This window comes from Talpa europaea (assembly GCF_964194135.1).
Source record: "Talpa europaea genome assembly, chromosome: X".
NCBI lineage: Eukaryota > Metazoa > Chordata > Mammalia > Eulipotyphla > Talpidae > Talpa > Talpa europaea.
Window position 1 is genome coordinate 39,181,756 of NC_140081.1, and position 61,813 is coordinate 39,243,568.

Genomic DNA, 61,813 nt, shown 5'->3' on the forward strand with positions numbered 1-61,813 from the left:
TGGGTGCATTTTTGACTCAAATATGGCCTCAACCATGAGCCTATACAGTTTCATCCCTAGCCTGAGTTTTTTCAGTTTCCTTCTGGCCTTAAATTTAAGTAGCCTTCTTCCATTAAATATCACCACCAGTTTCATTAATGTAAATAATTTGATGAAGCCTGGTGTATGGCACGTGATTTTACTATTGTATATATACATGGGTGGTTTACAAGACATCCCTTTACAGTCTGTGCTTCTGGGTGTTTTTTTGGTAATATGTGTAAGCGCGATTTGCTACATTCTTTTTTCTGTGAGAGGTAGATGTTCTACTTTACATACTGAGAATGTGCAACAACACATTCAGGCTCTTAACTTAGCCATGCAACAACAAATTCAGGCTTTTAACGTGACCATACAACAACAAAATCAGGCCTTTGATTTAACTATTAAGTGCATGAGGGATGAGAACCATAACATCTTTGAGTCAGTTTATAAAAGCATACAAGATCAAGCCTTTAAAAGTATGCAGGACAGGATAGAGGCCGCCCTCCATAAATTGGATATGGCGGAGGCTCGGCTGATGACACAGAGAAAGGATAAACCTTCCCCTTTCCATGAGGACTGCCAGCGGGCAGAGTTAGAAGAGGAGGAGCATCATATTTTAAATACTTTAAATACATCAGGACAAAATCCTCTTCCATGTGACAAGGCCCCTCCTGTGCAGATTCCTGAGGCTTCACAGCCTCCACTGCCCTCTGGGGAGGACACTAAAATGGCGTCTCCTCCCCACACTAGACTCAGCACCCATTTTGGCAGGAAGGATTACCCTGAGGCAGGGCAGTTTCCCCTTTGCCAGATGCCAATGGGTGGCTTAAATGAACATGGGAGATCTGCTGGGTACTTTTGGTCGCACCATCCTTTCAATACTGCGGACCTCCTAAATTGGAGGAGCTCTGTTCCCTTGTACCGGCAGGCTCCTAAGAGGATGGCAAACTTGTTTGCCTCTATCTTCGTCTCCCACTGCCCTAACTGGGCAGATATACAGTCCATGCTGCATACTTTATTAACTCTGGATGAGCAGAGAATGGTATTCAGGAAAGCCAGGGAGGAGGCTGACCGTCTCCACCAACAGGATAGGCAGTCCCCAGAGCCAGAGGTTGTTGTCCCAGAGAAAGATCGTGGATGGGACCCTAATAATGGAGGAACGGCAATGTTGGAGCTGTATAAAAAATGTTTATTGGTAGGACTGCAGCAGGGGATCCCCAAACAAGAGAACTTTTACAAAATATTGCAACTCGAGCAAGGAGCTAATGAGGATCCGTCAGAGTTCCTTGAGAGGATTATTCAAACTTACACTAACCACACAGATATAAACCCAGATGCCCCAGAAAATGCTCGTCTGATCACTATGGCTTTCATTACCCATAGTGCCCCAGACATAAAGAAAAAGTTAGCTAAGGTGGATGGCGTCACAGAGATGAGTCCGTCCCAGGTAGTGGACTTGGCATTTGGGGTTTATAATAATAGAGAGGACAGGAGACCGAAACCTGCGACTGTTTTCTTACAAAGAGAACAAAGAACAGGGTTTCAGGGAAACAATAATGGACAGAGACGTGAACCCCCAGGAAGAAATCAGTGTGCTTTCTGTAGGGAAGAGGGACATTGGAAGTACAATTGTCCCAGATTACAGGGAAGCGGCAGATGCAATAATTATAGAAGGCAGGATAGAAGACAGAGAACCCCACAATATGATGATTCACGTAGGGGTTACAGGAGCGAATATAGGAGTACACAAAACCAGGAACCAAGGAGAGAGGAAAGAAGACAAATGTTAGCACAGAGTAGAGGCTCAGATGATGATAGGGAATACAGACAGAGAAGGAATCAAGAGCCCAGTACAGAGGGAAGGAGACAAATGACAGCACAGGGTAGAGCCTCAGGTGAAGATAAGAGGGAATATAGACAGAGTAGAAGGAATCTAGAGCCCAGTGCAGAGGAGAGGAGACAAATGATAGTTCAGGGAGAAGGTTCAGATGCAGAATAGGGATGCCCAAAGGCTCCACTAGATCTAAAGAAAGCCCCAGGAGGAACTGACCTAGAGACGATGTCCCATTGATCTTGTGAACCCATTGAGGTCTTGAGATATTTGTTTAAAAAACAGACTAAAACTTGAATATTACTGACTTCTTTTCCAGTTATTGTTGCAGGATACCCATGGACTCACTTTTTCTGAAGAAACCCTGAGAAAACTAACATGCTCTAACCAATCTTCTTCCTTTCAAAGTTTAGGAGACGCGAAATAACATCTAGGATCATGCATATGCTGCTAGTATTTTTTTTACACAGAAAGGCATTCAATCTTGATTTTGGTATTTCCTTTTAACTTTTGTTTTTAACTTTGAGATTTTTTTCTTTTCTCTGCTTGTTTTTGTTACTTTGGCCTATGAGTGAAACTGCAGTTGTATGAGATATCCCACGCGTGATAAATGGTAACTAAAGAGCTCTTTGTGTCTATATGTTGTATGTCTGTATGTCCTTTCCTTGTGTCCTTGTCTTGACCTGCAGTGGTTGAAAAATTGTTACACATGGTGCCCATAGACGTTGGGAAAAAAAACAGTCTCCAGTTATGAGAAAAACTAAAGGTTATGGTTTGATTGTCAACATTGTGCTACTGAACTAAGCCGGTGCCTTCATAGAGATTGAATATTGTTTCTATTATTTTTCTGATACTTATGGCAAAGCTTCCCAGAAATCTAAATTCAAGTACAAATTTGGTAGCCTGTCATTTGGCTGATGCAAGGAAATTTTGTGGAACCTCAGTAGAGCTCCTGAGACACTCCACAAAGTTTCTCCCTTTCCTCCTGGGAAAGGCATTGGATGAATTTGTTCTATTTGGCTAACCTAGTGGAATAAAACTAGAAGGGAAGCATTGTCATTTGGGAAAAAGGGTAACACCATGACCTGATATGGATGTAAATTGTCAATGATGATTGTCACCTTGTAATATTGTATACTTGAATTGTTTAATATCTACAGAAATTGTTTCTGGAAATATAGGGAGAAAAGGTCTCAACAGATTCCTATTGATGGAACTGTTGACAGTAAAACTTTCCTACTAAGGACTGAATAGACTTGGAAATACACCTGATATTTACTAAGTTTTCTTTGACATAATACTGATGTTTTTTTTTTTGCATTTTGTTCTAAATCCACAAAGTTTTCTTGTTTTTGGTGACCAGGATCTGCAGCAAGGTTGCAATTTTTTTTCCAACAAAGCTAACTTGTGTTTGCATTTTCTCTCCCCTAGATACCAACACAGCATAAAAATAGTGGTAGTAATCTTTTACTACTTATCTCAGAGTCTGTTTTTGCATAACTTCCATAGGGATTTTGTTTGCTTAAACTGAAAAAAATGGACATAAGTTTCATTGTGTGGCTTTGTGTGGAGTTCTTCCAGAAAGTTGAAACAGAGTTGAACCAAGAAGAGGAGAACCTGTTTGCTTTGTTCGTAGGGTTCCAGAGACCTCCAAAGAAGTTGAGGAAGCTTGCCTCCATTGGCAGGACTGGACAGCCCAGCCAACGAAAAGTCCCTGGTACCCTCAAGAAGAGGAAAGCCCAGGTGGAATCTGATGAGACCAACTTGTTCCAGAAGCCTACATGGAGCGGATGACAACAGTTCGCTCTGAATCCTATATGGAGTATCCCAACGAAGCCAGCCAAAAATGCTGCTTAGCTATTCTGCCCTGTGATTTTATGCAAAAATAGGCAAAATGGTTTAAAAGTAGATTTAGTTTGCAAACTTTTGCTATGCTGTTCAAAAAAAATTTGGGATCAAGGTTGAGAGAATTTGTTTTTACAAAGTTGAACCATTTTAAGATTTTTTTTTCCTCTGATTTTGATATATTTGCTGTCTTGTTCTGGCTAATGCCTCCAGATGTTTTCTTTCGGCTTGGACTGATGAACTGTTTTTCCAGGACTGGAGGACATTTGCTTTCCACAATGGACAATAACTGGAGGGACTGGTTTTCTTTCACACTGGAACCCTGGAAAATATTCATCTGAGACTATATCCCAGCATCCATATGTTTGATCTTCATCACCATGGAAATGGTGGCAAAAAGTGAAAGGGGAGAATTGTTAGGGGGAAAGGATGTCCTGAGCTAATCCTATACAGGCTTTGTGGACTCTACTCCCACTCCAGACTAAAGCCATCAGGACATTGAGAAAGACAAATCCCATCACCACCAAAGGGAGAGTGGCTGGGACCTGAGGGTGGAGTTGGGCAGCCAGGTTGGATATAAAAACCAAACACGCGGGCCTTGGGATGGCTCACTTTTGCTTGCCTCCTGGCTACACAGCTCCTGGCTCACGGCCAGCTCTCAGAGCGCCATTTTGGGATTCCTGATTGGCGGATTGGGTAGGACTCATTTAAAACTTTGTCTCCCACTTTTCTCCCTGAACTGTACATTTCCTCATTTCCCCTTCCCTTGTAAATAAACCTTTTATTAACCTTTAGCATGCGCCTGCAGTAGAACATTGATAAGTCCTTTAAAGCGCATGGGTGAGGACCCACAGTCAGGCACCCCGTTTTGTATCGGGGTTGCTCTACAACAAGATGAGCTTGAGGAAAGGGAAGACCCTAAGACAATATAAATAAATAAATGGTCCTAAAGGCGGGTCTCACCTGAACAATGCTGCAGGCACTGCCGAGGCATCCTCTCCTCACCAATTATTCTAGATCTCCAGGAATTTTCTCTGGTAAGTGCAGCAATTAAGCCTGCTGCCTAGGAATCATTAGAAAAAGGCTAATTTTAAAAAAATTTATTTATTTATACAAGAACCAGGGTGCAGGCCAGATGTGCCTCCCCGAGCCCAAGCGCCTTCCCTCCCTGGGCCTCACCTGTCTGCATCCCGCCGCAGGCTCCCCAGGTCAAGGGGCAGAGGCGCCCCTACGGGGTTCCTGAGGGACGAGGCTCACCCCAGCCGAACCTCACCCGGAGGCAGGGGCCAGAAGGGCCTGAAAGAGCGTGCACATGCAGTAGCGCACAGGTGCAGCCAGGTGTGCTGTGTGGGGCTGGGCGCGCAGGGGGTCCCAGAGGCAATGGCCCCCCAGACGCAGGCACTGGCGGGATGGCTCCCAAATAAACACAGATGCAGACAAATGCCTCCTCCTCACCCAAAATACTGTGACCCTACATTATCCGCTAGTCATTAAAAGGCCAAACAAAGTGGCTTAAATTTCTGGGAAAGATTATTTTTTAAACCATTCTTAAAAATCCCCTTACCTGAAGCTGATATAAAAGCATTACTAGGGGCCATCCTGGTGGGGAAGGGGTTAAGCACCACACTGTGAAGCCATCTGCAGCCTCTGGAGCCCCAGTTCCATCCCCAGCCAGGAAGGTGACCCACGGGGAGCCACAGACCTCTCCTGTCTCCCCACTGCTCCCCTCAGCAGTGGATTTCAGTCAGTCCACCTGTTCTGTTCCCCGCACTGTCTCTTGTGAATTCCCTTACCCCAACCCCGTATCTCTGCCCTGCGCCTGAGCTCTTGTATTCATAAGTAAATAAATGTGCAAAAAATAAAATAAAATAAAGCATAACACGTCTCCTGACTTACATATCACGAGATATGGCCAGGAATGCCATGGCCGAGGACAGATGTATTGACAAGGGACCCCAGAAGCTGATCAGTGGAATGCCTTGTCTATAAGATTAGAACAATTGCTGGGGATTAGGGTGTGTCACGGTAGCTAAAAAGTGCCTGGAGGGCAGACTCACAATCTCTAATCTTCTACACCCTTCCCCTTTCTATCATCTCCATGCCCTTAATCTCCTTTTGCTCTTCCCCCTTACAACCAATACCGTGGGTCAATAAAAGGGCCAGGATCTTGCTCTTCAGCAATATCCTGCATTATGTAGCCTGTTCCATGACTCCCATTTCTTTATCAGTGTGATGTTGCCTAATGCAACAAATGGCTCCCAAACAGGGACCCCACACCCTGCTTCTCAAGCCTGGAGACGGGAATTGGACATCCTCTCTACCCTGGCCAAAAGGCTTCACAGACCCAGAGTCTGCAACAAAGCGGTGAGAAGGTGTTTTCAGTTGTGTCTTTCCTATCTTTTTCTTCCAAATCAGCCTGGTAAAAGGCCCACAGAGCCAGACTCTGTGATGATAATCAGCCTGGTGAAAGGCCCACAGACACTGAGTCTGTGATGTTAACTTTCTTCAGTGAGTTTTTCAGTTAAATCTTTACTCTCTCTTTTAGAAACATGAGTGATAATCTCACACCCCTTCAGATCAAAGATCTTAACCTCTCTTCTCCTGTTTTCCCCATGCATGGTCCACAAAAATTGTTCCATTATCTTAAAAATGTTTGGTCTCAATAAAATAAAGCAAGAACAATATAAAGCCAAAGGATTATTTCTTAAAAATACAAACTCTAAAATATTTTAGCATCTCAAACTTAGTAACAACTGCCTGTCTTTAAAATTTTGGTGACCTTGGGCCCTTAGTCTTAAGTAATGGTTAAAAATAAACACTTTATCTATATAAGGATTTTAACTTCTATCTCATTAAAAAATCTTGATATATGGGGCCTCCCTGGTAATACAGGGGTTGAGCTATCTCAGGCCAGTACAGCAAGGGTACTGTTGAGCTATCTCAGGCCAGTACAGCAAGGGTTAGATCCTGGCTGGGGAGTTGGCCCACATTACACAGCCAGCCTCTCCTGTCTCAGCCGGCTTCTCCCCTCAACAGCATGTTTCGGTAGATCGTCTGTTCTCACCACTCTCAGGTTGGTCTTTTCACCCCCACACATCTGGCTTACACCCTAGTTCTTAGGTATATAAATAGATAAAAAACCTTTAAAAATAAATAATTTGACTTCTTAAAATTAACACATGGCCAAAATTTTATTTATATATATATATTTTTTATTTTTAAAGATTTATTTATTTATACAATCACTGGGTACTCAGAAGTGCAGGAGGGTGAGAGAATTCACCAGAGCCAGAGCGGGGAGCAGAGCAGGCAGAAGGACCGAAGTACACTGCTGAGGGGAGCAGCGGGTGGCAGGAGAGGTCTGCGCGCCATGTGGGACCCTCCTCTGGTGGCTGGGGAGCAGCCGGGGATCCAACCTGCGCCACAGAGGTTGCGGGCAGCTTTGCAACCCAGCACTCAACCGCTGCGCCACCGGGGAGGCCCTGGCCAAAATTTTATATAAAAATCAAGAGATCTATGTTTGTCCTTGTCTTCTACCTCCGGGGGATTAACTATAAATGGCAGCTATACAAAACCCCCAATTTTGATCATTGTCTAAATTAGGTAAACTAGTGTAAATTCAATGGTTTAATTTAAAAGATACAAGTCTTTAGGTTTTAAGATTGGGTGTTAATATTTAATGTTTTAATATGTTTTCTTAAAAGGTAAAAATTGTGTTGTTCAACAAACACTGGTAATTAACTAAATTTCCTTTGCAGAAAGACGAACCCACTCTTAAAAATCTTTGTTAGTATAAATAAGTAAGTATGTTATAAAGGTCTGTAAGTTTGTTAATCCTGTAAAAAGCTTTTTCTAAAACAATAAGCTCTTCATCCTGTGGGTAATAATCCTACCCCCCTCAAAACAGTTATAAAGAACAACTTAGTGCTCCCTTTACATGAGGGTGTTAAAAAACATTTACTGGACACTTCTGAGTCTGACCCTGATCACAAGGCCTCTTCAGAGGCTAGTGGTGGTAATTTTTTAATCAAGTAGAGAATGCTACAGCACCCTCCACCAGAACTCTCTAATAAGCTTCAAGAAATTCTTAGAGCATTTCAGTCTCTTGCCATCATTCTAATCTGCCAATGTCTCAAGATTCATGTCAGCAAAACTTAGTTTAAAAAATGCTTAAAGAAGGGCCTCCCTGGTGGTGCAGGGGGTTGAGTGCCGCAATGTGAGTCTGTCCAAAGACTCTGTATCCTTGGTTTGATCCTGACCGGCGGGTGAGGATATACACTGCTGCTCCCCTCAGCAGTGTATATTGTCAATATGCCTGTTCTGTTCCCCACTCTGTCTCTGGAGAATCCTCACACCATCCTGCACATCTGGCATATACCCCAGTTCTTCCATAAATAAATAAATATTTAAAAAATGCTTAAAGAATGTCGTAAACGAGAGGGAACTTTTGCATTTCCTGTTAGTACAAAAAGGAGTTGTGTAACCCATGATAATATCCCCCTTCCTATTTTTTAATTTAAATTTTATTTTTATATTCCCCATACAATTACAACCCCCTTATTTTGACCCCAAGACCTCCTTTCCCCACCCCACCCCCCATAGAGTCTCTGGTTCATAGTTGTTTGCTGATTTTATTATTTTCTTTCTTATAGTTATTCTTTTTTCGTGGTCCGTTATTTAAGTTTTCTAGATTCCTGCTATGAGTGAGACCATCTGGTATTTTTCTTTTTCTTTCTGGCTTATTTCGCTGAGCATGATCCCTTCCAGCTCCATCCATGTTGCTGCAAATTTCATGTGTTTATCTTTTTTGAATGCTGAGTAATATTCCATGGTGTATATGTACCACAGTTTCTTGATCCAGTCATCTATTTTTGGGCATTTGGGTTGTTTCCAAGCTTAGCTATTGTAAATAGTGCTGCTATAAACATAGGGGTGCAGGTGCTCTTTGTAATTGATGTTTCTGTGTCCTTTGGATAAATACCTAGGAGTGAAATTGCTGGATCATATGGATGCTCTATGTTTAGTAGGTCAAGAAATCTCCACACAGCTCTCCATAGTGATTGGACCAGTTTGCACTCCCACTAGCAGTGCAGGAGAGTTCCTTTTTCTCCACAACCTCGCCAACATTTGTTGTTGCTAGTTTTCTTAATATGTGCCATTCTCACTGGTGTAAGATGGTATCTCATTGCAGTTTTGATTTGCATTTCCCTGATTACAAGTGATGTTGAACATTTTTTCATATGCCTGTTGGCCATTTGCATTTCCTCTTCAGAGAAGTTTCTTTTTAGCTCTTCTGCCCATTTTTTGACTGGATTATTTCCTTTGTTTTTGTTGAGTCTCATCAGCTCTTTGTAGATCTTTGTGATCAGTCCTGTATCATTAGCGTTGGGTGCAAAAATGTTCTCCCAGTCCATGGGGTTTCTCTTTGTTTTTCTAATTGTCTCCTTTGCTATGCAGAAGCTCTTTAATTTGATGTAGTCCCAGCTGTTTATCTTTGCCTTCACTATCACTGCTTTGGGTGATGTGTCTGTAAAGATGTCTTTGATGTGCATATCATGGAGTGTTTAGCCTATATTTCCTTCTATGTATTCTATGGTTTCAGGTCTTATGTCTAGTTCTTTAATCCATTTTGAGTTGGATTTTGTGCATGGTGTTAGGTAGTAGTCAAGCTTCATTCTTTTGCATGTAGTGACCCAGATTTCCCAGCACCATTTATTGAACAAACTTTCTTTGCTCCAATGCATATTCTTTGCTCCTTTGTCAAAGATTAGTTAACCATAAATCTGTGGGTTTATTTCTGGATTTTCTATTTGATTCCATTTGTCTGTGTGTCTGTTCTTGTTCCAATACCATGCAGTTTTGATGATTATGACTTTGTAGTATAGTTTGAAGTCTGGGAGTGTGATGCCTCCATTCCTTTCTTTATTTTTCAGGAGAGCTTTGGCTATTCGGGGTTTTTGGTGATTCCATAGGAAATTCATCAATAATTGTTCTATTTCTTTGAAGAATGACATTGCAATTTTTATTGGAATAGCATTGAATCTGTATATTGCTTCTGGTAGAATGGCCATTTTAATAATGTTTATTTTTCCAATCCATGAGCAGGGGATGTCTTTCCATTTCTTTGTGTCTTCTTCTATTTCTTTTAACAGTGTTTTATAGTTTTCTTTGTATATGTCCTTCACCTCTTTTGTTAAATTTATTCCCAAGTATTTGATTTTTTTTGTTTCGATAATAAAAGGGATTTTTTTTATTTCTTCTTCAGATTAATTGTTTGTGTATAGGAAAGCTGCTGACTTTTGCGTGTTGATTTTGTATCCTGCCACTTTACTGAACTGATTGATGAGTTGAATTAGTTTTTCTGTGGAGTTTTTGTGGTTCCCTATGTATATTATCATATCATCTGCAATTAGTGATAGTTTGACTTCTTCTTTTCCTATTTGGATTCCTTGTATGTCTTTCTCTTGTTTTATTGCTCTGGCTAGGACTTCCAGTATTATATTTAAAAGCAGTGGTGAGAGTGGACATGCTTGTCTTGTTCCAGATCTTAATGGGAATGCTTTCAGCTTTTCACCATTGAGAATGATACTGGCTGTTGGCTTGTCATATATGGGCGTTATGATGTGGAGGTATGTTCCTTGTATCCCAAGAATTTCAAGGGCTTTTATCATGAATAGGTGTTGTGCTTTGTCAAAAGATTTCTCGGCATCTATTGATATTATCATATGGTTTTTATATTTCTTTTTGTTGATCTGTTGGATAACGTTGATTGATTTTTGGATGTTGAACCATCCTTGTGTCCCTGGAATGAATCCTACTTGGTCATGGTGAATTACTTATGGATACATTGTTGGATTCTGATAGCGAAAATTTTATTGAGGAATATTGCATCAGTTTTCATTAGGGAGATTGGTCTGTAGTTTTCTTTTTTTCTGTTGTCCTTGTTTGGTTTTGGTATTAGTGTAATGTAGGCGTCATAGAATGTGTTTGGTATTATCCCTTCCTTCTCAATATTTTGGAAGAGTGTGTGAATGTTAGGCAATAATTCGTTTCTGAACGTTTGGTAGAATTCATTTGTAAATCCATCAGGTACTGGGCTTTTGTTTTTGGGAAGGTATTTGATTACCATTTCAATTTTGCTGCTTGTAATTGGTTAGTTTAGGTATTCAATTTCTTCTTTATCTAGCTTTGGGTGACTGTAGAGTTGTAGGAATTTGTCCATCTCCTCTAGATTGTTGAACTTGTTTCCATATAACTGTTCATAGTAGTTTCTGATTATTCTTTTGATTCCTGCTGTGTCCGTTATGATTTCTCCTTTTTCATTTGTCATCCTGTTTATTTGTGCTTTCTCCCTTTTTTCCTTTGTGAGCCTGGCTAGGGGTTTGTCTATTTTATTTATTTTTTTGAAGAACCAGCTCTTGGTTTCATTGATCTTTTGGATTGATTTTTTTTTCAGCTTCGATTTCATTTGGTTTTTATTATTTCTTTTCTTTTACCAGTTTTGGGTTTTTTTTTTGTTCTTTTTCTAGTTCTGTGAGCTTTGAGATTAGGTTGTTTCTTTGAGTTCTTTCTTGTTTCTTGATGTGAGCCTCTATTGCTATATATTTTCCTTTTATTACTGCTTTTGCTGCATCCCATACATTTAGCTAATTGGTGTCCTCCTTGTCATTCAATTCAAAGAATTTTTTAATTTCTTCTTTGATCTCCTCATTAGTCCAGTGGTCTTCTAGTAGTGTGGGTTTCAATATCCATGAGGTAGGAGAGTTCCTTGCCTTCTTTTTATGGTTTATTTCTAGTTTGATGCCTTCATGGTCAGAAAAGATGCTTGGTATGATTTCAATCTTGGTGTATCTGTTGATGTTTGTCTTCGGTCCCAGTATGTGATCGATCCTGGACAATGATCCATGTGCGCTTGAGAAAAATGTCTACTCAGATTTTTTTGGGGGTTAGTTTTCTATAGATGTCTGTTAAGCCCAAGCGCTCTAGATCCTTATTTAGAGCTTTAGTGTCTTTACTTATTTTTTGTCTCATTGATCTAACCATTGTTGATAGTGGTATGTTGAAGTCTCCCACTACGTATGTGTTTTCTCTGATGTCTGTTTTCAAAGATGACAATAGTTGTCTGATATATTTTGGTGCTCCTTCGTTTGGTGAATATATGTTAATGAGTGTTATTTCTTCTTGAAGTATTTTCCTCTTGATCATAATGTAGTGACCGTTGGGGTCTCTTTTTACCTTTTTGAGTTTGAAATGTTTTACCTGATATAAGTATAGCTATTTCTGCTTTCTTTGTTGGTCCATTTGCTTGTAGGATTGTTTTCCATCCTTTAACGTTGAGGTTATTTTTATCTTTTGTAGCTAAATGTGTTTCCTGGAGATAGCAAAAGGTTGGGTTTTATTTCTTAATCCAGCCTGCAACTCTGTGTCTTTTTATTGAAGATTTTATTCCATTTACATTTAGAGTTAATATTGATATGTTAGCATCTGTATTTGCCATTGTGTTTGTCTTTCCTTTGATTTTATTTATTTATTCTTTTAATAACTTTTTTTTGGCCTTCTTTCATTGTTATTCGTCCCTCTGAGGTTCTGGCTTTAGGACTCCTTGTAGTATTTTTTGGAGTGGGGGTTTAGTAGTAATGAAATTCCAGAGTTTCTGTTTGTCCGGGATGGTCTTTATTCTTTCTTTAGAGAGGAAGGAGAGTTTTGCGGGATAGAGTATTCTTGGTTGGCATCTGTTTTCTTGGAGTCTGTTGACTATGTCCCTCCACTCTCTCCTTGCCCGTAGCGTTTCTTCGGATTAGTCTGATGTCAGTCTGATTGGTTTTCCTTTGAATGTTATCTGTTTCTTCCCTCTTGTCAGCTTCATTATTTTTCCTTGTCTTGGATTCTTGGGATCTTTACTATTATGTGTCTTGCTGTATTTTTTCTTTTGTCATGGAAGTTTGGTGTTCTTCTTGCTTCTTGTATATCAATTTTCAGCTCCTTCTTCATGTATGGGAAGTTCTTTTTAAGTATACCCTTGAATATTTTCTCTGTTCCTACATCTCACTCCTCTCCTTCTGGTATTCCTATAACTCTTATGTTTCCTTTCCGCATGGAGTCAGATAGTTCCCGAAGTCTTTCTTCGGTATTTGTCCTTCGTACTTCTCTTTCCTTTTCTGTTTTGGTTTTTTTTTTTTTAATTTCTGTGTCTTCAAGAGTAGTTATTTGTTCTTTCATTTCATCGATTCTGCTTTCGTTGCTTTTCCCAGAGTTCTTCAGCGCCTCCATTAATTCTTTGATCTCCTGCATTTCTTTTACTTCCCTCTTTAGGGACTTAATTCCTTTTTTTTTTTAAAGAGCATGTATTTCTTTTATTTGTTTGTTTGTTTGTTTGTTTATTTGTACATGTGCTGGGTACAGCCAGAAGCACAGAAGGGTGAGAGAATACACCAGAGCCAGAGCGGGGAGCAGAGCAGGCAGAAGGACCAAAGTACACTGCTCATGGAAGCAGTGTTTGGCAATAGAGCCTGTTCACCATGTGGGACCCTCCTTCTGTGGCCGGGGAGAAGCCGGGGATCAAACCAGCGCTGCAGAGGCTGCGGGCAGCTTCGCAACCCAGCGCTCAACTGCTGCGCCACCAGGGAGGCCCTCAAATTCATTCCTCTGAGTATTGTTTTCCTTAATTACTTCCATCAGTTTTTTCACCACGGCAGTTTTAAGTTCTATTTCTGGAAGGCTCAGAAGTTCTTCCAGTTCACCATAGTTGCAATCTGGTGGGTGTTTTTTGGTTTTTCTTTTTTTGTGCTGTGTCTTTTTTCTGAGGTGATGTTATTTTGCTTGTAGTTTTTCTTTTCCCTGCTGCCTGTCTTCTAATTTGCCTTATGCATTGGCACACTGTGCTGCTGGTTCTAGCTGGCATCTTTTTGGTGTGTTCTTTTGGGAGTTTCAGAAACTGGCAATCCAAACGAGTCAAAAACTGTTATGCCAGAAGTATAGTGAGGCAGTGGTACTTTTGAGTATGTTAATGATCACTGTCACAGAATCTCTCCTCCTTCTGTGTTTAGTTACAAAGGTGCGTCTTGAAGTCTCACAGACTTCCCTGGAGGTGGGGCACCTGGATTGCACTCTGAGTTCCAAATCTTTGGATCCTCCTCTGGGTGCCGACTTCCTGCCAGGTGGGACCATGCTTGTGGGGGCCTTCAGCTCACCTCTGACTGCACAGGGAACCTTCTTCCTCTGGCTCCACGGGGAGCTTTCTGAAAGATTCAAGCAGTCTTTATTGAAGAAAGGTCCCTGTTCTAAAATGGCGCTTTGGAGACAGGCACACTCTTCTGCATGCCCAGTCTGCCCTGGTTGTGGGTTTCTGCTCCCCCTCTGGGTTTGGACTGCTGATATGAAGGGGCCTGGCGTGGGCAAACTTCCCAGCTCATCTCTGGCTCCTCTGGGAGCCTTTTGCTGGTTTCAAGCAGTCTTCACTGAAGAAAGGTCCCTATTCTAAAATGGCGATTCAGATACAGGCACACTCTTCCATGCGCCTGGTCTGCCCCAGCCCTGGGTGCCTGCTCCCCCTCTGGGTTCAAACTGCTGGCCAGAAGGGGCCTGCCCTGGGTGAACTTCCAAGCTCACCTCTGACTCCTCTGGGAGCCTTCTGCTGACCTCAAGCAGTCTTTACCAAAGAAAAGTCCCTATTCTAAAATGGCGACTCAGAGACAGACGCACTCTCCCACGCACCGGGTTGGCCCCGGACATGGGTGCCCGCTCCTTCCCTGGGCTCGGACTGCTGGCCAGAACGGGCCTGGCCTGGGCGAACTTACCAGCTCACCTCTGGATCCTCTGGGAGCCTTCTGCCAGTTTCAAGCAGTCTTTACTGAAGAAAGGTCCATATTCTAAAATGGCGATTCGCATACAGGCACACTCTTCCACGTGCCCCGTCTTTCCTGGCCCTGGGTGCCCACTCCCCTTCTGGGGTTGGACTGCTGGCCAGAAGGGGCCTGGCCTGGGTGAACTTCCCAGGTCACCTCTGGCTCCTTTGGGAGCCTTCTGCCAGTTTCAAGAAGTCTTTATTGAAGTAAGGTCCTTATTCTAAAATGGCAATTCAGAGATAGGCATACTCTTCAGCGTGCCCGGTCTGCCCCGGCCATGGGTGCCCGCTCCCACTCTGGGCTCAGATTGCTGGTCATAAGGGGCCTGGCTTGGGCGAAATTCCCAGCTCACCTCTGACTCCTCTGGGAGCCTTCTGTCCCTTTCAAGTAGTCTTTACTGAAGAAAGGTCCCTATTCTATGGGATGTTGGTGATTTTTTTTCTGGTCGCTAGGTGGCACCAGAGATCTCTCCTAGTGTCCTTGGGGAGCTTTTTTTTTTCACTCTGTGGGACAGAGGAACAGAGTGGGAGTGGTGGGGAAAGCCTCAATGGCTTTGGGGTGCTGTGTCTGCCTTGTGCCCCACCGTTGTGGGGATCCAATGCCCCAAATTTTGTGCCCTGGGTCTCAGGTCCAAAGCCCTCAGGTCCAGGATGCAGGCTGTAGCCCAGGTCAGTGTCCACAGAAATGGCGCCATTTGTACCCCGCTCCCTTGACGGGCGCCTGGTTTCTGATTATTCAGTGAGGGACGTTCACCTTAGAGAGGGCCCCCGTGCATCTCCGTGCAAGCCTAGGTCACAGGCATGGGGACCTGGGCAGCCCAGATCCACGTATCCTTTTCAAGGGCACCTCTTTTCCAAACAAGCTTACCGGCTGGCCTGGGGCTGTTTGTAGGTCTCCGGGAGTCTTTGTTTTTCTCTGTTGGCGCCTAGAGCCATTTGCTTACCTCCATGGTGAATCCTGCAGGGTTATCCACAGCTCCAGTTCACGGGGTGTGGTGACTGAAATAGTTCCTTTCCACTCAAAGTCCCTCTTGATGCATAGTTTGTTCTTCTTAGTTGTTTTAGTCTTTTTCTTTTTATTCTCATTTCTGTTGATCGGAGAGTGCTGTCTTTGTGGGTAAGGGAGGGTAGCAGGGTTCTGAGCTTTCCACCCTTCTAGTTCTCTTTTATGGTAACTTTCCTCTTTGGGTAGTTGGCTGGAGTCGCCCGTTTATCTTCTGTTTCCCAGTTCTTACTGGGACCTGCCGCTTTTCCTCCCTATTAACTTTTTTTTAATGGGAGATCTTACTTGCAGTGTTTTCTCGTGGCCATGTTGATCCGCATCTCTGAAGAACAGGATTTAAGCCTCTTCCCTACTTATTTTAATATTTAATTTTTTATTTATACAAGTACTGGGTACAGTCAGCAGTGCGGAAGGGTGAGACAAGTCACAAGAGCCAGAGGAGGGAGCAGTACAGGCAGACTGACAAAAATACTGCTGAGGTGAATAGCGGGCAGAGCAGGAGAACTCTGCCCAACATATGGGATCCACACTGGTGCCGGGGATCTAAATGGTGCTGCAGAGACTCCGGGAAGCTTCAAGCCCAGCACTCAACTGCACCGCCACCAGGAAGGCCAACCCCTTATATATTTTTAAGGAATTAAGGTCTAGCATCTGTGGTTGGGGGGCCAGGGGCCATCTGCACCCATGGGGGTATGGGGCCCTAAGCCCTCTAGGGGGTACAGGGACTTCTAATCCATTGGGAGAAAGGGGCCATCCTCCCCCTGGCGGACACCTGCACCCTGCTGTAACACTCACATCCCCAGGGGCAGGGCGTGAACCAAACACCCACACGTAGGGGCGGGGTCACTGTCATGGAGGGCACCCCCTGTAAGCCACAGAAAAGCAGCGACCGCGGCCTCTAACAAAACTGCACGCAAACAGGCAGGCGCGGAAAGCCCCAGGCAACCCAAGACCACTCAAACGGGAAGAGTCCTCACCTGACACAGCAACGCTGATGAGCCCCAGGTTCCACCCACAGCCAGAGCCTAACCACGCACACCGGACAATGACTGCACAAAGGTGCACTACCAAGGCCGCCACTAGGGGGGGATGGTGAGGGGGTTTTGGGACCCTAACTCCCACGGGGTTAGGGGCACATCTACCCTCATAGGGAAACAGGACCGGGGACCTCTACCCCCTTGGGGGAACTGTAAATATTCCCCCCGGGTCACAGCTGCACCCTCCTCTCGAACTGACTCCCCCAGAGGCAGACCGTGCACACAAAGACACCCTAGACGGAGGGGCGGGGTCACTGTCAGGGAGGGCACCCCTTGTAAGCCACAGACAAGAGGCGAAAGACCTCTTCCAAAACCGCAGGCAGGCAGGCCGGCATGGAATGCCCTGGGCAACCCAGCATCACTCAAAGGGGAAGAGTCCTCAACTAGTCAAGCAGCGCTGATGAGCGCCAGGCTCAAACCCCAGCCAGAGCCTGAACCCGCACACCGGAGTCGGCCTGCACTTCTCGGGGTGCACTTCTTGGGTGTGCTGGTGAGGGGATTCGGGGACCCTCAACCCCATGGGGTTAGGGGCACCTCTACCAGACAGGGAAAAAGGGACCCTCTTCCCTCATGGGGGCACGGGACCTCTACCACCTTGGGGGAAAGGTAAATTGTCCCCCAGGGGCACACCTACACCGTCCACTCGCACTGAAACACCCAGCGGCAAGCCATGTGCACGAAGAAGCCCTAGACAGCGGGGCAGGGTCCCTGTCAGGGAGGGCACCACCAGTAAACCAAAGACAAGAGGCGACCGCGGCCTCCTCCAAAAACGCAGACAGGCCAGCGAAAAGCCCTGGGCAACCGAGCACCACTCAAAGGGGAAGAGTCCTCACAGGCCCAGCAGCACTGACGAGCCTCAGGCTCTGCCCATGTTTGGAGTCTGACCCCTCCCACCAGACTTTGCCTGCGCAAAGGTGCACTTCCCACGGCCGCCACTAGGGGGCGCTGGTGAGGGGGTTCGGGGACCCTCAGCCCCCACGGGAGTAGGGTTACCTCTACCCAATGGGAAAATAGGACCCTCCTCCCTCTTGGGGGAACGGGTACATCTACCCCCTTGGGGGAACGGTAAATCGTCCCCCCGGGGAACACCTTACCCTCCTTTCACACTGACTCCCCCAGCGGCAGTCAGTGCGCCCGAAGAATCCCTGGAAGGATGCGCGGGGTCAATGTGAGGGAGGGCACCCCTGTAAGCCTCAGAGAAGCGGCAGACGCGGCCTCATCCTAAACTGAAGGCAGGCAGGCCGGCGCGGAAAGCCCGGGACCTCCCAGAACCACTCAGAGGGGAAGAGTCCTCACCTGGCCCAGCAGCGCTGATGAGCCACAGGCTCCGCCCCCGGCCGGAGAATGACCCCGCACACCGGAGTCTGCATTCACCAAGGAGCACTTCTCAGGGTCGCCGCTAGGGGGCGCTGGGGAGGGGGTTCGGGGACGCTCACCCCCCGAGTGAAGGGGGACCTCTGCAGATATGGGGGTCTGGGGCCCTAAGCCCCCTACATGGGCAAGGGACCTCAAGCCAGTTTTGGAAACGAGGCCGCCTTCCCCCTTGGGACACCTGCACCCTCTTCTCACACTCAAACCTCCAGCGGCAGATCTTGTTCCCGAAGACACCCTTAGAGGAGGGGCGGGGCCACCGTCAGCGAGGGCACCCCCTCTAAGCCACAGACAAGCGGCCACCACGGCCTTTTACAAGACCGCAGGCAGACGGGCCGGCTTGGAAAGCCCCAGGCAACCCAGCACCACTCAAAGGGGAAGAGTCCTCACCTGGCCCAGCAGCACTGACTAGTCTCAGGCTCTGCCCCTGTCCTGAGTCTGACCCCTCCCACCGGACTATGCCTGGGCAAAGGTGCACTTCCCATGGCCGCCGCTAGGGGGCGCTGGTGAGGAGGTTCGGGGACCCTCAGCCCCCACGGGGTTAGGGTGACCTCTACCCAATGGGAAAACAGGACCCTCTTCCCTCGTGGGGGAACGGGGCCCTCTACCCCCTTGGGGGAACGGTAAATCGTCCCCCCGGGAAACACCTGCACCCTCCTCTCGCACTGAATCCCCCAGCGGCAAGCCGTGCGCCCGAAGAAGCCCTGGAAGGACGCGCGGGCACAATGTGAGGGAGGGCACCCCCTGCAAGCTTCAGACAAGCGGCGGCCGCGGCCTCTTCCTAAACTGCAGGCAGGCAGGCCTTCGCGGAAAGCCCGGGGCCTCCCAAAACCACTCAGAGGGGAAGAGTCCTCAGCTGGCCCAGCAGCGCTGATGAGCCCCAGGCTCCGACCCCGTCCGGAGGCTGACACCGCCCACCGGAGTCTGCATTCAGCAAGGAGCACTTCTCATGGCCGCCGCTAGGGAGCGCTGTGGAGGGGGTTCGGGGACCCGCACCCCCCGGGGAAAGGAGGACCTCTGCAGATATGGGGGTCTGGGGCCCTAAGCCCCCTACATGGGCAAGGGACCTCAAGCCAGTTTTGGAAACGAGGCCCACTTCCCCCTTGGGACACCTGCAACCTCTTCTCGCACTCAAACATCCAGCGGCAGGTCTTGTTCCCGAAGACACCCTTAGAGGAGGGGCGGGGCCACCGTCAGCAAGGGCACCCCATCTAAGCCACAGACAAGCGACCGCCCCAGCCTCTTACAAGAACACAGGCAGACGGGCCACATGGAAAGCCCCGGGCAACCCAGCCACACTCAAAGGGGAAGAGTCCTCACATGGCCCAGCAGCGCTGACGAGCCTCAGGCTCTGCCCCTGTCCTGAGTCTGACCCCTCCCACCGGACTTTGCCTGGGCAGAGGTGCACTTCCCACGGCCGCCGCTAGGGGGCGCTGGTGAGGGGGTTCGGGGACCCTCTGCCCCCACGGGCTTCGGGTGACCTCTACCCCATGGGAAAACAGGACCCTCTTCCCTCGTGGGGGAACGGGGCCCTCTACCCCCTTGGGTGAACGGTAAATCGTCCCCCTGGGGAACACCTGCACCCCCCACTAGCACTGACTCTCCCAGTGGCAGGCCGTGCGCCCGAGGAAGACCTGGAAGGAGGCGCAGGGTCATTGTGAGGGAGGGCACCCCCTGTAAGCTTCAGACAAGCGGCGGTCGAGGCCTCTTCATAAACTGCAGGCAGGGAGGCCGACGCGGAAAGCCCAGGGCCTCCCAGCACCACTCAGAGGGGAAGAGTCCTCACCTGGCCCAGCAGTGCTGATGAGCCCCAGGCTCCGCCCGTATTCATAGTCTGACCCCTCCCAAAGGACATTGCCTGCCCAAAGGTGCACTTCACACGGCCGCCGCTAGGGGGCGCTGGTGAGGGTGTTCGGGGACCCTTAGACCCTACGGTGGTAAAGTGACCTCTACACATGGGAAAACAGGACCCTCTTCCCCCGTGGGAGAAAGGGGACCTCTACCCCCTTGGGGGAACGGTAAATCATCCCCCCGGGGAACACCTGCACCCCGCTCTCGCAATGACTCCACCTGCGGCAGGCCGTGTGCCCGAAGAAGCCCTGTAAGGAAGCGCGGGGTCAATGTCAGGGAGGTCACCGCCGAAAGTTTCAGACAAGCGGCGACTGTGCCCTCTTCCTAAAATGCAGGCAGGCAGGCATGCGCGGAAAGCCCGAGGCCTCCCAGCACCACTCAGAGGGGAGGAGTCCTCACCTGGCCTGCAGCGTTTATGACCCCAGGCTCCGCCCCCGTCCGGAGACTGACCCCGCCTACCGGAGTCTGCTTCACCAAGGAGTACTTCTCAGGGCCGCCACTAGGGGGCGCTGGGGAGGTGGTTCGTTGTCACTCACCCCCCAGGGGAATGGGGACCACTGCAGACATGGGGGTCCGGAGCCCTAGGCCCCCTACATGGTCGGGGACCTCAAGCCCGTTTTGGAAACGGGGCCCACTTCCAAATTGGGACACCTGCACCCTCCTCTCGCACACAAAACTCCACGTCATGTCTTATTCCCGAAGACACCCTTAGACGGAGGGGCGGGGTTACCGTCAGCGAGGGCACCCCTAAAAGCCACAGACAAGAGTCCGCCGCGGCCTCTTTCAAGACCGCTGGCAGATGGGCCGGCATTGAAAGCCCCGGGCAACCCAGCAACACTCAAAGGGGAAGAGTCCTCACCTGACCCAGCAGCGCTGACGAGCCTCAGTCTAAGCCCCTGTTCTGAGTCTGACCCATCCCACCGGACTTTGCCTGCACAAAGGTGCACTTCCACGGCCGCCGCTAGGGCCTTGGTGAGGGGTTTCCGGGACCCTCAGCCCCTCGGGGTTAGGGCGACCTCTACCCAAGGGGAAATCAGGACCCTCTTCCCTCGTGGGGGAACGGGGACCTCTACTCCCTTGGGGGAACAGTAAATCGTCCCCCCAGGGAACACCTGCACACTCTTCTCGCACTCACTCCACCAGCGGCAGGCCGTGTGCCCAAAGAAGCCCTGGAAGTAGGCGCGGGGTCAATGTGAGGGAGGGCACCCCCTGAAAGCTTCAGACAAGCGGCGACCGCGGCCTCTTCCTAAACTGCAGGCAGGCAGGCCGGCACGGAAAGACCGGGGCCTCCCAGCACCACTAAGAGGGGAAGAGTCCTCACCTGGCCAGCAGCGCTGATGAGCCCCAGGCTCCCCCCCCAGGCGCAGACTGACCCCGCCCACCGGAGTCTACATTCACCAAGTAGCACTTCTCAGGGCCGCCACTAGGGGGTGCTGGGGAGGGGTTATCGGGGTCCCTCACCACCCCGGGGAAGGGGGACCTCTGCAGATATCGGGGTCGGGGCCCAAGGCCCTCTACATAGTCAAGGTACCTCAAGCCCGTTTAGGAAACGGGGCCCTCTTCCCCCTTGGGACACCTGCACCCTCCTATCGCAGTGACTCTCACAGCGGCAGGCCGTGCGCCCGAAGAAGCCCTGGAAGGAGGCGGGGGTCAATGTGAGGGAGAGCCCCCACTGTGAGCATTAGACATGCGGCGGCCGCGGCCTCTTCCTAAACTGCAGGCAGGCAGGCAGGCGCGGAAAGACCGGGGCCCCCCAGCACCACACAGAGGGAAAGAGTTCTCACCTGGCCAGCAACGCTGATATACCCCAGGCTCCGCCCCCGTCCGGAGACTGACCCCGCCCACCGGAGTCTGCATTTCTCATGCCGCCGCTTGGGGGCGCTGGGGAGGGGTTTTCGGTGACCCTCACACCCCGGGGGAAGGGGGACCTCTGCAGACATGGGGGTGCGGGGCCCTAGGCACCCTACATGGTCAAGGGACCTCAAGCGGTTTTGGAAACGGGGCCCTCTTCTCCATTAGGACACCTGCACCCTCCTCTCGCACTCAAACCTCCAGCGGCAGGTCTTATTCCTGAAGACACCCTTAGACGGAGGAGCGGGGTCACCGTCAGCTTGGGCAAACCCTCTAAGTCACAGACAAGCGGCCGCCGCGGCCTCTTACAAGACCTCAGGCAGACGGGCCGGCATGGAAAGTCCCGGCAACCCAGCACCACTCAAAAGGGAAGAGTCCTCACCTGGCACAGCAGCGCTGACGAGCGTGGCTCCGCCCCTGTTCGGAGTCTGACCCCTCCCACCTGACTTGTCCTGCCCAAAGGAGCACTTCCCACGCGCGCCGCCAGGGGGCGCTGGTGAGGGGTTTCGGGGACCCTCAGCCCCTACGGGGGTAGGGTGACTCTACCCAATGGGAAAACGGGACCCTCTTCCCTGGTGGGGGAACGGGGACATCTACCCCCTTGGGGGAACGGTAAATCGTCCCCCCGGGAACACCAGCACGCTCCTCTCACACTGACTACACCAGCGGCAGGCCGTGCGCCCGAAGAAGCCCTGGAAGGATGCGCAGGGTCAAAGTGAGGGTGGGCACACCCTGTAAGCTTCAGACAAGCGGCGGCTGCGGCGTCTTCCTAAACTGCAGGCAGGCAGGCCGGCACAGAAAGACCGGGGCCTCCCAGCACCACATAGAGGGGAAGTGTACTCACCTGGCCAGCAGCTCTGTGAGCCCCAGGCTCCGCCCCCGGCTGGAGACTGACCCCGCCCAACGGAGTATGCATTCACCAAGGAGCACTATTCAGGGCCGCCGCTAGGGGGTGCTGTGGAGGTGGTTCGGGGACCCTCACCGGCCGGGGGAAGGGGGACCTCTGCAGACATGGGGGTCCAGGGCCCTAGGCCCCCTACATGGTCAAGTGACCTCAAGTGGTTTTGGAAACTGGGCCCTCTTCCCCATTAGGACACCTGCACCATCCTCTCGCACTCAAACATCCAGCGGCAGGTCTTGTTCCCGTAGACACCCTTAGAGGGAGTGGCGGGGTCAACGTCAGCAAGGACACCCCCTCTAAGCCACAGACAAGCGGCCGCCATGGCCACTTACAAGACTGCAGGCAGTTGGGCCGGCAAGGAAATCCCCGGGCAACCCAGCACCACTCAAAGGGGAAGAGACCTCACCTGGTACAGCAGCGCTGACGAGCGTCAGGCTCCGCCCCTGTTTGGAGTCTGAACCCTCCCACCGCACTTTGCCTTCCAAAAGGTGCACTTCCCATGGCTGCCGCGAGGGGGCGATGGTGAGGGGGTTAGGGTGACCTCTTCCCAATGGGAAAACAGGACACTCTTCCCCGTGGGTGAACGGAGACCTCTACCCCCTCTGGGGAACGGGAAATCGTCCCCTGGGGAACACCTGCACCCTCCTCTCGCACTGACTCCCCCAGCGGCAGGCCGTGTGCCCAAGGAAGCCCTGGAAGGAGGCGCAGGGTCAATATCAGGGAGGGTACCCCCTGTAAGCCTCAGTCAAGCGGCGGCCGAGGCCTCTCCCTAAACTGCTGGCAGGGAGGCCGGCGCAGAAAGCCCGCGGCCTCCCAGCACCACTCAGAGGGGAAGAGTCCTCACCTGGCCCAGCAGTGCTGATGAGCCCCAGGCTCCGCCCCCGGCCGGAGACTGACCCCGCCCACCGGAGTCTGAATTCACCAAGGAGCACTTCTCAGGGCTGCCGCTAGGGGGCGCTGGGGAAGGTGTTCGTGGACCCTCACCCCCCGGGGGAAGGGGGACCTCTGCAGCCATTGGGGTCCTGGGCCCTAGGCCCCCTAAATGGTCAAGGGACCTCAAGCCCATTTTGGAAACGGGGCCCTCTTCCCCCTTGGGACACCTTACCCTCCTCTCGCACTCAAACCTCCAGCGGCAGGTCTTGTTCCCGAAGACACCCTTAGACGGAGGGGCGGGGTCATCGTCAGTGAGGGCACCCCCTCTAAGCCACAGAAAAGCGGCCGCCGCGGCCTCTTACAAGACCGCAGGCAGACCGGCTGGCATGGTATGCCCCGGGCAACCCAGCACCACTCAAAGGGGAAGAGTCCTCACCTGGCCCAGCAGCGCTGATGAGCCTCAGGCTCCGCCCCTGTTCGGAGTCTGACCCCTCCCACCGGACTTTGCCTGCGCAAAGTTGCACTTCCCTCGGCCGCTGCTATGTTTTCTGTTAGGGTTAGGGTTAGTGTTAGGGGTACATTTATATTGAGGTTTAGGGTTAGTTTTAGTTTAGGATTTGGGTATGGGTTAGCGTTATATTTAGGGTTAGGATTTGGGTTAGCGTTATTGTAAGGGTTAGAGTTAGTGTTAGTGTTAGGTTTTGTGTTAGGTTTAGGGTTAGGGTTAGGATTAGGTTTAGGGATAGGTTTTGGGTATGGGTTAGGGTTAGGTTTTGGGTTAAGGTTAGGGTTAGGGTTACATTTAGCTTTAGGTTTAGAGTTAGGTTTTGGGTTAGGATTTGGTTTAGGGTTAGGGTTCGGGTAAGGGTTAGGATTTGGTTAGGGTTGGGGTTAGTTTTATGGTTAGGATTCGGATTTGGGTTAGTGTTAAAGTTAGGATTAGGTTTAGAGTTAGGGTTAGGGTTAGGTTTAGGTTTAGGATTTGGGTATGGGTTAGGGTTAGTGTTAAGGTTATGATTAGGATTAGGGTTAGGATTTGGGTTAGGGTTAGGGTTAGGTTTAGGGTTAGGATATAGGTTAGGGTTAGCGTTAGGGTTAGGGTTAGGATTTTGTTTAGGGTTAGGTTTAGGGTTAGTGTTAGGTTTAGGGTTAAGTTTATGATTAGGGTTAGGGTTAGTGCTAGGGTTAAGGTTAGGGTTAGGTTTAGAGTTAGGGTTAGTGTAAGGTTTTGGGTTAAGTTTAGGGTTAGGGGTAGGATTTGGTTTAGGTTTAGGGTTAGGGTTAGGTTTTGAGTGAGTGTTAGGGTTAGGGTTCGGTTTAACGTTAGGGTTAGCATTAGGTTTAGGGTTCGGGTTAGGATTTGGATTAGGTTTAGGGTTAGGGTTAGGTTTAGGTTTAGGATTTGGGTTACAATAGGGTAAGGGTTAGAGTTAGTGTTAGGTTTTGGGTTAAGTTTAGGGTTAGGGGTAGGATTTGGGTTAGGGTTAGGGTTAGGGTTAGAGTTAGGGTTAGGGTTAGGTTTTGAGTGAGTGTTAGGGTTAGGGTTCTGTTTAATGTTAGGGTTAGCGTTAGGTTTAGGGTTCAGGTTCGGGTTAGGATTTGGATTAGGGTTAGGGTTAGGGTTAGGTTTAGGTTTAGGATTTGGGTTACAATAGGGTAAGGGTTAGAGTTCGTGCTAGTGTTAGGTTTTGGGTTAGGGTTATGGTTACGGTTAGGTTTAGCATCACCGTTAGATTTAGGGTTAAGATTTGGGTACGGGTTAGGGTTTGGGTGAATATTTGGGTTAGGGTTAGGGTTAGGATTATGGTTTGGATAAGGGTTAGGGTTATGGTTAGGATTTGGGTATGCGTTAGAGTTCGATTTAGGGTTAGGATTTGGGTTAGGGTTACGGTGCGGGTTAGGGTTAGGATTTGGGTTAGTGTTGAGATTAGGTTTAGGTTTAAGGTTAGGTTAATGTAAGGGTTAGAGTTAGTGTTAGTGTTAGGTTTTGGGTTAGGGTTAGGGTTAGCGTTAGGTTTAGATTTAGGGTTAGGGTTAGGGTAAGGGTTAGGATTTGGGTATGGGTTAGGGTTTGGGTTAAGGTTAGGGTTAGGGTTAGGTTGAGGATATGGGTTAGGGTTAGGGTTAGGGTTAGGGTTACATTTAGCTTTAGGTTTAGAGTTAGGTTTAGGGTTAGGATTTGGGTTAGGGTTAGGGTTCGGGTAAGGGTTAGGATTTGGGTTAGGGTTTGGTTTAGGTTTATGGTTAGGATTCGGATTTGTGTTAGTGTTAAATTTAGGGTTATGTTTAGAGTTTGGGTTAGGGTAGGGTGAGGTTTAAGTTTAGGATTTGGGTATGGGTTAGGGTTAGTGTTAAGGTTATGATTAGGATGAAGGTTAGGATTTGGGTTAGGGTTAGGTTTAGGGTTAGGATGTAGTTTAGGGTTAGCGGTAGGGTTAGGGTTAGGATTTTGGTTAGGGTTAGGTTTGGGGTTAGGGTTAGGTTTAGGGTTAAGTTTATGATTCGGGTTAGGGTTAGTGCTAGGGTTAAGGTTAGGTTTAGAGTTAGGGTTAGTGTTAGGTTTTGGGTTAAGTTTAGGGTTAGGGGTAGGATTTGGGTTAGGGTTAGGGTTAGAGTTAGGGTTAGGGTTAGGTTTTGAGTGAGTGTTAGGGTTAGGGTTCGGTTTAACGTTAGGGTTAGCATTAGGTTTAGGTTTCGGGTTCGGGTTAGGGTTTGGATTAGGGTTAGGGTTAGGGTTAAGGTTAGGTTTAGGATTTGGGTTACGATAGGATAAGGGTTAGAGATAGTGTTAGTGTTAGGTTTTGGGTTAGGGTTATGGTTACGGTTAGGTTTAGCATCACCGTTAAGATTAGGGTTAAGATTTGGTTACTGGTTAGGGTTAGGGTGAGGATTTGGGTTATGGTTAGGGTTAGGGTTAGCGTTTGGATAAGGTTTAGGGTCAGGGTTAGGATTTGGGTATGCATTAGAATTCGGTTTAGGGTTAGGATTTGGGTTAGGGTTACGGTTCGGGTTAGGGTTAGGATTTGGGTTAGTGTTGAGATTAGGTTTAGGTTTAAGGTTAGGTTAAGGTAAGGGTTAGAGTTAGTGTTAGTGTTAGGTTTTGGGTTAGGTGTAGGGTTAGCGTTAGGTTTAGATTTTGGGTTAGGGTTAGGGTAAGAGTTAGGATTTGGGTATGGGTTAGGGTTTGGGTTAAGGTTAGGGTTACGGTTAGGTTGAGGTTATGGGTTAGGGTTAGGGTTAGGGTTAGGGTTACATTTAGCTTTAGGTTTAGAGTTAGGTTTAGGGTTAGGATTTGGGTTAGGGTTAGGGTTCGGGTAAGGGTTAGGATTTGGGTTAGGGTTGGGGTTAGGTTTATGGTTAGGATTCGGATTTGGGTTAGTGTTAAAGTTAGGGTTAGGTTAGGTTTAGGATTTGGGTATGGGTTAGGGTTAGAGTTAAGGTTATGATTAGGATTAGGTTTAGGATTTGGGTTAGGGTTAGGGTTAGGGTTAGGTTTAGGTTTAGGATTTTGGTTAGGGTTAGGGTCAGGTTTAGGGTTAAGGTTATGATTCGGGTTAGGGTTAGTGCTAGGGTTAGGGTTAGGTTTAGAGTTAGGGTTAGTGTTAGCTTTTGGGTTAAGTTTAGGGTTTGGGATAGGATTTGGGTTAGGGTTCGGGTTAGGGTTGGAGTTAGGGTTAGGGTTAGATTTTGAGTGAGTGTTAGGGTTAGGGTTTGGTTTAACGTTAGGGTTAGCGTTAGGTTTAGGGTTCGGGTTTGGGATAGGATTTGGATTAGGTTTAGGGTTAGGGTTAGGTTTAGGTTTAGGATTTGGGTTACGATAGGGTAAGGGTTAGAGTTAGTGTTAATGTTAGGTTTTGGGTTAGGGTTATGGTTAGGGTTAGGTTTAGCGTCACTGTTAGGATTGGGGTTAGGTTTTGGGTATGGCTTAGGGTGAGAATTTGTGTTAGGGTTAGGGTTAGGGTTTGGATAAGAGTTGGGGTAGGGTTAGGGTTAGGATTTGGGTATGCATTAGAGTTCAGTTTAGGGTTAGGAGTTGTGTTAGGTTTACGGTTCGGATTAGAGTTAGGATTTGGGTTAGTGTTGAGATTAGGTTTAGGTTTAAGGTTAGGATTTGTTTTCGAGTTAAGGTAAGGGTTAGAGTTAGTGTTAGTGTTAGGTTTTGGGTTAGGGTTAGGGTTAGCGTTAGGTTTAGTTTTAGGGTTAGGTTTAGGGTAAGGGTTAGGATTTGGGTATGGGTTAAGGTTAGGGTTTGGGTTAGGGTTGAGTTTAGGATTTGGGTAGGGTTAGGGTTAGTTTTAGGGTTAGGATAAGGGTTAGGTTTAGGGTTAGGTTTAGTGTTAGGGTTCGGGTTAGGATTTGGGTTAGGGTTAGGGTAAGGGTTAGGGTTAGGATTTGTTTTAAGTTTAGGTTTAAGGTTAGATTTAGGGGTAGTGTCAGGTTTTGGGTTAGGGTTAGGGTTAGGCTTAGTGTTAGGGTTACGATTTGGGTTAGGGTTAGGGTTAGAGTTAGGATTAATGTTAGGTTTTGGGTTAGTGTTAGGGTTAGGGTTACATTTAGCTTTAGGTTTAGGGTTAGGGTTAGGGATAGAATTTGGGTATGGTTTAGAGTTAGATTTATGGTTAAGGTTAGCGTTCGGTGTAGGGTGAGGATTTGGGTTAGGTTTAGGGTTAGGATTTGGTTTAGGGTTAGGGTAAGGGTTAGAGTTAGTGTTAGGTTTTGGGTTAGGTTTAGATTTAGGCTTAGGATTTGGGTATGGTTTAAGGGAAGGGTTAGGATTTGGGTTAAGTTTAGGATTAGGTTAAGGGTTAGGATATGGGTTAGGGTTAGGGCTAGTGTTAGGGTTAGGATTTGGGTTAGGGTTAGGTCTAGAGTTAGGGTTTGGGTTAGTATTTATTTTAGGGTTAGGTTAAGTGTTAGAGTAAGTGTTAGTGTTTGGTTTTGGTTTAGGGTTAGGGATAGGGTTTCTTTTAGCCTTAGGGTTAGGGTTAGGGTTACGATTTGTGTATGGGTTAGGTTTAGTGTTAGTGTTAGGGTTAGGGTTAGGGTTAGGTTTATAATTTGGGTTAGGGTTAGGGTTAGCGTTAGGATATGGGTTAGGGGTAGGGTTAGGGTTAGGAATTTGGTTAGGGTTACGTTTAGGGTTAGGGTTAAGGTTAGGATTTGGATTAGGGTTAGCGTTATGGTTAGGGTTAGGTTTATGATATGGGTTAGGGTTAGGCTTAGGGTTAGGATTAGAGTTAGGTTTAGTTTTAGGTTTTGGGTTAAGGTTAGGGTTAGGGTTATGTTTAGGTTTAGCTTTAGGGTTAGAGTTAGGGATAGGTTTAGGGTTAGGGATAGGATTAAGTTTAATGTAAGGGATAGAAGAATAATAAGACAGACTAGAAGAAGAAAAAGTGCAAGAAGAAGAAGATGAAGAGGAAGAAGAAAGAGAAGAAAAAGTAGAAGAATTAGAAGAAGTGGAAGAAGAACAACAACAAGAAGACGAACAAGAAGAACATGGAGAAGAAAAACAAGAAGAAGAAGAAGAAGAAGAAGAAGAAGAAGAAGAAGAAGAAGATGAAGGTGACAATTAAGATGAATAATGCGAAGAAGATGAAAAAGGAGAAGAATACAAGAAGAGACGCAAAATATGAAGAACAAGGTTAAATAGAAGATTAAGACGAAGAAGAAGAAGAAGTAGAATGTGAAAAATAAGAACAATGCAGAGAAGAAGAAGAAAAAGAAGAAGAAGAAGTAGTAGTAGTAGAAGAAGAAGAAGCATAAGAAGAAGTAGCATAAGAAGAAGAAGTAGAAGAAGAAATAACTTGTGAGGAATAAGAACAATGCGAAGAAGAACAAATGGAAAATGAATAACAGAATAAGAAGTTTAAAGCGAAGAGTTAGCAGAAATAAAATAAGTATAAATAGAAGAAGAAGAGGAAGAATAAGAAGAAAAAGAACAAGAAGAAAAACTGGAAGATGAAGAAATAGAATGTGAAAAATAAGAACAATGTGATGAAGAAGAAAAAGAAAAAGAAGCAGAAGAAGCAGACAGCGAAGAATTAGCAGAAATCAAAGATGAAGAAAAAAATAGAAGAAGAAGAGGAAGAAGAAGAAGAAGAAGAAGAAGAAGAAGAAGAAGAAGAAGAAGAAGAAGAGGAAGAAGAGGAAGATGATGATGAAAAAGTAAAAGAAGAACAAAATAGAAGAAAAACAAAAAGAAGAAGATCAATGCGTAGAAGAAGAAAAAGAAAAAGAATAACAAGTAGAAGAAGCAAGAAGTGATGAATTTCAGATATCGAAGAACAAGCAAATAGAAGAAGAAGAAAAGGAAGAGCAAAAAGAAGAAAAACAAAAAAAGAAGAACAAGATAAGGAAGCTGACGAATAAGAAGAAAAATGAGAAGTAGAAGAAAAAGCGGAATAATAAGAAGTCGAAGCAAGAAACAAGGAAAAAACAGAAATCGAAGAAGAAGAAGAAGAAAAGAGGAAGAAGAAGAAGAAGAAGTAGAAGACTAAGAAGTAGAATGTGAAAAATAAGAACAATGTGAAGAAGAAGAAAAATTAAAAGAATAACAAGCAGAAGAAGCAAACAGCAAAGAATTAGGAAAACCGAAGAAGATGTGGAAATAGAAGAAGAAGAAGAAGAAGAAGAAGAAGAAGAAGAAGGAGGAGGAGGAGGAGGAGGAGGAGGAGGAGGAGGAGGAGGAGGAGGAGGAGGAGGAGGAGAAGGAGGAGGAGGAGGAGGAGGAGATGATGAAGAAGAAGGAGAAGAAGAAGGAGGAGGAGGAGAAGAAGGAGAAGAAGGAGAAGCAGAAGGAGAAGCGGAAGAAGAAGAGGAAGAAGAAGAAGAAGAAGAAGAAGAAGAAGAAGAAGAAGAGGAAGAAGAGGAAGAAGAGGAAGAAGAGGAAGAAGAGGAAGACGAGGAAGACGAGGAAGACGAGGAAGACGAGGAAGACGAGGAAGACGAGGAAGACGAGGAAGACGAGGAAGAAGAGGAAGAAGAAGAAGAAGAAGAAGAAGAAGAAGAAGAAGAAGAAGAAGAAGAAGAAGAAGAAGAAGAAGAAGAAGAAGAAGTGGCGGAAGTAGAAGAAGAGGCGGAAGTAGAAGAAGAGGAGGAAGTAGAAGAAGTAGAAGAAGTAAAATGTGAGGAATAAGGACAATGCGAAGAAGAATAAGAAAAGAAATAACAAGAAGAAGAAGTAGAAAGTGAAGAATTAGTAGAAATCAATGAAGAAGTAGAAATAGAAGAAGAATAAGAAGAGGAAGAAGAAGAAGAAGAATCAGAAGATTAAGAAGTAGAATGTGAAAAATAAGAACAATGCGAAGAAGAAGAAAAAGAAAAATAATAACAAGCAGAAGAAGAAAAACACCGAAGAATTAGAAGTAATCGAAGAAGATTCGGAAATAGGTTATGTGTAGGATAAGAGATAGGGGTAGGGTTAGTGTTAGGGTTAGGATTTTGCTTAGGGTTAGGTTTAGGGTTAGGGTTACGTTTAGGGTTAGGATTTGGTTTAGGGTTAGGGTTAGTGCTAGAGTTAGGGTTGGGTTAGAGTTAGGGTGAGTGTTAGGATTTGGATTAGGGTTAGGGTTAGGGGTAGGGGTACATTTATATTTAGGTTTAGGGTTAGGTTAAGGTTAGTATTTGGGTAGGGGTTAGCGTTATGTTGAGGGTTAGGATTTGGGTTAGGGTTATTGTAAGGGTTAGAGTTAGTGTTAGTGTTAGGTTTTGTGTTAGGGTTAGGGTTAGGTTTAGGGTTAAGGTTAGGATTAGAATAAGCCAAAAAAGTAGAAATAACAGAAGAATAAGCCGAAAAAGCAGAAATAACAGAAGAATCAGCTGAAAAAGCAGAAATAACAGAAGAATCAGCTGAAAAAGAAGCAGATGAAGAAGAAGAGGAAGAAGTAATTGAAAAAGAATAAAATGCAGAAGATACAGAAGAAGATGAAGAAGAAGAAGAAGGAGATGTAAAACTACAAGAAGAACAACAAGAAGAAACAGAAGAATAAGCCGAAAAAGCAGAACTAACAGAAGAATAAGCCGAAAAAATATAAATAACAAAAAATACCTGAGGAAGAAACAGAAGAAGCAGAAGAAGAAGAAGTAATTGAAAAAGCAGAAAATGCAGAAGAAACAGAAGGAGGTGAAGAAGAAGAAGAAGGAGATGTAGAACTACAAGAAGAACAAGAAGAACTAGAAGAACATGATGAACAAGAATTAGAAACAGAAGAACAAGCCGAAAAAATAGAAATAACAGAATAATAAGCAGAAAAAGAAGAAATAACAGAAGAATAAGCCGAAAAAGCAGAAATGACAGAAGAATAAGCTGAAGAAGAAACAGAATAAGCAGAAAAAGAAGAAGTAATTGAAAAAGAAGAAAATGCAGCAGAAACAGAAGAAGATGAAGAAGAAGAATAAGGAGATGTAGAACTACAAGAAGATCAAGAAGAACTAGAAGAACAAGAAGAAACAGACGAATAAGCCGAAAAAGCAGAAATAACAGAATAAGCCGAAAAAGCAGAAATAAGAGAATAAGCCAAAAAAATATAACAGAAGAATAAGCCCAAAAATCAGAAATAACAGAAGAATAAGCCGAAAAAGCAGAAATAACAGAAGAATAAGCCGAAAAGCAGAAATAACAGAAGAAATAGTTGAAGAAGAAGCAGAAGAAGCAGAAGAAGAAGAAGTTATGTAAAAAGAAGAAAATGCAGAAGAAACAAAACAAGATGAAGAATAAGACGGTGATGTAGAACTACTAGAAGAACAAGGGGAACTAAAAGAACAAGAAGAACAAGAAGTAGAAACAGAAGAATAAGTCGAAAAAGGAGAAAAAACAGAAGAATAAGCCGAAAAAGCAGAAATACAGAAGAATAAGCTGAAGAAGAAGCAGAAGAAGCAGAAGAAGAAGAAGTAATTGAAGGAGCAGAAAATGCATTAGAAACAGAAGAAAATGAAGAAGAAGAAGGAGGAGTTGTAGAACTACAAGAAGAACAAGAACTAAAAGAACAAGAAGAACAAGAAGTAGAAACAGAAGAATAAGTTGAAAAAGCAGTAATAACAGAATAAGCCGAGAAAGCAGAAATACAGATGAATAAGCTGAAGAAGAAGCAGAAGAAGAAGAAGAAGTAATTGAAAAAGCAGAAAATGCAGAAGAAACAGAAGAAGATGAAGAAGAAGAAGAAGGAGTTGTAGAACTATAAGTAGAACAAGAAGAACAAGAAGAAGAAACAGAAGAATAAGATGAAAAAGCAGAAATGACAGAAGAATAAGCCGAAAAAGTAGAAATAACAGAAGAATAAGCTGAATAAGTAGAAATAACAGAAGAATAAGCCAAAAAACCAGAAATAACAGAAGAGTGAGCTGAAGAAGAAGCAGAAGAAGCAGCAGAAGAAGTAACTGAAAAAGCAGAAAATGTCGAAGAAACAGAAAAAGATGAACAAGAAGAAGGAGATGTAGAACTACAAGAAGAACTAGAAGAACAAGAAGAACAAGTGGTAGAAACAGAAGAATAAGATGAAAAAGAAGAAACAACAGAAGAATAAGCCGAAAAAGCAGAAATAATAGAAGAATAAGCCGAAATAAAAGAAATAACTGAAGAATAAGCCGAAAAGGCAGAAATAACAGAAGAATAAGCTGAAGAAGAAGCAGAAGAAGCAGAAAAAGAAGAAGTAATTGAAAAAGCAGAAAATGCAGAAGAAACAGAGGACGATGTAGAAGAAGAAAGAGAAGAAGGAGATGTAGAAATCCAAGAAGAAAAAGAACAAGAAGAAAAAGAAGAATAAGCCGAAAAAGCAGAAATAACAGAATAATAAGGCGAAAAAGCAGAAATAACAGAAGAATAAGCTGATGAAGAAGCAGATGAAGCAGAAGAAGAGGAAGTAATTCAAAAACCAGAAAATGCAGCAGAAACAGAAGAAGATGAAGAAGAAGAAGAAGAAGGAGATGTAGAACTACAAGAAGAACAAGAAGAACAAGAAAACAAGAAGAAGAAAATGAAGAATAAGCCGAAAAAGCAGAAATAACAGAAGAATAAGGTGAAGAAGAAGCAGAAGCAGAAGAAGAAGAAGAAGAAGTAATTGAAAAAGCAGAAAATGCGAAGAAACAGAAGATAAAGAAGAAGAAGGAGATGTAGAACTACAAGAAGAACAAGAAGAACTAGAAGAACAAGAATAAGAAACAGAAGAATAAGCCGAAAAAGCATAAATAACAGAGTAAGCCGAAAAAGTAGAAATAACAGAAGAAGAAGCTGAAGAAGAATCAGAAGAAGCAGAAGAAGAAGAAGTAGCCATTGAAATAGCAGAAAATGCAGAAGAAACAGAAGATGATGAAGAAGAAGAAGGAAATGTAGAGCAACAAGAAGAACAAGAATAACTAGAAGAACAAGAAGAACAAGAAGTAGAAACAAAAGAATGAGCTGAAAAAGCACAAAACAGAAGAATAATGCATTATATTCTTCTTCGCCTTGTTCTTCATATTCTTCACCTTCATCTTCTTCTTCATCTTCTCCTTGTTCTTCTTCTTGTATTTCTTCACCTTGTTCTACTACTTCTATTTCTTCTTCTTCTTCGATTTCTGCTTATTATTCGCTTTTTCCTTCTTATTATTGTTATTCTTCTTTTTCTTCTTCTTTGCATTGTTCTTCCTATTCTTCACCTTCATCTTCTTGTTCATCTTCTTCTTATTCTTCTTCTTGTATTTCTTCAATTTCTTCTTCTACTGATATTTCTGCTTCTTCTATTTCTCCTTTTATTCGCTTTTTGATTCTTCTTGTTATTCTTCTTTTTCTTCTTCCTCACATTTTTTTTCATATACTTCACCTTCATCTTCTTGTTCTTCTTGTTCTTCTTCTTGTATTTCTTATATTTCTACTTCTTCTTTGATTTCTGCTTATTCTTCGCTTTTTGCTTCTTCTTGTTCTTGTTCTTGTTGTTCTTGTTTTTGTTGTTGTTGTTGTTGTTGTTGTTGTTGTTCTTCTTCTTCTTCTTCTTCTTCTTCTTCTTCGCATTGTTCTTCATATTCTTCAGCTTCATCTTCTAATTCTTCTTGTTCTTCTTGTTCTTCTTGTATTTCTTCACCTTGTTCTTCTTCTACTTCTATTTCGGCTTCTTCTTCAATTTCTGTTAATTCTTCGCTTTTTGCTTCCTCTTCTTGTTATTCTTTTTTTCTTCTTCTTCGCATTGTTCTTCATATTCTTCAACTTCATCTTCTTGTTCTTCTTCTTCTTTTATTTCCTCTCCTTTTTCTTCTACTTCTATTTCTGCTTCTTCTTCTATTTCTGCTTCTTCTTCGCTTTTTGCTTCTTCTTCTTGTTATTCTTTTTCTTTGTCTTCTTCTTTGCATTGTTCTTCATATTCTTCACTTACATCTTCTTGTTCTTCTTCTTCTTGTTATTATTCTTCTTGTATTTCTTCTCCTTTTTCTTCTTCTACTTCAATTTCTGTTCCTCTTCGATTTCTGCTTATTCTTGGCTTTTGATTCTTCTTCCGGTTATTCTTTTTTTCTTCTTCTTCGCATTGTTCCTCATATTCTTCACCTTCATCTTCTTGTTATTCTTCTTTTTCTTTTTCTTCGCATTGTTCTTCATATTCTACACCTCCATTTTCTTTTTTTATTTATTTTTTATAAATTTTATTTTTATATTCCTCATACAATTTCAACTCCCGCATTCTGACCCAAGTCCCTCCCCTCCTACCCCCTACCCCCCAAAAAGTGTCTCTGGTTCATAGTTTTTTGTTGATTTTGATTTTCACTTTCTTACAGTTATTCATTTTCCTGGTCCCTTATTTAAGTTTTCTAGATTCCTGCTATGAGTGAGACCATCCGGTATTTTTCTTTTTCTTTCTGGCTTATTACGCTGAGCATGATCCCTTCCAGCGCCATCCATGTTGCTGCAAATTGCATGTGTTTATCTTTTTTAAATGCTGAGTAGTATTCCATGGTATATATGTACCACATCTTCTTGATCTAGTCATCTATTTTGGGGCATCTGGGCTGTTTCCAAAGCTTAGCTATTGTAAATAGTGCTGCTATAAACATTGGGGTGCAGGTGTTCTTTGGAATTGATGTTTCTGTGTCCTTTGGGTAAATTCCTAGGAGTGGAATTGCTGGATCATATGGAAGCTCTATGTTTAGTAGGTCCAGAAATCTCCCACAGCTCTCCATAGTGGTTGGACCAGTTTGCACTCCCACCAACAGTGCAGGAGAGTGCCTTTTTCTACAGCCCCTCGCCAGCATTTGTTGTTGCTAGTTTTTTTAATATGTGCCATTCTCATTGGTGTAAGATGGTACCTCATGGTAGTTTTGATTTGCATTTCCCTGATGACAAGTGATGTTGAACATTTTTTCATATGCCTGTTGGCCATTTGCATTTCCTCTTCAGAGAAGTTTCTTTTTAGCTCTTCTGCCCATTTTTTGACTGGATTATTTTCTTTGTTGTTGTTGAGTCTCATCAGCTCTTTGCAGATTTTTGTGATCAGTCCTTTATCATTAGTGTTGTGTACAAAAATGTTCTCCCACTTGGTGTGGTTTCTCTTAGTTTTTGTTATTGTCTCTTTTGCTGTGCAGAAGCTCTTTAATTGGATGTAGTCCCAGCTATTTATCTTTGCCTTCACTATCACTGCTTTGGGTGATGTGTCTGTAAAGATGTCTTTGATGTGCAAATCACGTAGTGTTTCGCCAATATTTCTTTCTATGTATTTTATGTTTTCAGGTCTTATGTCTAGTTCTTTAATCCATTTTGAGTTGATTTTTGTGTATGGTGTGAGGTAGTGGTCCAGCTTCATTCTTTTGCATGTAGTGACCCAGTTTTCCCAGCACCATTTATTGAACAAACTTTCTTTGCTCCAATGCATAGTCTTTGCTCCTTTGTCAAAGATTAGTTGATCATAAATCTGTGGGTTTATTTCTGGGTTTTCCATTCGTGTCCATTGGTGTGTATGTCTGTTCTTGTTCGAATACCATGCAGTTTTGATGATTATGGCTTTGTATTATAGTTTGAAGACTGGGAGTGTGATGCCTCCAGTCCCTTCTATTTGTTTCAGGAGAGCTTTGGCTATTCGGGGTTTTTTGCGATTCCATATGACTTTCATCAATAATTGTTCTATTTCTTTGAAGAATGACATTGAAATTTTGATTGGAATAGCATTGAATCTGTATATTGCTTTTGGTAGGATGGCCATTTTTTTTAAGATTTATTTATTTATTTATTCATACAAGCCTTGGGTACATTCAGAAGCACGGGAGGGTGAGAGAATTCACCAGAGTCAGAGCAGGATGCAGAACAGGCAGAAGGACCGAAGTACACTGCTGAGGGGAGCAGTGGGCGGCAGGAGAATTCTGCGCGCCATGTGGGACCCTCCTCTGGTTGCTGGGAAGCAGCCAGGGATCGAACCGGCACTGCACAGACTGCGTGCAGCTTCGCAACCCAGCGCTCAACCGCTGCGCCACCGGGGAGGCCCAGGATGGCCATTTTAATAATGTTTATTCTTCCAATCCATGAGCAGGGGATGTTTTTCCATTTCTTTCTGTCTTGTTCCAGATCTTAATGGAATTGCTTTCAGCTTTTCACCATTGAGAATGATACTGGCTGTTGGCCTGTCATAGATGGCCTTTATGATGTTGAGGTATGTTCCTTGTATCCCAAGAATTTCAAGGGCTTTTATCATGAATGGGTGTTGCACTTTGTCGAAAGCTTTCTCAGCATCTATTGATATTATCATATGGTTTTTATATTTCTTTTTGTTGATGCATTGGATAACGTTGATTGATTTTCAGATGTTAAACCATCCTTGTGTCCCTGGCATGAATCCTACTTGGTCGTGTTGAATTATCTTATGGATACATTGTTGGATCCTGATAGCTAAACTTATTTTTTTTTAATTTTCTAGAGGCATGTCTTATTTATTTATTTATTATTTGCTTGTTTGTTTGGTTTATACATGCACTGGGTACAGTCAGAAGCGCAGGAGGGTGAGAGAATTCACCAGAGCCAGAGCGGGGACCAGAGCAGGCAGAAGGACCGAAGCACACTGCTGAGGGGAGCAGCGGGCGGCAGGAGAGGTCTGCTCGCCATGTGGGACCCTCCTCCGGTGGCCGGGGAGCAGCCGGGGATCAAACCGGCTGCAGAGGCTGCGGGCAGCTTCACAACCCAGCGCTCAACCGCTGCGCCACGGGGAGGCCCCTGATAGCTAAACTTTTGTTGAGGATTTTTGCATCAGTGTTCATTAGGGAGATTGGCCTGTACTTTTCATTTTTTGTGTTGTCTTTATTCGGTTTTGGTATTAGTGTAATGTTGGCTTCATAGAATGTTTTTGGTATTGTCTCTTCCTTCTCAATTTTTTGAAAGAGTTTGTGAATTCACCTTCTTCTTCTTCTTCTTCTTCTTCTTCTTCTTCTTCTTCTTCTTCTTCTTCTTCTTCTTCTTCTTCTTCTTCTTCTTCTTCTTCTTCTTCTTCTTCTTCTTCTTCTTCTTCTTCTTGTACTTCTCCTTGTTCATCTTCTAATTCTATTTCTACTTCTTCGATTTCTGCTTATTCTTTGCTTTTTGCTTCTTCTTCTTGTTCTTCTTCTTCTTCTTCACATTGTTCTTCATATTCTTCACCTTCATCTTCTTGTTCTTCTTTTTCTTGTTATTCCTCTTCTTGTATTTCTTCTCCTTGTTCTTCTTCTTCTTCTGTTTCTGCTTTTTCTTCGATTTCTGCTTATTCTTTGTGTTTTCCTTCTTCTTCTTATTATTATTCTACTTTTTTTTCTTCTTCGCATTTTTCTTCATATTCTTCACCTTCATCGTCTTGTTCTTCTTCTTCTTGTACTTCTTCTCCTTGTTCTTCTTGTACTTCTATTTCTGCTTCTTCTTCGATTTCTGCTGATTCTTCGCTTTTTCCTTCTTCTTTTGTTATACATCTTTTCTTTCTTCTTCGCATTGTTCTTCATATTCTTCACCTTCATTTTCTTGTTCTTCTGCTTCTTCTTGTATTTCTTCACCTTCTTCTTCTTCTATTTCTGCTTCTACTTCGATTTCTGCTTATTCTTCACTTTTTGCTTCTTTTACTTGTTATTCTTGTTCTTCTTTTTTTTCTTCTTCTTAGCATTGTTCTTCATTTTCTTCACCTTCATCTTATTGTTCTTCTTGTTATTCCTCTTTTTTGTCTTCTTGTATTTATTCTCCTGGTTTTTTTTCTTCTTATATTTCTGCTTCTTCGATTCCTGCTTATTCTTTGCTTTTTCTTTCTTCTTCTTGTTCTTCTTCTTCTTTTTCTTCTTCTTCGCATTGTTCTTCATATTCTTCACCTTCATCTTTTTCTTCTTCTTCTTCTTCTTCTTCTTCTTCTTCTTCTTCTTCTTCTTCTTCTTCTTCTTCTTCTCTTCTTGTTCTGTATTTCTTCTCCTTGTTCTTCTTCTACTTCTATTTCTGCTTATTCTTCGCTTATTCTTCTGTTTATATTTCTTCTTCTTGTTGTTCTTCTAGTTCTTCTAGTTCTTCTTGTAGTTCTACACATCCATCTTCTTGTTCATGTTTTTCTGTTTCTTCAGCATTTTCTGCTTTTCAATTACTTCTTCTTCTTCTGCTTCTTCTGCTTATTCTTCAGCTTATTCTTCCTTTATTTCTGCTTTTTCGTCTTATTCTTCTCTTTCTTCCTCTTGTTCTTCTTGTTCTTCCTGTAGTTCTACATCTCCTTCTTCTTCTTCTTCTTCTTCATCTTCTTCTGTTTCTTCTGCATTTTTTGCTTTTTCATTACTTCTGCTTCCTCTGCTTCTTCTTCAGCTTCTTCTGTTATTTCTTCTTTTTCGGCTTATTCTTCTGTTATTTCTTCTTTTTCGGCTTATTCTTCTGTTTCTTCTACTTGTTCTTCTTGTAGTTCTACATCTCCTTCTTCTTCTTCTTCATCTTCTGTTTCTTCTGCACGTTTTGCTTTTTCAAGTACTTCTTTTTCTGCTTCTTCTAATTCTTTTTCAGCTGATTCTTCTGTTATTTCTGCTCTTTCGGCTTATTCTTCTGTTATTTCTGCTTTTTTGGCTTATTCTTCTGTTATTTCTGCTTTTTCGTCTTATTCTTCTGTTTCTTCTTCTTGTTCTTCTTGTTCTTCTATTTCTAATTTTCTTCTTGTAGTTCTACATCACCCTCTTCTTCTTCTTCATCTTCTTCTGTTTCTAATCCATTTTCTGCTTTTTCAATTACTTCTTCTTCTTCTGCTTCTTCTGCTTCATATTCAGCTTATTCTTCTGTTATTTCTGCTTTTTCGGCTTATTCTCCTGTTATTTCTGCTTTTTCGTCTTATTCTTCTGTTTCTTCTTGTTGTTATTCTTGTTCATCTAATTCCTCTTCTTCTTGTAGTTCTACATCTCCTTCTTCATCTTCTTCTGTTTCTTCTGCGTTTTTTGCTTTTTCAATTACTTCTTCTTCTGTTTCGTCTCCTTCTTCTTCAGCTTCTTCTTCTATTATTTCTGCTTTTTCGGCTTATTCTTCTGTTATTTCTGCTGTTTCCTATTATTCTTCTGTTTCTTCATCTTCTTCTAGATCTTCTTGTTCTTCTTGTAGTTCTACATCTCCTTCTTTTTCTTCATCATCTTCTTGTGTTTCTTCTGCATTTTTCTTTTTCAATTACTTCTTCTGCTTCTTCCTCAGCTAAATCTTCTGTTATTTCTGCTTTTTTATCTTATTCTTCTGTTATTTCTGCTTTTTCGGCTTATTCTTCTGTTATCTCTGCTTTTTTCTCTTATTCAAAATTGAAGATGAAGCAGAAATAGAAGAAGAACAAGGAGAATAAATACAAGAAGAACAAGAAGGTGAAGGTGCAGTATGTGAAGATCAATGTGAAGACTAAAAAGAAGAAGAATAAATAGAAGAAGGAAGAAAAATCGAAGAATAAGCAGAAATTAAAGAAGGAGCAGAAATACAATTAGAAGAAGAACAAGGAGAAGAAATACAAGAAGAGGAAGAACAAGAAAAAGAACAAGAAGATGAAGGTGAAGTATATGAAGTACAATGCGGAGAAGAAGAAAAGGAAGAAAAATATCAAGAAGAGTAAACAAAAAGCGAAGAATAAGCAGAAATCGAAGAAAAAGCAGAAATAGAAGTGGAAGAATAACAAGAAGAAGTAATACAAGAAGAAGAAGAAGAAAAAGAAGATGAAGGTGAAGAATATCAAGAACAATGTGAAGAAGAAGAAAAAGAAAAAGAATAACAAGAAGTAGAAGCAAAAAGCGAAGGATAAGCAGAAATCAAAAAATAAGTAGAAATAGATGTAGAAGAAGAAGAAGGTGAAGAAATAAAAGAAGAAGAAGAAGAACAAAAAGATGAATATGAAGAATATGTAGAACAATGCCACAAAGAATAAAAAGAAGAAGAATAACAAGAAGCAAAACGCGAAGAATAACCAGAAATCAAAGAAGAAGCAGAAATAGAAGTAGAAGAAGAACGAGGAGAAGAAATACAAGATAAAGAAGAACAAGAAGAACAACAAGAATATGAAGGTGAAGAATATGAAGAACAATGCGAAGAAGAAGAAGAATAACAAGAAGAAGCAAAAAGCGAAGAATAACCAGAAATCAAAGAAGAAGCAGAAATAGAAATAGTAGAAGAACAAGGAGAAGAAATACAAGGTAAAGAATAACACAAAAACAAGAATAAGAAGGTGAAGTATAAGAGGAACAATGCGAAGAAGAAAAAGAAGAAGAATAACAAGAAATAGAAGCAAAAAGTGAAGAATAAGCAGATATCGAAGAAAAAGCAGAAATAGAAGAAATACAAGAAGAAGAAGAACACGAAGAGGAAGAACAAGAAGATGTAGGTGAAGTATATGAACACAATGCGAAGAAGAAGAAAAAGAAGAAGAATAACAAGAAGAAGAAGGAAAAAGCGAACAAGAAGCAGAAATCGAAGAAGCAGAAATAGAAGTACAAGAAGAACACAGAGAAGAAATACAAGAAGAAGAAGAAGAACAAGAGTTTGAAGGTGAAGAATATGAAGAATAATGCGAAGAAGAACAAAAAGAGAAGAATAACAAGAAGAAGAAGCAAAAAGCGAAGAAGAAGCAGAAATCGAAGAAGAAGCAGAAATAGAAGTACAAGAAGAACAAGGAGAAGAAATACAAGAAGAGTAAGAAGAACAAGAAGATGAAGGTGAAGTATATGAAGAAAATGCGAAGAAGAAGAAAAAGAAGAATAATGACAAGAAGAAAAAGCAAGGAGCAAAGAATAAGCAGAAATTGAAAAATGAGCAGAAATAGAAGTAGAGAAAGACCAGGTGAAGAAATACAAGAAGAAAAAGATCAAGAAGAAGAAGAAAAAGATGAAGGTGAAGAATATGAAGAAAAAAGCAAAGAAGAAGAAAAGGAAGAAGAATAACAAGAAGAAGAAGCAAAAAGCGAAGAATGAGCAGAAATCGAAGAAGAAGCAGAAGTAGAAGAAATACAAGAAGCACAAGAAGAAGAAAAGAAGATGAAGGTGAAGAATATGAAGAACAATGCGAAGAAGAAGAAAAAGAAGAAGAATAACATGAAGAAGTAGAAAAAGCAAAGAATAAGCAGAAATCAAAGAAGAAGCAGAAATAGAAGCAGAAGAAGACCAAGTAGAAGAAACAAAAGAAGAAGAAGAACAAGCAGATGAAGTTGAAGAATATGAAGAACAATGCAAAGAAGTAGAAAAACAAGAAGAATAACAAGAGAATAAGCAAAAAGCGAAAGAAGCAGAAATAGAAGAAGAAGCAGAAAAAGAAGAAATACAAGAGGAAGAAGAACAAGAAGAAGAACAGGAAGTTGAAGGTGAAGTATATGAAGAACAATGCGAAGAAGAAGAAAAAGTAGAAGAATAACGATAAGAAGAGGCAAAAAGCGAAGTATAAGCAGAAATCGAGGAAGAAGCAGAAATAGAAGTAGAAGAAGAACAAGGAGAAGAAATACAAGAAGAAGAAAAACAACAAGAAGATGAAAAGGAAGATGAATGAGAAGAATAAGAAGAACATTGCGAAGAAGAAGAAATAGAAGAAAAATAACAAGAAGAAGCAAAAAGAGAAGAATAAAGCAGAAATCAAAGAAGAAGCACAAATAGAAGTAGAAGAGCAACAAGGAAAAGGAATAAAAGAAGAAGAAGAACAAGAAGAAGATGAAGGTGGAGAATATGAAGAACAATGCGAAGAAGAAGAAAAAGAAGAAGAAGAACAAGATGAAGAAGCAAAGAGCAAAGAATAAGCAGAAATCGAAAAATGAGCAGAAATAGAAGTAGAGAAAGAACAAGGAGAAGAAATATAAGAAGAAGAAGTACAAGAAGAAGAAGAGCAAGAATGGGGCCTCCCCGGTGGTGCAGCGGTTGAGCGCCGGGTTGCGAAGCTGCCCGCGGCCTCTGCAGCGCCGGTTCGATCCCCGGCTGCTCCCCGGCCACGGGAGGAGGGTCCCACATGGCGCGCAGACCTCTCCTGCCGCCCGCTGCTCCCCTCAGCAGTGTCCTTCGGTCCTTCTGCCTGCTCTGCTCCCCGCTCTGGCTTTGGTGAATTCTCTCACCCTCCCGCGCTTCTGACTGTACCCAGTGCTTGTATAAATAAAAATAAATAAATCTTTAAAAAAAAAAAAAAAAAAAAGAAGAAGAGCAAGAAGATGAAGGTGGAGAATATGAAGAACAATGCGAAGAAGAAGAAGAAGAAGTATAACAAGAAGAAGCAAAAATCGAAGAAGAAGCAGAAATTGAAGAAGAAGCAGAAATCGAAGAAGAACAAGGCGAAGAAATACAGATGAACAACAAGAAGAAGAAGATGAAGGTGTAGTATATAAAGAACAATGCGAAGACTAAGAAAAAGAAGAAGAATAACAAGAAGAAGGAAGAAAAAGCGAAGAATAAGCAGAAATTAAAGAAGTAGCAGAAATAGAAGTAGAAGAAGAACAAGGAGAAGAAATACAAGAAGAGGAAGATCAAGAACAAGAACAAGAAGAAGAAGGTGAAGAATACGAAGAACATTGCGGAGAAGAAGAAAAGGAAGAAAAATAACAAGAAGAAGAAACAAAGAGGGAAGAATAGCAGAAATCGAAGAAAAAGTAGAAATAGAAGTAGAAGAAAAACAAGGAGAAGTAATACAACAAGAAGAAGAAGAACAAGAAGATGAAGGTGACGTATATGAAGAACAATGCAAAGAAAAAGAAAAAGAATAATAAGAAGTAGAAGCAAAAATCGAAGGAAAAGCAGAAATCAAAAAATAAGCAGAAATAGAAGTAGAAAAACAAGGTGAAGAAATAAAAGAAGAAGAAAAAGAAGAAGAAGAAGAAGAATATGAAGAATATGAAGAAAAATACGACGGAGAAAAAAATGAAGAGGAATAACAAGAAGCAAAAAGTGAAGAATAACCAGATATCAAAGAAGAAGCAGAAATAGAAGTAGAAGAAGAACGAGGAGAAGAAATACAAGATAAAGAAGAACAAGAAGAAGAAGAACAAGAATATGAAGGTGAAGAATATGAAGAACAATGCGAAGAAGAAGAAAAAGAACAAGAATAACAAGAAGCAAAAAGCGAAGAATAAACAGAAATCAAAGAAGAAGCAGAAATACAAGTAGTAGAAGAACAAGGAGAAGAAATACAAGGTAAAGAAGAACAAGAAGAATAACAACAATATGAAAGTGAATTATAAGAACAATGCGAAGAAGAAGAAAAAGAAGAAGAATAACATGAAGAAGTAGCAAAAAATGAAGAAGAAGCAGAAATCAAAGAAGAAGCAGAAATCGAAGTAGAAGAAGAAGAAGTAGAAGAAACACAAGAAGAAGAAGAAGAAGAAGAAGAAGAAGACCAAGCAGATGAAGTTGAAGAATATGAAGAACAATGCGAAGAAGTAGAAAAACAAGAAGAATAGCAAGAGAAAAAGCAAAAAGCGAAAGAAGCAGAAATAGAAGAAGCAGAAATAGAAGAAATACAAGAGGAAGAAGAACAAGAAGAACAGGAAGTTGAAGGTGAAGTATATGAAGAACAATGAGAAGAAGAAGAAGAAAAAGTAGAAGAATAACGAGAAGAGGCAAAAAGCGAAGTATAAGCAGAAATCGAGGAAGAAGCATAAATAGAAGTAGAAGAAGAACAAGAAGCAGAAATACAAAACGAACAATAGAACAAGAAGATGAAGGTGAAGTATATGAAGAACAATGCGAAGAAGAAGATAAAGAAGAATAACAAGATGAAGAAGCAAAGAGCAAAGAATAAGCAGAAATCGAAAAATGAGCAGAAATAGAAGTAGAGAAAGAACAAGGAGAAGAAATATAAGAAGAAGAAGTACAAGAAGAAGAAGAGAAAGAAGATGAAGGTGGAGAATATGAAGAACAATGTGAAGAAGAAGAAAAAGAAATATAACAAGAAGAAGAAGCAAAAATCGAAGAATAAGCAGAAATCGAAGAAGAAGCAGACATCGAAGAAGAACAAGGAGAAGAAAAACAAGAAGAAGAAGAAGAAGATGAAGGTGTAGTATGTGAAGCACAATGCAAAGACTAAGAAAAAGAAGAAGAATAACAAGAAGAAGGAAGAAAAAGCAAAGAATAAGCAGAAATTAAAGAAGGAGCAGAAATAGAAGTAGAAGAAGAACAAGGAGAAGAAATACAAGAAGAGGAAGAACAAGAAGAACAACAGAAGATGAAGGTAAAGAATATGAAGAACAATGCGGAGAAGAAGAATAGGAAGAAAAATAACAAGAAGAATAAGCAGAAATCGAAGAAAAAGCAGAAATAGAAGTAGAAGAAGAACAAGGAGAAGTAATAAAAGAAGAAGAAGAAGAAGAAGATGAAGGTGAAGAATATGAAGAACAATGCGAAGAAGAAGAAAAAGAAAAAGAATAAGAAGCAAAAAGTGAAGAATAACCAGAAATCAAAGAAGAAGCAGAAATAGAAGTAGTAGAAGAACAAGGAGAAGAAATACAAGATAAAGAAGAACAAGAAGAAGAAGAGCAAGAATATGAAGGTGAAGAATATGAAGAACAATGCGAAGAAGAAGAATAACAAGAAGAAGCAGAAAACAAAGAATAACCAGAAATCAAAGAAGAAGCAGAAATAGAAGGAGAAGAAGACCAAGGAGAAGAAATACAAGGTAAAGAAGAACAAGAAGAAGAACAACAATATGAAGGTGAATTATAAGAACAATGCGAAGAAAAAGAAAAAGAAGAAGCAAAAAGCGAAGAATAAGCAGAAATCGAAGAAAAAGCAGAACAAGAAGAAGAGGAAGAACAAGAAGATTTAGGTGAAGTATATAAAGAACCATGCGAAGAAGAAGAAAAAGAAGAAGAAGAACAAGAAGAAGAAGGAAAAAGCGAACAATAAGCAGAAATTGAAGAAGAATCAGAAAATGAAGTACAAGAGGACAAGGAGAAGAAATACAAAAAGAAGAAGAAGAACAAGAGTTTGAAGGTAAAGAAAATGAAGAACAATGCGAACAAGAATAAAAAGAAGAAGAATAACAAGAAGAAGCAAGGAGCAAAGACTAAGCAGAAATCGAAAAATGAGCAGAAATAGATGTAGAGAAAGACCAGGTGAAGAAATACAAGAAGAACAAGATCAAGAAGAAAGAAAAAGGTGAAGGTGAAGACTATGAAGAACAGGGAGGAGGAGGAGGAGGAGGAGGAGGAGGAGGAGAAGGAGAAGGAGAAGAAGAGGAAGAAAAAATCGAAGAATGAGTAGAAATCGAAGAAGAAGCTGAAATAGAAGTAGAAGAAGAACAATGCGAAGAAGAAGAAAAAGAAAAAGAATAACAAGAAGTAGAAGCAAAAAGCGAAGGATAAGCAGAAATCAAAAAATAAGCAGAAATAGAAGTAGAAGAAGAAGAAGGTGAAAAATAAAAGAAGAATAAGAAGAACAAAAAGATGAATATGAAGAATATGAAGAACAATGCGACATAGAAGAAAAAGAAGGAGAATAACAAGAAGCAAAAAGCGAAGAATAACCAGAAATCAAAGAAGAAGCAGAAATAGACGTAGAAGAAGAACGAGGAGAAGTAATACAAGATAAAGAAGAACAAGAAGAAGAACAACAAGAATATGAAGGTGAAGAATATGAAGAACAATGCGAAGAAGAAGAAGAAGAATAACAAGAAGTATAAGCAAAAAGCGAAGAATAAGCAGATATCGAAGAAAAAGCAGAAATAGAAGTACAAGAAGAACACGGAGAAGAAATACAAGAAGAAGAAGAAGAAAAACAAGAGTTTGAAGGTGAAGAATATGAAGAATAATGCGAAGAAGAACAAAAAGAGAAGAATAACAAGAAGAAGAAACAAAAAGAGAAGAAGAAGCAGAAATTGTAGAAGCAGCAGAAATAGAAGTACAAGAAGAACAAGGAGAAGAAATACAAGAAGAGGAAGAAGAACAAGAAGATGAAGGTGAAGAATATGAAGAACAATGCGAAGAAGAAGAAAAGAAGAATAATGACAAGAAGAAGAAGCAAGGAGCAAAGAATAAGCAGAAATTGAAAATGAGCAGAAATGGAAGTAGAGAAAGACCAGGTGAAGAAATACAAGAAGAACAAGATCAAGAAGAAGAAGAAAAGATGAAGGTGAAGAATATGAAGAACAAAGCGAAGAAGAAGAAAAAGAAGAAGAATAACAAGAAGAAGAAGCAAGAACGAAGAATAAGCAGAAATCAAGAAGAAGCAGAAGTATATGTAGAAGAAGAACAAGGAGAAGAAATAAAGGAAGAAGAAGAAGAACAGGAAGATGAAGGTGAGGAATATGAAAAACAATGCGAAGAAGAAAAAGAATAACAAGAAGAAGAAGCAAAAAGCGAAGAAGATGCAGAAATCGAAGAAGAAGCAGAAATAGAAGTACAAGAATAACAAGGAGAAGAAATACAAGAAGAAGACGAAGAAGAACAAGAAGATGAAGGAGAAGAATATGAAGAACAAAGCGAAGAAGAAGAAAAAGAAGCAAAAAGCGAAGAATGAGTAGAAATCAAAGAAGAAGCAGAAATAGAAGAAATACAAGAAGCACAAGAAGAAGAACAAGAAGATGAAGGTGAAGAATATGAAGAACAATGCGAATAAGAAGAAAAAGAAGAATAACAAGAAGACGTAGCAAAAAGCGAAGAATGAGAAGAAATCAAAGAAGAAGCAGAAATAGAAGTAGAAGAAGAACAAGTAGAAGAAACACAAGAAGAAGAAGAAGAACAAGCAGAAGAAGTTGAAGAATATGAAGAACAATGCGAAGAAGTAGAAAAACAAGAATAATAACTAGAAGAAAAAGCAAAAAGCAGAAGAAGCAGAAATAGAAGAAGCAGAAATAGAAGAAATACAAGAGGAAGAAGAACAAGAAGAACAGGAAGTTGAAGGTGAAGTATATGAAGAAAAATGTGAAGAAAAAAAAAGTAGAAGAAAAACAAGCAGAAGAGGCAAAAAGCGAAGTATAAGCAGAAATGGAGGAAGAAGCAGAAATAGAAGAACAGAGAGAAGTAATACAAGAAGAAGAAAAACAAGAAGAAAAAGATGATGAATGAAAAGAATATGAAGAACATTGCGAAGAAGAAGAAAAAGAAGAAAAATAACAAGAAGAAGGGGCAAAAAGAGAAGAATAAGCAGAAATCAAAGAAGAAGCACAAATAGAAGTAGAAAAACAAGGAAAAGAAATACAACAAGAAGAAGAAGAACAAGAAGATTAAGGTGTAGAATACAAAGAACAATGTGAAGAAGAAGAAAAAGAAGAAGAAGAACAAGATGAAGAAGCAAAGAGCAAAGAATAAGCAGAAATCGAAAAATGAGCAGAAATAGATGTAGAGAAAGAACAAGGTGAAGAAATACACGATGAAGATCAAGAAGAAGAAGAAGATGATGAAGGTGAAGTATATGAAGAACAAAGCGAAGAAGAATAAAAAGTAGACTAACAAGAAGAAGAAGGAAAAACGAAGATTGAGCAGAAATCCAAGAAGAAGCAGAAATAGAAGAAAACGAAGAAAAAGGAGAAGAAATAAAAGAGGAAAGATGTGACGAAGGTGAAGAATATGAAGAACAATGTGAAGAAGAAGAAATAGAACAATAACAAGAAGAAGCAAGAAGTGAAGAATAAGCAGAAATCGAATAAGAAGCAGAAATAGAAGTAGAAGAAGAACAAGGAGAAGAAATACAAGAAGAAGAAAAAGAACAACAAGATGAACGTGAAGAATACAAGGAACAATGCGAAGAAAAAGAAAAAGAAGAAGAACAAAAACAAAAAGTAGAAGCAAAAAGAAAAGAATAAGCAGAAATCAAACAAGAAGCAGAAATAGAAGTAGAGGAAGAACAATGAGAAGATATACAAGAAGAAGAACAAAAAAATGAAGATGAAGAATATGAAGAGCAATGCAAAGTAGAAGAAAACGAAGAAAAATAACAAGAAGGAGAAGCAAAAAGCGTAGAATAAGCAGAAATCAAAGAAGCAGAAATAGAAGAAATACGAGAAGAAGAACAAGAAGAGGAAGAACAAGAAGATGAAGGTGAAGTATATGAAGAACAATACGAAGAAGAAGAAAAAGAAGAAGAATAACAAGATGAAGAAGCAAAGAGCAAAGAATAAGCAGAAATGGAAAAATGAGCAGAAATAGAATTCGAGAAAGAAAAGGTGAATAAAAACAAGAAGAAGATCAAGAAGAAGAAAAAGAAGATGAATTTGAAGAATATGAAAAACAATGCGAAGAAGAAGAAAAAGAAGAAGATTAACAAGAAGTAGCAGAAAACGAAGAAGAAGCAGAAAACGAAGAAGAAGTAGAAATAGATGTAGAAGAAAAACAAAGAGAAGAAATACAAGAAGAAGAAAAACAAGGATAAGAAGAAAAAGAAGATGAATGTGAAGAATATGAAGAACAATGCAAAGAAGAAAAAGAAGAATAACAAGAAGAAGAAGCAAAAAATGAAGAAGCAGAAAATGAAGAAGAAGAAGAACAAGGAAAATAAGTACAAGAAGAAGAAGAACAAGAAGATGAAGGTGAAGAATACGAAGAATAATTCGAAGAAGAAGAAAAAGAAGAAGAATAACAAGAAGGACCAAAAAGCGAAGAATAAGCAGAAATCGAAGAAGAAGCGGAAATAGAAGTAGAAGAAGTACAAGAAGAAATACAAGAAGAAGAAGAAGAAGAAGAAGAAGAAGAAGAAGAAGAAGAAGAAGAAGAACAAGCAGATGAAGGTGAAGAATACGAAGAACAATCTGAAGAAGAAGAAAAGGAAGAAGAATAACAAGAAGAAGAAGCAAAAAGTGAAGAATAAGAAGAAATCGAAGATGAAGCAGAAATAGAAGTAGACGAAAACCAAGGAGAAAAAATGCAAGGTGAAGAAGAACAAGAAGATGAAGGTGAAGAATATGAAGAACAATGCGAAGAAGAAAAAAAGAAGAAGAACAACAAGAAGAAGCAAAAAGCGAAGAATAAGCAAAAAGAAGAAGAATAACAAGAAGAAGAAGAAGCAAAAAGCGAAGAATAAGCAGAAATCAAAGAAGAAGCAGAAATAGAAGTAGAAGAAGAAAGAGGAGAAGAAATACAAGAAGAAGAACAAGAAGAAAATCAGGAAATGAAGGTGAAGAACATTGAGAACAATGCGAAGAAGAAGAAAAAGAAGAATAACAAGAAGAAGCAAAAAGCGAAGAATAAGCAGATTTCGAAGAAGAAGCAGAACTAGAAGTAGAAGAAGAACAAGGACAGAAATACAAGAAGAAGGGAACAACAAGATGAAGGTGAAGAAATTGAAGAACAATACGAAGAAGAAGAAAGAGAAGCAGAATAAGAAGAAGAATCAAAAAGCGAAGAAAAAGCAGAAATAGAACAAGAAGCAGAAATAGATGTAGAAGAAGAACAAGGAGAAGAAATACAAGAAGAAGAACAAGAACAAGAAGAACAAAAAGATGAAGTTGAAGAATATGAAGAACAATGCGAAGAGGAATAAAAAGAAGAGAATAACAAGAAGGAGAAGCAAAGAGCAAAGAATAAGCAGAAATCGAAAAATAAGCAGAAATAGAAGTAGAAGAACAAGATGAATAAATACAAGAAGAAGAACAAGAAGAAGAAGAACAAGAAGATGAATGTGAAGTATATGAAGAACAATGCGAAGAAGAAGAAAAAGAAGAAGAACAACAACAAGCAAAAATGAAGAATAAGCAGAAATCGAAAATGAAGCAGAAATAGAAGTAGAAGAAGAAGCAGAAATAGAAGTAGAAGAAGAACAAGGAGCAGAAATATAAGAAGAACAAGAAGAACAAAAAGATGAAGGTGAAGTATGTGAAGAACAATGCGAAGAAGAAGAAAAAGAAGAATAACAAGAAGAAGGAGCAAAAAGTGGAGAATAAGCAGAAATCGAAGGTGAAGCAGAAATAGACGAAGATGAAGAACAAGGAGAATAAATACAAGACGAAGAACAAGAAGAAGAACAAGGAGATGAAGGTGAAGCATATGAAGAACACTCCGAAGAAGAAAAAGAAGAATAACAAGAAGAAGAAGCAAAAAAGCGAAGAATAAGCAGAAATCAAAGAAGAAGCAGAAATAGATGTAGAAGAACAAGGAGAAGAAATGCAAGAAGAAGAAGAAGAAGAAGTAGATAAAGCTGAAGAATATGAAGAACAATGTGAAGAAGAAGAGAAAGAAGAGAATAACAAGAAGGAGAAGCAAAGAGCAAAGAATAAGCAGAATTCGAAAAATAAGCAGAAATAGAAGTAGAAGTAGAACAAGGAGAAAAAATAAAAGAAGAAGAACAAGAGGAAGAACAAGAAGATGAAGTTGAAGAATATGAAGAACAATGCGAAAAAGAAGAAAAAGAAGAATAACAAGAAGAAGAAGCAAGAATTGAAGAATAAGCAGAAATCGAAGAAGAAGCAGATAGAAGTAGAAGAAGAACAAGGAGAATAAATACAAGAAGAACAAGAAGATGAAGGTGAAGTATGGGAAGAACAATGCGAAGAGTAAGAAAAAGAAGAAAAAAAAACAAGAAGGAGCAAAAAGCGAAGAACAAGCAGAAATCGAAGAAGAAGCGGAAATAGAAGTAGAAGAAGAACAAGGAGAAGAAATACAAGAAGAAGAAGAAGAAGAACAAGCAGATGAAGGTGAAGAAGACAAAGATGTAGAATGTGAAGAATAAGAATACTGCGAAGAAGAAAAGAAAAAAGAATAACAAGAAAAAGAAGCAAAAAGTGAAGAATTAGCAGAAATAGAGGAAGAAGCAAAAAATCGAAGAAGAAGAAGAAAAAGGGGAAGGGAAAGGAGAAGGAGAAGAAGGAGACGGAGAAGGAGAAGAAGCAGAAGGATAAGGAGAAGAAGAAGAAGAAGAAGAAGAAGAAGAAGAAGAAGAAGAAGAAGAAGAAGAAGAAGAAGAAGAAGAAGAAGAAGAAGAAGAAGAAGAAGAAGAAGAAGAAGAAGAAGAAGAGCAAGAAGAAGAAGTAGAAGAGCAAGAAGAAGAAGAAGACGAAGAAGAAGAAGGAGGAGGAGGGGGAGGAGGTGGATGAGGAGAAGAAGAAGAAGAAGAAAATGAAGAGAAGAAGTAAAATGTGAGGAATAAGAACAATGTCAAGAAGAAGAAAAAGAAAAAGAATAACACGAAGGAGAAGCATAAAGCGAAGTATTTGCAGAAATTAATGAAGAAGAAATAGAAGAAGAAGAAGTAGAAGAAGAAGATGATGATGATGAAAAAGTAAAAGAAGAAGAAAAAGAAGTAAAAGAAGAAGAAGAACAATACGAAGAAGAAAAAGCAAAAAATAACAAAAAGAAGCAAGAAGCAAAGAATTTGCAGAAATCGAAGAAGAAGCAGAAATCGAAGAAGAAGAAGAGAAAGAACAAGAAGAACAAGAAGGAGAAAACAAGAAGAAGAAGAACAAGAAGAAGAATAAGAAGATGAAGGTGACGAATAAGAATAATATGAAGAAGAAGAAAAAGAAGAAGAATAAAAAGAAGACAAAGCAGAAAACTTAGAATAAACAGAAATCGAAGAAAAAGAGAAAGAGGAATAAAAAGAAGTAAAAGCAGAAGAAGAAGACGACGACGAAGACGAAGACGAAGAGGAAGAGGAAGAAGAAGAAGAAGAAGATGAAGAAGAAGAAGAAGAAGAAAGCGAATTTAAGGAGAAATCGAAGAACTAGAGAAGAAGAAGAAGAAGGTTTAGGATATGGGTTAGGGTTACTGTTAGGGTTAGAGTTTGGTTTTGGGTTAGGTTTAGGGTTAGGGTTAGGTTTTGGGTTAGGGTTGGGGTTAGGTTTAGGTTTCGGGTTAGGATTTGGGTTAGGTTAGGGTAAGGGTTAGAGTTAGTGTTAGTGTTAGGTTTTGGGTTAGGTTTAGGGTTAGGTTTAGGTTTAGCATTAGGGTTAGGTTTAGAGTTAGAATTTGGATTAGGGTATGGATTAGGGTTAGGGTTAGGATTAGGGTTTGGATTTGGGTTAGGGTAAGGGTTACGGTTAGGCTTAGTGTTAGGGTTAGGATATGGGTTAGGGTTAGGGTTATAGTTAGGGTTAGTTTTATGTTTTGTGTCAGGGTTAGGGTTAGGTTAGGTTTAGCATTAGGTTTAGTGTTAGCGTTAGCGTTCGGGTTAGGGTTAGGATTTGGGTCAGGGTTTGGGTTTTAGTTAGGGTTAGGAATCGGATTAGAGTTAGGGTAAGGGTTAGGGTTAGCATTTGGGTCAGGGTTAGGTTTAGGTTAGGTTTAGCGTTAGGTTTAGTGTTAGCGTTAGCGTTCGGGTTAGGGTTAGGATTTGGGTCAGGGTTTGGGTTTTAGTTAGGGTTAGGATATGGGTTAGGTTTACGGTTAGGGGTAGATTTCATGTTAGAGTTAGGGTTAGTGTTAGGTTTTGGTTTAGGGTTAGGGTTAGGATTGGGGTTAGGGTTAAGGTTTGGATTGGGGTTAGGGTAAGGGTTAGAGTTTGTGTTAGTGTTAGGTTTTGGGTTTGGTTTAGGGTTAGGGTTATATTTAGCATTAGGTTTAGGGTTAGGGTTAGTATTTGGGTATGGGTTAGGTTTAGGGTAAGGACTAGGGTTAGGGTTAGGGTTAGGGTTAGGATTTGGGTTAGGGTTAATGTTAGGGTTAGGGTTAGGTTTAGGGTTGGAGTTAGGGTTAGTGTTAGGTTTTGGGTTAGGGTTAGGATTTGGGTTAGGGTAAGTTTAGGGTTAGAGTTAGGGTATGTATAAGTTTTTGGGTTTGTGTTAGGTTTAGGGTTAGGGTTACGTTTAGCTTTAGGTTTCAGGTAAGGGTTTGGGTTAGGATTTGGGTATGGGTTACATTAGGTTAGGGTTATTATTTGAGTTCGGGTAGGGTTCAGGTTAGGGTTAGAATTTGGGTTAGGGTTGTTGTTAGGGTTAGGGTGTGGATTTGCGTTAGGTTCAGTGTAAGGGTTAGAGTTAGTGTTATTGTTACTTTTTGGGTTAGGGTTAAGGTTAGGTTTAGCCATAGGGTTAGGGTTAGGATATAGGTTAGGGTTAGGGCTAGGGTTAGCATTTTGGTTAGGGTTAGGTTTATGGTTTGGGTTAGTTTTAGAGTTAGGATTTAGGATAGGGTTAGGTTTAGGGTTTAGATTTTGGATAGGGTTAGGGTTACAGTTAGGCTTAGTGTTAGGGTTAGGATATGGGTTAGGGTTAGGGTAAAGTTAGGGTTAGTGTTAGGTTTTGGGTTAGTGTTAGGGTTAGGGTTAGGGTTTCATTTAGCTTTAAGTTTAGTGTTAGCTTTAGGGTTAGGATATGGGTATGGGTTAGAGTTAGGTTTAGGGCTAGGATTTGGGTTAGGTTTATGGTTCGGGTAAGGGTTAGGATTTGGGTGAGGGTTGGAGTTAGGGTTAGGGTTAGGGTTAGGATTTGGGTTAGGGTTAGGGTTAGAGTTAGGGTTAGTGTTAGGTGTTGGTAAGTGTTAGGGTTAGGGTTACGTTTAGCTTTAGGTTTAGGGTTAGAGATAGGTTTAGGGTTAGGATTTGGGTTAGGGTTAGGGTTAGTGCTAGGGTTAGGGTTAGGTTTAGGGTTAGTGTGTGTTTGTGGGTTAGGGTTAGGGTTAGGATTTGGGTTAGGGTTACCTTAGGTTTAGGTTTAGCATTAGGGTTAGGGTTAGAGTTATATTTGGGTATGGGTTAGGTTTAGGGATAGGGTTAGGGTTAGGATATGGGTTAGGGTTAGGGTTAGAATTTTGTTTATTGTTAGGTTTTCGGTCAGGGTTAGTGTTAGGTTTAGCATTACGGATAGTGTTTGGTTTAGGGGTCAGGTTAGGGTTAGGATGTGGGTTAGGGTTAGGGTTATGATTTGGGCTAGGGGTAGGGTTAGGGTTAGGGTGAGGACATGGGTTAGGGTTAGGGTTAGTGTTAGGGTTATGGTTAGAGTTAGTGTTAGTTTTAGGTTTTGGGTTAGGGTTAGGGTTAGGGTTTCGTTTAGCGTTAGGGTTAGGGTTAGGGTCAGTATTTGGGTAAGGGTTAGGTTTAAGGAAAGGAGTTAGGGTTATTGTTAGGGTTAGGGTTAGGATACGGGTTAGGGTAAGGGTTAGGACTTGGTTAGGTTTAGGTTTAGGATTAGGGTTAGGATAAGCGGCGGCCGCAGCCACATCCTAAACTGCAGGCAGGCAGGCCGATGCGGAAAGCCCGGGGTCTCCCAGCACAACTCAGAGGGAAAGAGTCCTCAACTGGCCAGCAGCGCTGATGAGCCCCCGGCTCCGCCCCTGGCCGGAGACTGACCCCGCCCACCGGAGTCTTCATTCACCAAGGAGCACTATTCAGGGCCGCCGCTAGAGGGCGCTGGGGAGGGGTTTCGGGACCCTCACACCCCGGGGGAAGGGGGACCTCTACAGACATGGCATCCCTGGCCTAAGCCACCTACATGGTCAAGGGACCTCAAGCCTGATTTGGAAACGGGGCACTCTTCCCCATTGGGAAACCTACACCCTCCTCTCGCACTCAAAACTCCACGGCAGGTCTTGTTCCCGAAGACAACCTTAGACGGAGGGGCGGGGTCATCTTCAGCGAGGGCACCCCTCTAAGCCACAGACAAGCAGCCGCCGAGGCCTCTTACAAGACCGCAGACACAGGAGCCGTCATGGAAAGCCCCGGGCAACCCAAAAACACTCAAAGGGGCACAGTCCTCACCTGGCCCAGCAGCGCTGAGGAGCGTCAGGCTCCGCCCTTGTTCGGAGTCTGACCCCTCCCACCGGACTTTGCCTGGGCAAAGGTTCACTTCCCACGAATGCTGCTTGGGAGCGATGCTGAGGGGGTTCGGGGACCCTCAGCCCCCACGTGGGTAGGGGGAACTAAACCCAATGGGAATACAGGACCCTCTCCCTCCTGGGGGAACAGGACCCTCTACCCACTTGGGGGAAAGGTAAATTGTCCCCCCGGGGAACACTTGCACCCTCCTCTTGCACTGACTCCCCCAGCGGCAGGCCGTGCGCCCGAAGAATCCCTGGAAGGAGGCGCGGTGTCAATGAGAGGGAGGGCACCCCCTGTAAGCTTCAGACAAGCGGCGGCCGCAGCCTCTTCCTAAACTACAGACAGGCAGGCCGGCGCGGAAAGCCCGGGGCCTCCCAGCACCACTCAGAGGGGAAGTGTGCTCACCTGGCCCAGCAGCGCTTATGAGCCCCGAGCATGGCCCCTGGCCGGAGACTGACCCCGCCTACTGGAGTCTGCATTCACTAAGGAGCACTTCTCAGGACCGCCACTTGGGGGCGCTGGGGAGGGGGTTCGGGGACCCTCACCCCCCGGGGGAAGGGGGACCTCTACAGACATGGGGTCCCTGGCCCTAAGCCCCCTACATGGTCAAGGGACCTCAAGCCCGTTTTGGAAACGGGGCCCTCTTCCCCACTGGGACACCTGCACCCTCCTCAGGCACTCAAACCTCCAGCGGCAGGTCTTGTTCCCGAAGACACCCTTAGATGGAGGGGCGGGGTCACCGTCAGTGAAGGCTCCACCTCTAAGCCACACAAAGTGGCCGCCGCGGCCTCTTACAAGAATGCAGGCAGACAGGCCGGCATGGAAAGCCCCGGGCAACCCAGCACCACTCAAAGGGGAAGAGACCTCAGCTGGCCCAGCAGCGCTGAGGAGCCTCAGGCTCAGCCCCTGTTCAGAGTCTGACCCCTCCCACCGGACATTGCCTGCCCAAAGGTGCACTTCCCACGGCCGCCGCTAGCGGGCGCTGGTGAGGGTGTTCGGGGACACTCAGCCCCTACAGGGGTAGGGTGAACTCTACCCAATGGGATAACAGGACCCTCTTCCCTGGTGGGGGATGGGGACCTCTACCCCCGAGGGGAAACCGTAAACCTTCCCCTCGGGGAACACCTGCACCCTCCTCTCGCACTGATTCCACCAATGGGAGGCTGTGCGCCCGAAGAAGCCCTGGAAGGAGGCACGGGGTCAATGTGAGGGAGGGCACACCCTGTAAGCTTCAGACAAGCGGCGGCTGCGGCCTCTTCCTAAACTGCAGACAGGAAGGACGGCACGGAAAGCCTGGGCCCTTCCAGCACCACTCAGAGGGGAAGAGTCCTCACCTGAGACAGCAGCGCTGATGAGCCCCAGGCTCCGCCCCCGGCCGGAGATTGACCCCGCCCACCGGAGTCTGCATTCACCAATGAGCAATTTTCAGGGCCGCCGCTAGGGGACGCGGGGGAGGGGGCTCGGGGACCCTCACTCCCCGGGGGAAGGGGGACCTCTACAGACATGGGGTCCCTGGCCCTAAGCCCCCTACATGGTCAAGGGACCTCAAGCCCGTTTTGAAAACGGGGCCCTCTTCCCCATTGGGACACCTGCACCCTCCTCTCGCACTCAAAAGTCCACGGCAGGTCTTGTTCCCGAAGACACCCTAAGACGGAGTGGCGGTGTCACCGTCAGCGAGGGCACCCCTCTAAGCCACAGACAAGCGGCCGCCACGGCCTCTTACAAACCGAAGGCAGATGGGCCGTCATGTAAAGCCCCGGGCAACCGAGCAAGACTCAAAGGGGAAGAGTCCTCAACTGGCCCAGCAGCAGCGCTGACGAGCCTCAAGCTCCGCCCCTGTTCTGAGTCTGACCCCTCCCACCAGACTTTTCCTGCGCAAGGTGCACTTCCCACGGCCGCCGCTATTGGGCGCTGGTGAGGGGGTTCGGTGATCCTCAACCCCCAAGGGGTAAGGGTGAACTCTACCCAATGGGAAAAAAGGACCCTCTCACTCGTGGGGAGACGGGGACCTCTACAACATTGGGGGAACTGTAAATCGTCCCCCCGGCGAACACCTGCACCCTCCTCTCGCACTGACTCCCCCAGTGGCAGGCCATGTGCCCGAAGAAGCCCTGGAAGGAGGCGCGGGGTCAATGTGAGGGAGGGCACCCCCTGTAACCTTCAGAGAAGCGGCGGCCGCGGCCTCTTCCTAAACTGCAGGCAGCAGGCCGGCGCGGAAAGCCCGGGGCCTCCCAGCACCACTCAGAGGGGAAGTGTCCTCACCTGGCCCAGCAGCGCTGATGAGCCCCAGGCTCCGCCCCCGGCCGGAGTCTGACCCCGCCCACCGGAACCTGCATTCACCAAGGAGCACTTCTCAGGGCCGCCGCTTGGGGGCGCTGGGGAGTGTTGTTCGGGGACCCTCAGCCCCGGGGGATGAGGGACCTCTGCAGATATGGGGGTTCGGGGCCCTAGGCCCCCACATGGTCAAGGGACCTCAAGCCCGTTTTGGAAATGGGGCTCTCTTCCCGCTTGGGACACCTGTACCCTCCTTTCGCACTCAAACTTCCAGCGGCAGGTCTTGTTCCCAAAGACACCCTTATAGGAGGGGCAGGGTCACCGTCAGCGAGGGCACCCCCTCTAAGCCACAGACAAGCGGCCGCCATGGCCACTTACAAGACCGCAGGCAGACGGGCCTGCATGGAAAGCCCCAGGCAACCCAGCACCACTCAAAGGGGAAGAGACCTTACCTGGCCCAGCAGCGCTCACTAGCGTCATGCTACAACCCTGTTCGGAGTCTGACCCCTCCCACCGGACTTGGCCTGCGCAAAGGTGCATTACCCACGGCCGCCGCTAGGTGGCGCTGGTGAGCGGGTTCGGGGACCCTCAGCCCCCACGGTCTTAGTGTGACCTCTACCCCATGGGAAAACAAGACCATCTTCCCTAGTGGGAGAACGGGGAACCTACCCCCTTGGGGAAAGGTAAATTGTCCCCCGGGGGAACACTTACACCCTCCTCACACACTGACTCCACCAGCGGCCGGCTGTGTGCCCGAAGAAGCCCTGGAAGGGGGCGCGGGTTCAAAGTGATGGAGGGCACCCCCTGTAAGCTTCAGACAAGTGGGGACCGCGGCCTCTTCCTAAACTGCAGGCAGGCAGGCCGGCGTGGAAAGCCCGGGGCCTCCCAGCACCACTCAGAGGGGAAGTGTCCTCACCTGGCCCAGCAGCGCTGATGAGCCCCAGGCTCGCCCCCGGCCGGAGTCTGACCCCGCCCACCAGAATCTGCATTCACCAAGGAGCACTTCTCAGGGCCGCCGCTTGGGGCCGCTGGGGAGTGTTGTTCGGGGACCCTCAGCCCCGGGGGATGAGGGACCTCTGCAGATATGGGGGTTCGGGGCCCTAGGCCCCCACATGGTCAATGGACCTCAAGCCCGTTTTGGAAACGGGGCTCTCTTCCCCCTTGGGACACCTGCACCCTCCTCTCGCACTCAAACCTCCAGCGGCAGGTCTTGTTCCCGAAGACACCCTTAGACGGAGGGGCGGGTTCATCGTCAGCGAGGGCACCCCCTCTAAGCCACAGACAAGCGGCCGCCGCGGCCTCTTACAAGACCGCAGGCAGACCGGCTGGCATGGTATGCCCCGGGCAACCCAGCACCACTCAAAGGGGAAGAGTCCTCACAGGCCCAGCAGCTCTGACGAGCATCAGGCTCCGCCCCTCTTCGGAGTCTGACCCCTCCCACCGGACTTTGCCTGCGCAAAGTTGCACTTCCCTCGGCCTCTGTTACGTTTTCTGTTAGGGTTAGGGTTAGTGTTAGGGGTACATTTATATTGAGGTTTAGGTTTAGTTTTAGTTTAGGATTTGGGTATGGGTTAGCGTTATATTTAGGGTTAGGATTTGGGTTAGCGTTATTGTAAGGGTTAGAGTTAGTGTTAGTGTTAGTGTTAGGGTTAGGGTTAGGTTTAGGGTTAGGTTTAGGATTAGGTTTAGGGATAGGTTTTGGGTATGGGTTAGGGTTAGGTTTTGGGTTAAGGTTAGGGTTAGGGTTAGGGTTACATTTAGCTTTAGGTTTAGAGTTAGGTTTTGGGTTAGGATTTGGTTTAGGGTTAGGGTTCGGGTAAGGGTTAGGATTTAGTTAGGTTGGGGTTAGGTTTATGGTTAGGATTCGGATTTGGGTTAGTGTTAAAGTTAGGATTAGGTTTAGAGTTAGGGTTAGGGTTAGGATTTGGGTATGGGTTACGGTTAGTGTTAAGGTTATGATTAGGATTAGGGTTAGGATTTGGGTTAGGGTTAGGTTTAGGGTTAGGATATAGGTTAGGGTTAGCGTTAGGGTTAGGGTTAGGATTTTGGTTAGGGTTAGGTTTAGGGTTAGTGTTAGGTTTAGGGTTAAGTTTATGATTAGGGTTAAGGTTAGTGCTAGGGTTAGGGTTAGGGTTAGGTTTAGAGTTAGGGTTAGTGTTAGGTTTTGGGTTAAGTTTAGGGTTAGGGGTAGGATTTGGTTTAGGGTTAGGGTTAGGGTTAGGTTTTGAGTGAGTGTTAGGGTTAGGGTTCGGTTTAACGTTAGGTTTAGCGTTAGGTTTAGGGTTCGGGTTTGGGTTAGGATTTGGATTAGGGTTAGGGTTAGGTTTAGGTTTAGGATTTGGGTTGCAATAGTGTAAGGGTTAGAGTTAGTGTTAGTGTTAGGTTTTGGGTTAGGGTTATGGTTACGGTTAGGTTTAGCATCACCGTTAGGATTAGGGTTAAGATTTGGGTACGGGTTAGGGTTAGGGTGAATATTTGGGTCAGGGTTAGGGTTAGGTTTAGGGTTTGGATAAGGGTTAGGGTTAGGGTTAGGATTTGGGTATGCGTTAGAGTTTGATTATAAAATAAGTATAAATAGAAGAAGAAGAGGAAGAATAGAGGAAGAATAAGAAGAAAAAGAACAAGAAGAAAAACTGGAAGATGAAGAAATAGAATGTGAAAAATAAGAACAATGCGATGAAGAATAAAAAGAAAAAGAAAAAGAAGCAGAAGAAGCAGACAGCGAAGAATTAGCAGAAATCAAAGACGAAGAGAAAAAGAAGAAGAAGAAGAAGAAGAAGAAGAAGAAGAGGAGGAGGAGGAGGAAGAAGAGGAAGATGATGATGAAAAAGTAAAAGAAGAAAAAAAGAGAAAAACAAAAAGAAGAAGATCAATGCATAGAGAAGAAAAAGAAAAAGAATAACAAGTAGAAGAAGCAAGAAGAGAAGAAATTGCAGATATCGAAGAACAAGCAAATAGAAGAAGAAGAAAAGGAAGAACAAAAAGAAGAAAAACAAGAAGAAGAAGAACAAGATAAGGAAGCTACAAATAAGACGAAAAATGCGAAGAAGAAGAAAAAGCGGAATAATAAGAAGTCGAAGCAAGAAACAAGAAAAACAGAAATCGAAGAAGAAGAAGAAGAAGAAGAAGAAGAAGAAGAAGAAGAAGAAGAAGAAGAAGAAGAAGAAGAAGAAGAAGAAGAAGAAGAAGAAGAAGAAGAAGAAGAAGAAGAAGAAGAAGAGAGGAAGAAGAAGAAGAAGAAGTAGAAGACTAAGAAGTAGAATGTGAAAAATAAGAACAATGTGAAGAAGAAGAACAATTAAAAGAATAACAAGCAGAAGAAGCAAACAGCAAAGAATTAGCAAAAATCAAAGAAGATGCGGAAATAGAAGAAGGAGAAGAAGAAGAAGAAGGAGAAGAAGAAGAAGAAGAAGAAGAAGAAGAAGAAGAAGAAGAAGAAGAAGAAGAAGAAGAAGAAGAAGAAGAAGAAGAAGAAGAAGAAGAAGAAGAAGAAGAAGAAGAAGAAGAAGAAGAAGAAGAAGAAGAAGAAGAAGAAGAAGAAGAAGAAGAAGAGAAGAAGAAGAAGAAGAGAAAGAGAGAAGCGGAAGTAGAAGAAGAGAAAAAGTAAAATGTAAGGAATAAGAACAATGCGAAGAAGAATAAGAAAAGAAATAACAAGAAGCTGAAGAAGAAGCAGAAGCAGCAGCAGAAGAAGTAATTGCCAAAGGAGAAAATGCAGAAGAAACAGAAGAAGATGAAGAAGAAGAAGATGGAGATGGAGATCTACCAGAAGAACAAGAACTAGAAGAACAAGAAGAACTAGAAGAAGAAACAAGGTTAAGAGGAAAATGGAGAAATAACAGAAGAATAAGCCGAAATAGCAAAAATAAAAGAAGAGTAAGCCGAAAAACCTGAAATACGGAGGAATAAGTCAAAAAAGCAGAAATAACAGAAGAGGAAGCAGAAGAATAAGCGGAAGAAGGAGAAGAAGAAGTAAATGAAAAAGCAGAAAATGGGGCCGAAACTGAAGAAGATGAAGAGAAGAAGAAGGAGATGTAGAACTACAAAAAGAACAAGAACAACTAGAAAAACAAGAACTAGA

The 61,813-nt window shown here is 43.2% G+C and overlaps 1 protein-coding gene across 1 annotated transcript; it reads right to left on the reverse strand.

Moving 5' to 3' along the window:
* Positions 1-40,124: 40,124 nt before the first annotated feature.
* LOC311187539 (uncharacterized protein) lies at positions 40,125-57,554 on the reverse strand (the record flags this gene model as incomplete). The annotated part of the gene is made up of 4 exons (XM_084258922.1): positions 40,125-40,289; positions 44,928-45,949; positions 56,559-56,640; positions 57,450-57,554. The coding sequence occupies 4 exons, from the start codon at positions 57,552-57,554 to the stop codon at positions 40,125-40,127; spliced, it is 1,374 nt and encodes a 457-aa protein (XP_084115048.1).
* Positions 57,555-61,813: the final 4,259 nt, after the last annotated feature.